The sequence below is a fragment of the Ursus arctos genome, unplaced genomic scaffold, assembly GCF_023065955.2.
Source record: "Ursus arctos isolate Adak ecotype North America unplaced genomic scaffold, UrsArc2.0 scaffold_10, whole genome shotgun sequence".
NCBI classification, from domain to species: Eukaryota; Metazoa; Chordata; class Mammalia; order Carnivora; family Ursidae; genus Ursus; species Ursus arctos.
Window position 1 is genome coordinate 65,196,606 of NW_026622764.1, and position 72,089 is coordinate 65,268,694.

Here is a 72,089-nt window from a genome sequence, read left to right on the forward strand (position 1 = left end):
TATTTTGACCCAAAGCTTGTTTCCAGATACCAATATATTACCTTTCAATGATCCTAGTGTGATGAATGCCTATCAGTTATCTGAATGTATCTTAATACATTCAACCCAGATCTGCTTATTTTAACTTACGGACAATGGGCAGAAATTAGTTGGAAAGAATCAGCATGACAAACGAGCATCTACAGCAAGAAGAAGGCTACCAGCACAGAATATGTAGGCAATTGGACAGAAATTCCTCTGTCTCATTTTATTGCTGGAAACAAGCTTGTTTTACAACTACTAAATCACACAAGTACCAACCCATTTTCACCCATCTCTTGAAATTGAATCAGAAATAGTAAAATAACAAAGACTTCTGTAAAAATGACTGAAACAATGAAATGTGTTTCAGTGTGTTTTCCCTACTCCAGTTAATGTAAATGTGTATAAGGAAAATTGTATCGTGTGTATGCATCACTTCTAGTAAGAATACTAGGTCAAAAGTCATTGCGTTTCATTTCCGTCACATATTAGAACTTATAAGGTGTCCGTGAGCTTCACCAGCCACAGTTTGTCTATTCTAATCAGGTTTCCTTCTGAAACCAGTTCCCTAGGGAAGGAAGGGCTGCTCAGGGCTGAGCCAGAGCTCCCGAGGGACAGCCAAAACGGAAACCTTCACTCAGCACTCTAAATACTAATCCAACCTCCCAGGAAGAATAATATTTTGACTTAACTGGTTCAAAGAAATAATCCCAAGGTTCTTCATGTGTTTCCTGGGCTTTACAGTGAAAGGAAGGTTATAGTTAGGGCACGGATTTAAATGCGGAGGAGGAGAAACCACTATTAATTTCGCCTGCCAAAAAATCAATACCTGTTTTAACCTTTCTCTCCCTTTCTTTCTCACTCCTTCTTTGGCTTTAGAAATAAACTCTGTGTTTATTCTCTCCTAGGATTCATGGGCTTGTGTGAGAACTTAGGAAAGTCAGTCAACAACTTGTTTAGACAATCCCATTAGGAAAATTGTCTGAGCCAGGAGGCCATCAGAATGCAAGCCTTCATCAGGCACTTCTATTTGTCATCTTCAAAACTTATTTTCTTGTCCCAATCACCTACAATTACTAGGGAAAGGATCTCTATTGGAATGTAAATTCTCAGAATTCAAATATTTTACAGTTTTCTGATGGGACATCAATTTCTCCAACAGAGTGCATTTGATGATGTCTATAAATAGGAGATCACTGCACCCCAGGCTGTTTCCAGTGGAGGAAAAACAAGAGCCTGTAAATGGGGAAGGGCAGGATGGACCCAAAGAGTACTTCCCATTAAGACCCGTAATCTCAGAATTTGGGTCACAGAGACAGCATCACACTCTTCTTGCTTTCACTTTGGCCCTCTAAGGTTTTAAAAGGCTCTTCTTGAAGCATTGTCAGCATTAAGATGTTTATCTCCTCCTTCTAAGATTCTTGCAAGTGGTAATAAAATTGTTTTCATTTCATTTAAGAAGCCAAGCCAAGTTTTTATTACATTCAGAAAGGCTGCTGTCCAGCTGTTTGGACACCAACGGCACATGAATGTAATGACAAGCAAAGTCAAGAGCTGGCTTAGAAGACTAGACCTTTTATCCAGTTACTGGATGCCAGTCTATTTCTGTTCCAGAATTTCATTAAGAATTGTTTCTAGGGGCGCCTGCGTGGCACAGCGGTTAAGTGTCTGCCTTCGGCTCAGGGCGTGATCCCGGCGTTATGGGATCGAGCCCCACATCAGGCTCCTCTGCTATGAGCCTGCTTCTTCCTCTCCCACTCCCCTGCTGTGTTCCCTCTCTCGCTGGCTGTCTCTATCTCTGTCAAATAAATAAATAAAATCTTAAAAAAAAAAAAAAAGAATTGTTTCTAGCATCTTAATCTGTTTCTGATCCAGGCTAAGGTCATGGAAAGCTCCCTTCATCTCTGCTTCTTCAGGCCAAGCTTCTGCTAAACTAACAACATCCCCCACCTTTTTGCACGTGTCTGGGAAGCTCATATTTTTTAATTCTTTTTTCATCTTCCGTTCTCCTAAACCCAGTGCCATTATTTCCCTTCCAGAACAGGCAGAGGGGTGCCTTGCATTACGTAACAATAGTTTGTCTCCTATCCCATTGCACAGAAGTACCAAGTGATTTGTAAGATATAGCACATAATCTAAAGAATGACCTAAATACACCCCTATGCACGCACATACATGAACCATCTCCACAAGCATACATAAGAAATGGATGATAAGGGGTTTCTTCTGGGAAAGGGAGCTGGGACATTCAGGATAACTGGGTAGAATGGAGACTTACTTCATACTGTCTCTTATGATGTTGGAGTCATTTTACAATGTGTTTTCCTCTTCAAAGAAAAAACTGTATTTAACTGTTAAGAGGAAAAAAACAGTGTAGAAAAAAATGCATGGGATAAAACAGTGTCTGCATTATGTTCCTATTTGGATAAACAAAAGGGTCTGTGTATATACACGAAAAATTGCTAGAAGGATACACAAGAAACTTGATATTGGTTAACTCTAAAGAGTGGGACTGGTGTTCCAAAGTGGGTGAAAGATACTTTAATCCTTAATTTTTTTAATTATAAAATAAAATTTACATATATGAAATGCGGGTGGATTAGGGAAAAGAAGACATGATTTCTAATGTAGCAATTTCCAAGAAGGAGCATGTGCCCCTTAAACTGGGGTGTTATTTAAATAACCAAAGCTTCCATCCCAACACACACACACACACACACACACACACACACACACACACACACCAGAAAAGCCAGACACAAACGTCACTGGCTTGACTGAGTATGATTTTATGTCTTATCAGTAAGAATGAGCCATCCAAGCAGCATGCCTAGTTTATCACACATCTAAGCCATTTTTCAAACTTTTGTGTCATTAACAATGTGTCAAACACAATCTGCTGCATTGTCAAGACTACATGAGAGAAACAGAATTCTGGTTTCCAATTCCTATGTCGTGAATTTATGCAACATGCTTCCTTTTAAGACACCCCTAAGTTTGATTAAAAGAGAGGCACATTTGCAGGCTGAAAATTAGAGTTACCTGGAGAAAGTAGGTAAAACAAACAAACAAACAAAACATATCCCTACCACTTTGATCTCTTCCTGGGAACTAGGGACAGTGACTATGGAAAGATACTCCTCTCTACCGCCCTGTTCTGTTTTCCTCACAAGAGAACCACCCAAGTTTTCATGGGCATGTCAAACCTCACCAAAGAATGAATTAGGGAATTCCAATCTGTGTGTGATTGTGTTCTGGCGCAGGGGGGGTGGGGGGAGTCTTCATGTTACATTTGCTCCGTGTTTTGTGTGAAACAACAAGAGCAACCACAAAGGTAGTATAGGTAGCCATGGACAACCTACGCCGCATAATCGGTTCAGTGTTTACAATGTACATGGATGTTTTATCTTCCTACCACCAAAGCATATTAAATCTCTCTCTCTGGGGGGGAAAGCCTCAAATCTATATTTCGAACAAGCTCCCCAGGCAAGACTTAGGTATATCATTGTTTGAGAATCGGGAATCTAAGAAAGAAAGGCAATAATCGCACCCTGGCTGACATTGATGGAACGCTTTCTATTTTCCAGCTACTGTCACCACCCTCCTGTAAGCCACCTTCATTACTCACCTCAGCATCTCTTCTGGTGTCTCTGATTCTGCTTTTACTCCCCCACCACCAACCAGAGTCTTTTAAGAGATAAATCATTTTGTGCGACTCTATTCCTCAAGGTCTTCTAATGGCCTCTCATCTCATTCTGAATAAAAGTCCAGATTTTCCCATGGCCTGCATAGTCCCACATGAGCTGGCCTCTCTAACTTCTGTAACTATCACCCTCTGCCTCCTTCACGCTGCGCCAGCAACTCTGAGTCCCATTCTTCCCCTTGGGGACATCAAGGACACTTCCACCTTCAGTTCTTTATATTTACTATTCCCTTTGCTTGGGAAAGCTCTTTCCCGAGTGATACACAGGGCTCACTCTTCACTTAACTGAATATTTATTCAAACTTTCTCTCTTTAGAGAGGCTACCTGTGGCAAGCAGCCTGTAAGATGGTGTCCAAAGATTCTCACCTGCTGCTGTTTCTAACTTTGTATAATCCCCTCCCCTTGCATATGCTTTTAGCCAATAGAATATGGCAACATTTAGGGGATGTCACTCCTATGGTTAGAATACAAAGATTGTTACTTTCGTCTTGCCGGGAGATCCTCCTTTGCTGCCTTTGATGAAACAGCTGCTCTGTTGCAGAGTCCCAAGCGGCAAGTAGCCAAGGGCAGCTTCCAGCCAATAGGCAGCAACAATCCAAAAGCTCTTGAGGCACTAAATCCTGTCAAGAACCTGGTAAGTGAGCTTGAAAGTGGATCTTTCCCCCGTCAAGCCTCGGAGTGAGACCCCAGCCTTTACAGAAATCTTGGCTGCACCCTTGTAAGGGATCCTGAAGTTAAACCATGCTCAGATCCTTGAGCTACAAAAACTTTGAAATAATAATGTATGTTGTTCTAAGCTATTAACTTTAGGGGTAAGTTTTTACTCAAAAATAGATAGCTAATACAACTCCTTGATTACCTTCTATGTAATAGAATCTACCCATTCATCCTGTCTCCTAATCTTGCTTTATGCTTTATTTCTTCTTAGTTTGTATCATCACCTAGCACATATTCACTCGCCCCTATTCCATAGATGAATTTTTGTCTGTCTCTGACTACTGGGATATTATGCACTTTCACTTACTATTATATGTCCAGGACCTAGAAGAGTACTTGGCACATTATAAAATCTCAATCAATATTTACTGAATTAGTGAATTACTCATTGAATTCTTCCAACGAATGCATTATATATGTATATTACTTTCTATTTTTTGATGAAAAAACAGATACATGAAGACTTTAAGAACTTGTCAAGATGTGATAGAGGTAATAGAGGTAGGATTTGGACACAGTCCGTCTGACTCTTGACTTTCTCCATTATATCAATGTTTCCCAACCTGGGGGTCCACAAACTCCTAAGGGTTTCAGACTACTTCTCAGGCATTAATTTTTTCTAAGATTTTATTTTTAAGTAATCTCTACACCCAACATGGGGCTCAAACCTACAACCCCAAGATCAAGAGCCACATACTCCACCCAATAAGCCAGCCAGGCACCCCAGGCATTACATTTTTTTGATTAAAAAATTAATTTGTATTGAACTTGGAAATTTAAGCATATCCTGCATCATCTGGATGACCACTATTTTACGTATCTTGAGTCATCAGTGTTGAAGTGTGTATATACGATTACGTTGGCTCTGTATTGGTTATCATAGCCTTCCTGACTGCCTGTCTGTAGGCTGCAAGCTCTAGCATCAGATGCAAAGGGAAGAGACTTACAGAGACTGCTTAACCAGCTCCCGCAATTGCAGAAGCCAAATCCCAGTAACAAAGCCCTTAATATATTGATTCTGTTTTTCTGATTGAATCCTGAATGGTACATTAGCTCAGTATATACCCAAATAAGGCTGTAAAGTGGGCAAACACAACCAGTAAAATTTGATGGTACCTTGCCTGGAATTTCAACTGAAGGATATCTTAGCAAAAGAGCTCACTGCTAGATAGCTATCAACATCTTGTGCTGGAATTTGCCTCTCAGCCTCTGCTTTTCTCAGCCCCTGTCTCCCTCCCTATTGTACTCCATATCCTGCTCCCTTCTATCTCAATGGCCAGAGTGAGCCTGTTTTGGAATGGTTTCTTCTCCAAACAGGAAGCACGGAAAAATCTAAAAAGAGTCAAGGCAAGGAGCTGATGGTTAGGGATGCACTGTTGACCGGATAGGTGGCAACCACAAAGCAGCCTTCCCATAGGTTCTGCCACAGATGCAGCCCTGGCATCTCTGTGAGTCTGAACTTATAGCCGCTACGGCTCTTACAACCCCGCCCAGGTACTCATATGGCAACAATCACAGTATTTACTATGCATGGACTCATTTCCCAGAAGTCTTATGCTATCATTTCAGAGATACATATTTGCAAAGGAAATATTTTGGCCTCAACACAGGAGAAAAGCTATACTTGTGAATCAGAGTGTTCACATCAGGAATGCTCTGGACATAACTTTAAACCTTGATTACACCACTTTGAGAAACAACAGACAGAAATGGCCTTTTGAAAGAGCAAATTCACATTTTAAATGTCATCAAGCCAAGATGTTTCTTACTCTCCTAGCTTTTTAATCCATACCTAAGTAATCCACACTTAACTTTTAGAAAACTTAGTCCTCTCCTTCCAGCTGGGCAACATGGTGATTCTATTTTGCAGATGACATTGTCCTGCATAGGTGAGAACAGCCCAGTTAATATATTTTTTTTATTTGAAGTCCAAAACTAGTATTTTGGGTAGACTCTTTATTATTTATATGAGTTTCACTTTAAAAAAATGTATTCTAAAGATTAACTGTATTTTATCACTTCGCTGAAGTCCAAGCAGCTTCAATTTTTTTCTTTAACCATTTTCTTTGTTAATATTTTTCCAGAGAAATAATTATAACTATGTATGGAACACCTACTATGTGCCATGCTCCACGTTAAGAGTTTAGCCAGTTATTCTACTTATCCTCACATTGGCTTGGTGGGGTGGGTGTTATTATCTCTGACTAGCACCAGGTCACAGAGCTGGTAGGAACTTCCTCAACCCTAAGTAACCTGACTCCAGAGTCTGTAATCATGACCCCTTCTCTGAATCTACCAACTCTGGTTAGTTATTGTGTGTTGCAGAACTTCAAGGCCTTCATTAGTATTTGCGCAGAACTAACACTGTTTTACAAAGTTTGGTTTTGACCCTACCTCCAAATATCCTCCAGTAGTCTGGCCAAGCTAATATGGTCTTCCATATGGGCAAGAATTTTATTTTGAAAATTTTAAAATTTAAGTTGTGACCCTTTTTTCCTAATTGTGAATTCTGTAACCCTATGTAAAACTCTCCCAATGCACTCTAATTCAGGAAATATGTATCTACGAGCCTGCCTGTGGATTATGACTCAGTAGGTTCTCATCTTCCAGCTATCTCAGGAGGTCACATGGAAGCCCTTTTCATCATATTCTATTGACAATATCTCTGGAAAAATCAAACAAACTTCAAATTTCTTACAGGGACAAACCTTAGTCTATAATGCTCAAAATCCTAAAATACTGATAGCATTCTGCTCACTTCTTTTACTTCTAAAGATAGATTTTTGTTAAGCTTGGCCCCTTCTTCAAATTTCCAGCTATCTCAGGTAAAGACTGGCAAATAGAGATCATCTTACAAGTCAAATCCAATAGATTGGTAATAGATGCCAGCCAAGAGAAAGATCCTGTAGTTTTATGTGGGTTCAGGAAAAAAGAGCACAGGAATAAATGGAGGAACTCTATTAGAAACGCAGGGAACCAGCATGGTGGCCCAGGTGCCATGTATTTGCTCACCCTACCTTGTTTACACTGATTCTACCTGTATCTCAGGTCAAGGCCTAGTAATGTAATCAGAACAAAAGAAGCAATATCAACCAGCATCAACACAAGGACCCAGTTCGTTGTTTTATTGTTGATTATAATTTTAGAGAATTTTAGTCAGGATGACTTCCGTTTTATTGTCTTCAATGCTTCTCACAGGAAGGTAACTTTTGAAGCATTTTCTAAAATACAGCAAAATGTGAGTTGTTTTTAGATTTGTTCTGAGATTAATTCAAAAATAGTAGCATGATAGCTCACTGCACTTTATACCAGCCCAAATCCATTATACTTTGCATCAAACATGATGGGAATTTTACTAAAACTCATAAAAGCAACTGTGGGATTTGAGGAGATGATATATACATGTGGAGACAAATATTGTGTGGATACTAAACAAGCTCCTCTTCTCTATCCTTGAAAATTTTACACCTTGACCATGGTTTCTAGACATTTACAACCATAATGGTTGTGACTTTATGTGAAAATTACCAGTTACAAATAAATATTTTCAGTGGTATTGCTTTAATCTCCAACTTAATGCAAAATTATCTTTCTTGAAGGCATGAGACGTTCTCCACTTCTCAATCAAGAGAATTCCCAAAATGCTTGGGTTTTTTCCAGAGTGCACTGTTGTTTCCACATGTCAAGACTTCTAGGGAAGCAGGCAAATTGAACACAAAGTCTATCTTCACCACCTTTTATATCACATTTAAAATTAAAGTTAAGGGGCTCCAGGTTGGTTCAGTGGGTGTAAAACTGGTTTCTGCTCAGTTCAAAATCTCAGGGTGAGATTGAGTCCCACATCAGGATGCATACTCAGCAATCTGCTTTCCATTCTCTCTTCCTCCGCTCCTCCCCAGGCTTGTGCGTGCTCTCTCTCTCTCTCTCAAATAAATAAATAAATGTGAAGAAACAAAGAAGCAGAAAGCCTGAAAAGACGAAGAGAGCAGGAACAAAGGCAGCACATACAAGAGATAAAACAAAATCTAGAAGCTGGAAGATAGATTATGAGTGGTAACTGAATTCCAATACCTGAGAAAAGTACAGTCTAAATCTAAAGTAGGGGAAACTAACAAGAAGTAAATTGATGCTCACCTTACGGCGCTTCGGAATGCTCTGGATATGGCAGGAATAAGTTCTAAAAGGGCGGTGCACAGGGCTGCAACAGGAGGATGAATTGAAGGACTGGCTACATTTTTAAAGGGAAAATTGACCTTTTCTGTTGCAATTATCTCTTTCCAAGTACAACTGAAACCTAGAGGTTTACTCTCTGGAGAATTAAACCTGAAAGGATCTGGTATTGCTCATAAGAGATACCACTGAGGGCAAAGATAAGGGACTGTACTAAAAACAGGGAAGTTATGTGAATGTCGACATACTGAGATCTGAGAGTTTCAGCAACCTTCATCTGTCAGCTTCCAGAAAGCTAGAAGCTGGCTTTTTATGTCCCTTAAGCAATAATCTGAGAAAACTGATTTGTCCAGGTGAAAGGACCTACTGAGATACAAAACTGAAGGTCCTGAAACAAAATAGCTGGGCCACAATCAATCATTCTATATTCAAGCTCAATTGTTCACAAGGTGTACCCATAAACATCAACTTCAAGGTAGCATGTTTTATATCTGTTTTAAGCATGACCACTACAAAGAACAGAGCCAATTAAAAAAAAAGAAAGAAATTCAAGACAGCAAATAGAACAGAAAATATTCTCAGAGACTTAAGAGAAATTTCATTCTTTTGTTTTTTTTTCTTTTAAAATTTTATTTATTTATTTGAGAGAGAGAGAGTGCAAGTGCACGGGTTGGAAGGAGGGGCCGAGGGACAGGGCCAGACAGAATCCCAAGCAGACTCCCATTGAGCATGGAGCCCCACAATGGGCTAGATCCCAGGACCCTCAGATTGTGACCTGAGCTAAAATCAAGAGTTAGCCGCTTAACCCACAGCTACCCAGGCGCCCTGAAAAGAAATTGCATTCTGGAAAGACTTCATTTTAAAGGATTATTCAGATAATAATAAAGAGTTCTTGGAAAATATAAATATAATGCAAAAATTCAATGGAAGAGTTGAAAGCTGCAATTTAATAAGTACCCCAGAAAGAAAAAACAAAAAACAAAAAACTCACAAAGGGATACAAAATACAAGGGAAGACAATGTTAGTGGATCAGGACTTCTAGTACTGGACTAATAACAACTCCAGAAGGGACAAAGAGTGAAAACAGAGAGAAGAAAAGGATTAAACAAATATTTCAAGAAAATTCCTCAGAATTGAATAACACAAATTTCCAAATTGAAAGTGCTGAGAACAATATAATAAAAAAGATTTGTCTTCCTGAAAAGTCATGTCTATATGAAATTTCACAATATTAAAGACAAAAATAAAATGCTAAAAGCTCCCAGAGGGGGAAATAAAATTGGTCACATTTAAAGAGTCATGAATAAAAATGACATTGTACTCCCCAAAAGCAAGAATGGAAATTAGAAGACAATGGAGCAAGGCCTTCATAATCCTGAGGAAAAAAAACTATTCCTAACATAGAATTATGTGCCTGGGAAAACTATCAATCAAGGTTGTAGGTAATATGAAAATATTTTGAGACATTTCATATTTCAAAAATTTTACTTTTGGAACATCTTACCTTATGGAGTTACTAGAGGAAGAACTCCATGAAAATAGGGAGAAATCTAAAACAAGAGAAAAATTGGCTTTCGGGATGCAGTCAGTTGAACACAGGGGAAAGAAGAGAATGGCAGTGATGATAATGTGTAGTAAGCCTAAGAAACAGCCATTACAAACTGAAGTAGAACAGAGGACTCCAGCATTGTTTCTAAGAAAAAAAATAATACACATACACGCACACAATGGGGAGCTATCTTACCTGTTGCATTGAACCCACTGAGGGGAGACTTACACTTGTGGCAAAAGTGAAATACTCTTAGGGCATTAAAAAAAAAAAAGAGGTAACTATCATCTGCAGGGAAATCAGAAAGTTTTACAAGAAGGGAAATATAATCATGGATACCACATGACCAAGGTCTGACTAATAAAATAACTTAATGGAATTTGTAAGATAGCTGTATGGGGAGGATAAGAGAATAATAAATACTTGGTGGAGGGGAAAGGGAGTACATACGACAGAAGAAAGTTAATGAATAATATCCAGAACAACTAAAAATCAAGAAATAGAATGATGAAGTTTTTTTTATATGTAACAAATACCAGAAGAACCGAAAAAGTTGAAAGTTGTTGTCTCTGGGGGATGGAAATTAGTCACAATGAGGGGCAAGACCAGAAGTCCATGTTTTTCATGTTAAATTCTGTAATACTGTTTATCTTTAAATTATGTACATGTATAAATTGGACAGAAATAAAACATTGTCTCTTTCAAATTAGTGTATGAGCTATCAGGCAAATAATTATCTTTTGCGATAGCCTAAACTTAGTAGTGAGCATTTTTACATTTCTAGTAAAAAACTCCTTCCACCTTTATTTTTAAATTTCTGCTGGAGACCAAGTCCCCATTGTCAAAATTAACTTGAAAACTAAGATAATTATCAGAGGAAAGACTGTTTTGTTCCCCTGAAGAATAATTAGGTGCTCCGATTCTCTTATCCACTTTGCCTTTGCAAAATTCATCATAGAATGATAAGTAACTCTAGAATATGGAAAGACAACTTCTCCTGGGAAATTTTGACAATCACAGAAGTGAATTTGGGGCCCAAATTCTCAGGATAATAGCCTCAATCCTCCTCTCTAAGAGAAAGGCCAGTCCTTTGACAAAGAACAGCAGCAGTGGAGTAATGAATTTAAACCTTCTGCTCATTAAATCTAAACACTCCTGTTTGGTGATTGAGGTCAAGCAACATGACAATGAGGGGAAAAAGGACAGGCTCCCCTTAAGTCATTGTGCAAGTTGAATCTTTTTTAAGGATTTGTCTTCTAATTTATTCAATTCATCTGGGATAAATGCTTGCCACAAAAAAGAAGCCCACTACTAGGTGGGGAATAAAGGCTGACTAGTGACTGCGTAATTATTTCTGTATAGGGCATGATAACCGACACAGATAACCTCTCTCAATCTTTGTGATGCCCTCTACTTTTAGGTCAACCCATATGATTTTTCGGCAAGAGTCCATATAACAAAAATCTTCATAGAAATGAAAATAAATGAATGCTTGAACCTAATTTGCATATCAATGCAGTTTACTCTGTTTTCAAAATGTTAACCTGAGTCTTAAAAAATCTATTATTTCTTTCTGGTCTATAATTACCAAATAATTGTATTCATCATTCTTAGAGCAATTTTCAAAGAGGTCTCATTACAAAGAAAAGTTTCCAATTTCCCAATTTTCTTTTTTATTATTAGAAAATCTCTCTTTACAAAGTACTATCTGATACAAATTTCTGGTAGATAAATGTTACATTGAGCTTTTTCAAAATTATTTTCTTCTTATTTCTTCAAACATCTGAAGAACTCATTAATGCGACACCCTATAGGCAATAGGAAATACTGAGGACATCAAAAACAATGCCTGATGTGTCCCAGAATGTAATGCTCTCTTTCAGATTCAAAGGCGATACTAATGATGTGTGTGTACGCAGTTTAAAAGACCAATACACAGGCAAGAGCATTTCTCCTCACACTCTGTCCACATGAAAGCTGAGCTGTGATTTATAGTTGCAAACAGGGTTTGCTGAGCCCACAGGTGTTCCAGAGGAAGCTACTTAGACTCCGCTCAGCCTGAAGCCTTTGTTGGGAGGTAGCTCCTTCATCCTCACAGATGCCTTATCTGTTGCCACTGCTAGTTCTCAGCAGCCCGCAGCTGTGCTACATTGTTTAAAACTGAGCCTCAGGGCTTCCTTAAACTGTTTATTCTGTCTTCCTTGATTGAGGTGGTCCCACTTGCGCTCACTGCCCAGGAGCTGCTCCATCGGGCTGCTGTCACTCACTCCACATCATCTCCAGATGAGCCACGTCGGGAGACTGGCTTTGTGCCACGACTAGCATTTTCCTAGTGATGAGCACAAGTTGCACTGGTGAACTTATGCAAGAGACCAGGTTTGCAGGCTTCTTGCAATCTTTTAAATGTTCTGTTTTTTGGGTTTTTTTATGGTATTACTCCCTTTGCCCTGAGCCAAGCCTAGAGTCTATTGCTGTGTTGGCACCACATTGGGATTCTTGATACAGTGTTTGTACTTTGTTTTCCTGGCAATCAAGGGAATGTTGGATTTTGTGCTACAAAAACAGACAACTTTTTATTTTAGCTTGCCATGAAAAATCCTTGGATGTTGTGGATCTTGTGTGACCCACGCTAGTAGAGAATATTGGTCTTTTAAGGTCCACTGTAGGTTCATTTGTAACTTAAGTGATGACGTCACCCATGATCACATCACAGGTGTGGGGGTCTTACAAGAACCACCCAGAAAGGCAGGACAAAGATACTTTTGTTCGTTCATGTTCATGGGTACTCTCATGAGTTACTCTATTCCAGAATCTCACTCTGGTCCATGGTTTTCTACATTCTATATCCTCTCCTTGGGCAATTCCATCAGATAAGAATATGCTGAAAACAAGGTAGAAACTTCTACCTTAGAAATTTCTTTTCTTTCTTTCTTTTTTTTTTTTTTTTTCGTGAAAGCTAAAACTTTGGGCACCAGTGACCATGAGATACTTACTTCATCACAACTCAATAAAAGATGTATTCACCTAGAACCCACATGCACCATAACCTAAAAAGTCACGAATTCTTAATAATTTTGAAAAATACAAGAGAATGCCTCAAAGTTACAGCATTAAAAAAAATTCCATAGCCATATAGACCAGCCTTGTACTTATATTGAGCTACTCTGCCAGAAAAGTATTACAAATCAAAATAATGCAAATAAAAATTATTTTTGTAACAACATTATTAAGCTGTATCTCATGAACTATACAATTTGTCCATTTAAATATGTACAATTCAATATTTTTTTAAATCAGTGATTTTTAACATATTCAGAGTTGTGCAATCATTACCACAATTAATTTTAGAACTTTTTCATCAACAAAAACAAACCCGTACTCTCTGTCACCCTCATGCCTTCCATATCCTCCCTGTAAGCCCTAAACAACCACTAATCTACTTTCAGTCTTTATAGGTTTCTTTATAGATTTGCCTAATCTGGACATTTCATATAAATGGAATGATATAATATGTGGTCTTTTGTAACTGGCTTCTTTCATTTCACAGAATGTTTTCAAGATTAATCCACATTGTAGCATGTGTCACTACTACCCTCTTTTTAATGGCTGAGTAATATTCCATCATATGAATATACTACTTTAATTTACCCATTCATCAATTCATAGATATTCTGTTGTTTCCATCATTTGGCTATTATGAATAAAGGTGTTTAGAACATTCATTAACAAGTTTTTGTGTAGACATGTTTTCATCAGTCTTAAGTATAGACCTAGGAGTGCAATTTCCGGGTCTGCCGTAGAAATGGCAGTTCTATGTTTAACTTCTTGAGAAAGTGCCAGACTTTTCCAAAGTGGCTGTATAATTTTACATTCCCACCAGCAGTGCACAAGGGTCCTGATATCTTCACATCTTCATCAACACTTCTTGTTATTTCTCTTTTTGATTATAGTCTTCCTCATGGATGTGAAGTGGTATTTCATTGTAGGTTTTTTTTTTTTTAATTTTTTGTTGGTTGGTTCGTTGTTAGTTGGTTGGTTTGACAATTCTATACATTGTGCAGTGCTCACCATGATAAATGCAGTTACCATTGGTCATCATACAAAGTTATTACAGTATTATCAACTATATTCCCTATGCTGTACTTTTCATCTCTGTGTCTCATTTATTTTATAACTGGAAGTTTGTACCTCTTGATTATTGTTGTTGATGTACATTTTCCTAACGACAAATGAAGTTGAGCCTCTTTATGTGGACCTATTGGCCATTTGTCGATCTTCTTTGGAGAAATGTCACTCAGATTCTTTGCCCATTTGTTAATTGGGTTGTCTTTTCTTTTTCTTTTTTTTTTTTTCCAGCTGTAAGAGTTCTTTACATATTCTAGAGACAGCCCCCTATCAAATATGACTTACAAATATAGCCTATTCTGTGTCTTGTCTTTTCACTTTCTTGATATTGTACTTTGAAGTATTAAAGTTTTTAATTTTGATGAAGTCCAATTTATCTATAATTTTTTGTTGTTGCTTGTGCTTTTGGTGTCATATGTAGGAATCCATTGCCAAATCCAAGGTCATAAAGATGTAGTTCTAAGTTTTCTTCTGAAGGTTCTATAGCTTTAGCTTTTATGTTTAGGAAATTGATTCATTTTGAGTTATTTTTTTATGTATGGCATAAGGTAAAAGTCCAACTAATTTCATTCATTTGTATGTGGATATCCATTTGTCCCAATACCATTTGTTGAAATCAAGTAACATTGAAAAAGATAGCATCTAATTTTCTCATAGAAAAAAAAAATACTATAAAAAGGTTAAAATCCTGATAAGGATAAGGCATTCAAATTCATTTTGGCATGATCATAATCCTGGGCTTAATCACCAACTTTATATAAAATACACAGAACTTGTTAGTATAATTTAGTATGAATATTTCAGTTAAACACTGGGCAACATATTTACCATGTTCAATCTCATAAAGTTGTATTTAATAGGCTACAGTGTCATAATGTATTCTATAGAAGCTCTTTCCCTTTTTGTATTTAGTGCTTTAATTTTACTACAATAAATCAGTTAATTGAAAGAAAACTTTATGGGTGTCCTGGGATGATGACGCTTTCAAAGATAGGTTTGAGAGAAAAATGTTGGAAAACATTTATTTGAAATCCCTGAATGGCTTTACAAGAAAATGAAGTAACAATATCTATTTGTCTGGACTGTTTTCTTCATTATACATTTCCTAGCAGAAAGATGGGTATCAGAGATCAAGCGACTGTGGCGGCTTCAAAATATAGGGTTCATCTGCTGTTTTTGAGTTGCTACCAAATATTGGGCACTCTCTCCTTGTGTCTTCATGTCATACAAACTTATATTGGCGAGTCCTTATTTGTGCTAAAATTTCTATCATTTCCTCTCTTAACTATATGATTATATTCCAAAGTTAAGGGCTTCAAATCTTTGGCCTAAGTTATAACCAAACAGGGAGACACTAAATTTCTGGGTTTAATACTAAACTTAAAATATTAAAAGTTTTTCCTTCTTACCCATAATACCCACATGTTGTTTTTGAAATTCAAACCAGCACTAGAGTTCATTACCTTCCCAATATGTGCAATTTTGTTTTGTTTTATTGCACTGAAGTCTAAGGCTCAAAATAGCCATTTGTGATCCAATGATTCTTTGGTACTTTAAATATAGTTTATGTCTTAATCATCCACGGCCTAATTTTTAGATAATACATTATGATATTGTAGCCCATTAAATACAACTTTATAACATTGAGCTTGGTAACTATGTTGCCCAGTGTTTACTTCTTAAAAAATTATACCAAGTTATATAACAAAAGAACAAATCATTAATTTACATTAATTTTACTGAGGTAAAATTTACAAACAATAAAATGCATAGATTTTAACTACAGGTTTTTTTTTTTTAACTTTTAGATTATTTGAGAACAATGACTTGGTTATAGTGCTTGCTTGAGTTCCAGGTTATAACAGTGTTCCTTTCTCTTTTGGAAGGGAGTGAATGTCCTGAGTTGTGCTCGCTTCACATTTTAGACCAGTGGTTCTCAAACTTCAGTGAGCATTTAAATTTAAGTGTAGAATGTTATGAGTTTTCACAAATGTAAATATTCACTGACAAATGGAACCACCAACACAATCAAAGTGTAGAAGGTTTTCATTAATCCAATGGTTTCCTCAAATCCCTTGGCAAACTCCACTCCCACACCTGGCCCTAGAGTACCACCAATGTGCTTTCTGTCCCTATTTTGCCTTTTCTAGGATTTAATATCAATGGAACCATACAGTATGTCCTTTTTTGTGTGTGACTTCTTTAACTCAGCAAAATGTTTTTGAGATCCATGCATGTGAGTACATGAGTACTTTGTTCCTTTTTATTGCTGAGTAGTATTCCATTGTATGGATTTACCAAATTTGTTGATCCCCTCACCTGCTGCCAGACATCTGAGTTATTTCTAGTTTGGGACTATAATAAATAAAAGTGTTATCATATTTGTGTATAAGTCCCTACTGTGGATATATTTTCATTCCTTCTAGGTAAATAGTCAGGAGTGGGATTGCTGGGCCATATGGTAACTGTATATTTAACGTTATTAAAAACAAAAACAACAAAAAAACTCTGCCGAAATCTCTTCCAAAGTAGTTGTATCATTCTACATTCCCACCAGCAGTCTACGAGTTCCAACTGTTTCACATGATGGCCTATAGAGGCAATATTTCTGTGCTTCTGCAAAATTGGGGCTAAAAAGATGAGATCCTCAGCTAAAAACCAGCTTTGGGAAGTTAGTTTACAACTATTCAGTAATGAGAGAACTCCAGGGAGAATGGTCTAACTGGTTGTGTGTGTTTATGTTTAAGGGAAAATAAGGCCTAAGATTTTGAAGACCTCTCTAGATAATAAAAGCTTGAGACAAAGGGGCTTATCTAGTCAATGAACAGATTAATTTGCATTTCAAAAAGTTAGAATGAGAACCCAGGATTCTTTCCACCCATCTCTAAGGAGAAAAGGCTTCTCTCTCACTCCTTCTGGGATCAAAGGAAGAGATAGTGGACTTTATCCTGTAAATAGGCAGCGAAAATCTATGTTTATCCATCCCTTGCCTATGAAGTGTGGGACCACTCGCATAGGGAATTTTTCCATCTGGCTTTCATTGCATTGCAACGGGCAGTAATCAATGAGACAAGGAGGCTTGGTGCAGTTGTTATTATATAAAGAATAAAACAAACCTGTCTTTTGATCCAGAACACTGTTTGTGTGCAAGAAAAAATTAATGCTGATTAATATTCAAAGCTCAACCTATATCCTCACCAACACCTGCTATTATCAAGATTTTCAACTTTAGTCGTACCAGGGGGTGTGTAGTAGCATCTTATTCTGTTTTTTATTTACATTTCCCTAACGACTAATGATAATGAGCATCTTTTCCTGTGCTTATTAGGCATTTATATATCTCCTCTTGTGTCATTTCTGTTAAAATCTTTTGTCTCTTTTTGTTGGGTTGTTTACTTTTTGTTACTGAGTCGTGAGAGTTCTCCATATATTCAAGATATGTGTCCTTTGTTATATGTGTGCATTGTGAATATTTTCTCCCAGTCTGTGACTTGCCTTTCCATTTTTCTTAATAGCATCATTTGGCCAGTATTCTGATGTAATAAGAATAAACACATATACCGATGAAACAAAATTGAGCCCAGAAGTAGACCCATATGTTTTATGGTCACAGATTTTCAATAATGATGCCAAAGTATTTCCATGGGGGGGGGGGAAACACACACACACACACACACACACACACACACACACACACGTCTTATAGCACACCATACATAGAAATTCAGAACACCTGATAATAGAGTTAAAGCCATGAAATGTCTATAAGGAAATAAGAGAAAATTTTCACAAGCCTTGGCTACGCTGAGATTTTATTAGATAAGACACAAAAAGTACAAAGCAGTATATTTTAAAAACACTTAAATACTAAGTCCATGAAGAAACTAGACTGTTATTTTCTCCAATTATAACATCTTACACATTTGAATGAATATTTCACATAAGATAAATCATTCCATTGCTGGTACACGACTGGAGGGTCTGTTGGAAAAGACCGTGTGGCTATATGTGGGCTAAACTGAGATCACTTTTCTGCCTTATGCATAGGCTGAGGGTGGGGGGTATATTCCAAGGAACTAGAGGTTTTGATCCCGATGTTTGGGTTTAGTCTACTTTTTTAACTACACTTATTACCTCCTCCTTTCTCTGGGGTAATGGTTTGCTTTAGGGTTGGCCTAATTTCCATTAGGCTTTAAACATGTCCTAATTAATTTTCTCAGCTGTAGTTATACTGAGATTGTTCTCCAGTGTGACTTCCAAGGAATGCCATAATTGTGAGAGGAGGTGGCATGGCCTTGCTAAGAGGGAGAGAAAGATAGCATTGAGCACCAGCTCAACTGTTACCAAAAAGAGAGTATCAAGAAGGGGCACTTGGGTGGCTCAGGCAGTTAAGCATCTGACTTTTGATTTCAGCTCAGGTCATGATCTCAGGGTCCTGGGATTGAGCCCCATGTCAGGCTCCCTGATCAGTAGGGAGTCAGCTTGAGATTCTCTCTCTCTCCCTCTGCCCCTCCCTCCCTCAGGCATGTGCACGCGCTCCCTAAATAAATAAATAAATAAATAAATAAATAAATAAATAAATGGAAGAGATGATCAAGGTGTCCTATCACAGAATTAGTTGAAGGTTGCTGTTGAGGAAACTTATCATCAATATTCTTTCCCTTTTTCCTTATATACATTTTATTTTTTTTAATTTTAGTTTTATTTTATTTTAAAGATTTTACTTATTTATTTGTGAGAAAGAGAGAGAGAGGGAGAAAGAGCAGGCACAAGCAGGGGGAGCGGCAGGCAGAGAGAGAAGCAGGCTTCCCACTGAGCAAGGAGCCCTCTGTGGGACTTGGATCACGGCCTGAGCTGAAGGCAGACACTTAACCGACGGAGCCACCCAGGCGTCCCACCTTATACACATTTTTTAAATGTTTTCATTTTCATTATGAAATGTTACAGACATACAGACAAGTACTAAAAACAATCTCATAGTACATTTATACCTACATGCTACTTTTAATAGATCTATTTGAAATTGTGGTTGTTTCCTCCCATTCAGAGGGTTTGGTATTCTTCTCATTCACTGGGCTCATAAGATTTCTTAATTTCCAAAGCTGAATACAATTTGTTCTCCCAGCTTTCTTCTTGGTTGTTTCTAGCGCTGGGATCTGTGATCCCATTTCTCTCCACACTGAATTTGAATGTCTCCTAGTCATTGACAGTAAACACTCTTATCTTTTTCACATTTGAAATCAATAACTCTTATCAGTAAATAGTAGTACTAGTATTAAAAAAATAGTAAAAGTTGTAAAAAGGAAAATATGCTGAGGGAATCCAGCCCACAAAAATAAAAAAATGAGAGAAAACCCTGGCTCAGAGTGATGCAGCCAGAGGAGGAGAGAGCGTGATTAATCAAGAACGGACTACCCCTTCATTTCCTTGTCTTCAACACAGATTTATAAAATTTTAAGCTAGATTCTATAACTCATTTCCAGGAAAAAGGAAAAAGCACAACAAAAATTGCTTTGAAAGCTAACTCTGCTAAGCTCTGCCTGTTACCTTTCATCTCTTTAAATCTGAAGCTCTTTGCATAGACACTTTGGAGTTTTAGAAATCAAAGAACCAAAAGGGAAATCCACCATCTGAAAAAGCACTATGCCTTTTTACTTTCGCTTTATCCTTACACTACTAGGAAATACATCAGTCTCTCACAGTATACATTTTACTCCTAGTTTTGTGCCTGGGCAGTTTTAGAAAGTATATAAACTCTTTCAGCCTTAATACCAGTCAAAAATTGTGTATTTATAACTAAAAATGTAACAGATGCATGGAATATCCAAGAGAAGAAATAATGTAAAAATACAAAAACGATATTGTCTTTTGAATATAGTTTTTTGAATTTTTCTAACAGAGATAAAATCTTATTACAATAATATTGGGTACATCTTAAATACTTGCACTGTATTGGAATTAAGTGATATGGGTTTTTTTTTTTTTTTTAATAAGTAAGCCTCAGTTGGGAACTCAGATATTCTGTAATCAAAAGTTATTTTTGAAAGGGCCCTTGATCTGTATTAAAATAGCTTTTATTCCTCAGACTTAGGTTATTTGTGTTGTGAAGCAAATATGCAAAAAAGTTATTTTGTGCAGCCAAGGGAAGTAAACTCAAATGTAATGGTTACAGACAATACTGAAACTGGGTTATCTAAAAGTGATGAATGTTCAACAGCATAATGGTTAATGACCAACAAAAAGAAAGGAACCAGCAACCAAGAGAAGAAAAATGCAAATCACCAAGACCAATAAAGAAATGTTTTAGCCTCACTAGTAAGTCTGAAGGATCAAACTAAAGCAGTAAGATACAATTTTTCAACTATTCAATCAGAAAAGACCCAGACATATATTCATTGAGGACGGATAGAGGGATTCATAGCAAACTGTTAATATTGGGTATCTCCAACGGATGGAATTAGAAAAGGAAAAAGTAAATTAATTCCATATTAGAGATTTCTGAACTTTCCTACCTGTTTAAAACAATATGTATTAGTCATGTAATTTAAAAAAGAGCACTATGCTAGAAAAGTAATAGAAAAAATACAGACACATACACACACCTCCATGTCTCCACGTTGGACCCCCTTACACACTGCTGGTTAAACTGTCAATTTCTATAGTGAAATTTGGTAATTCAAATAAAAATTTTAAAATGTATGTATTCTTTGATGCACAAAAATTTACTTCTAGGAATTTACCCCACCAAAAGTAATTATAATTACAGGTGAGGGTAACTATGGTAAAGTTTAGTAGAGAACTTTCATAAAAGCAAAATGTTGGAAATAATCTAAATGTCCTACAACAATAAACCAGTTAAATAAATCATGAGGTATCTCTGTGATAAAACGCCGTCCAGCAATTACAAATTATACTATAAAAGAATACTTAATGGCATTGGAATGTTCATGATATATTGTTAAATAAAGAAGTAAATTGTTAAACAGGATTGCAGCTGAATCAATTTTTATTTAAAATTGCACAGTTATGATTTTCTATATATCATATATATGGTGGCGTTATGAATTTACATCACAATATTAACAGCAGTTATGTCCCATTGTTAAGGGGACATGGATAGTTTTATTGTACCAACGCAATCTGGAAAGTGTTCAAATCACTCCTAAGACCTAAAAAAAAAAATTTTTTTTTGAGCCAGGGAGAACTGGTTTGAGAAACAGAATGGGAAGATTTTTCTGTCATGTGTATCTGCAAAGGAAAATTAATAGACTTAAAAGAGAAAAAGGGACTATGATAGTTAGAATTCTAAGATACCCCCAATGAATCATATTCTTGTAAAATCCTCTCCCCTTGGATGTGGGAAAATCTGTAACTTGCTTCTAGCCAATAGAAAATGGCAGAGGTTTTGTCATGGTCACTCCATAACTTTTTTACCTTTATGTAGGACTCTTTCTCAGTAGACCAGAGCCAGAACTTCTCTTGCTGCCTCTGAAGAAATCAGCTGCCATGTTGTAAGAGGTCTTACAAAAGGGCCATGTGGCAAGAAGTGTAGAGGACTCCAGAACCTAAGAGCATCCCTCTGTCGACAGACAGCAAGAAATTAGGTGCTCAGTTCTACAACCACAAAGAATTGAATTTTGCCAACAACTACAGAGCTCAGAAGAGGACCCCAAGTTCAAGAAAGGAACGCAGTTTGGCTGACTTCCTGTTTGCAGCCTTGTGAGACTCTGAGCAAAAGACCAGGCTGGGCTAAGCTCAGACTCCTGACCCACAGAAGCAGGGAGATAAAACACATGCTATTTTAAGTCAATGCGCTTGTGATAATTCTTTTTACAGCAACAGAAAACTAATATAGTCACTACTGTAAAAATTTGTCACAGAATCATAATTTAACTTAGTAACTTATTCATTCTTTAACCCATTCATTAAACAAAAATTTGTTGAATGCCTACAAATACCATGCTCCATGCTAGCATTGAGTATATACTGCCTGCAATGAAGATTACAGATGGAGGGAGAAATGGGCAGAAAATAGCCAAGCACAGTGCACTATAGCGAACGTGAACAAGAGTCATACACGGACACCTAGATCACATCATGAGGAGCTCACATTGTGGTGAAGACCACAGGCTTTGGATCCTGACTGACCTGAATTTGAGTCCCAGCCCCATTGCATACAAACTTTATGACCTTGGGCCAGTTGCTTAAATGAGGACTTTACTTTTCACATTTGTAAAGTGCTTATAATAAGACCCTATGTTGTGGAGTTATTGTATAGACTTCCTTAAATAATTCATTGTAACTGCTTAGTACATAATAAGTGCTCAGTGGATATGAGTTATTATATTTATTATTATGTCCAGAGGAGATGATGCCTGAACTAAATTCAAAAAGAGTAGTAGTTAATCTGCTGGGGGTTAAGGAAAGTTAGGAGATTCCAAAAAAAAGGAAAAGAATTTAAAGTAATAATATAATACCTTTGGGGAAAGTTAACACTTCAGTATGAAATATAGCTATTGAAATTTTACACATGCCGGTCACAAGTTTTAAAGCTGGGGATACAGATATGGATAACTTCTGCCATTAAAGCATTCTTTCACACTATGGAGAAATACACTTACACACATGCACATACATTACACACACACACACACACACACACACACATAAATGTAATACAAAGCAGATTGTGGTAGACATTACCACTGTTCGCCAATATACAGTGCTCCACTTCTGGGCACATGGGAAGATTACACCTCTCCATCTCTTTAAAATTAAGTATAACTATCTGACTTGATTTAGCCAATTAAATAACATGCTGAGTAAAAATAACATGTTACTCCTGTCTGGAAGTATTTATTTCTAATACTCAGCTCTCTTTTCCACTCTTCCCTTGCCTCATTGACTGCAAAAGCCTAAGTAAGAATATTGAAGCCATTTGGATCACAGAGCCATTGCCTAGAGAACGGCTGTCCTGGAGTCTTGTCCAGGTCTGTTTTGAACTTTGGGGGATCCAGCAGCCTTTTGTTGCTTTAAGCCATAATGTGTTTGGTGTTTACCTCAGTGTAACCTTGCCTATTTTGACAGATACACATATTGTTACCGGAAGTGGGTGATTCTGTAACAAAGAGAACTAAAAGATGTGACATTAGTGGAGACTTTGGATGGTAGTGGTGAGTAAACTGATCCTAGAGGTTACAAAGATGGTACTCCATGTTGAAAGCAGTTAGAACACTCTAGCCAAACTAACTTTTTAGGCAGATCATGAACATAATGAAGTTGTAGTAATATGGGAAGGGATTGAGACAGAGTCAGTAGTGTGTATTGGCTGCAATTGACTACGCTTGCCATGGTACTCTGAGAAAGAAATGAGCTGACAAACGTAATGACTGATTTGCAAGGGGCTAAGGGCAGATTGCTCCAAAATGGGCCACTTTGGCATGAATATTATTTTGAGTCAAAAGCAACCCAAACCCAGCAGATTCAGGAAAAGCTCTTTACTTCCCCTCAACTGCCTAAAAAGAATTTAGATAGAGGACCCGCTTCGGGAAGAGAGTGATCACCATAGATAACCACATTATGATACAAATGAGGTGGTAAACAAGGAAGAATTTGTCAAAGTCTGTTTGTTAAAATTCCTCTCTATGTCCTATTATGCCTCTGTGGCCCAGCAAACATCTGTTTACCCAACATTTACTGTTTTTCATCTTCCTACGAATTGTATTTCTTCCCTTTGAGGTCCCAGACTCATACCCACTTCTTAGTTCAGAATGATATATGTACCTCATTTTGCCTGTCTTTGGAATTTCAGGCTTGTGTGTGGATTCCCCATCATATGAAACTAAATTTGATTTTCATCTGTTAATCTGTCTCATTCGATTCTTAGTCCAGATAGAGGGATCTGAAGGCATAGGAAATTCCTCCCCAGCACAAGCATAATGTTTAAAAATAAAAATGGAAAGGTCTAGAAATGAGGAGAATGTTGGTATTGCTTCTTAACCTCAAACAGAAAAAAAAATGAGAAGGACTTTTAGCAAAGATGGCTCATTAAAAATGAACCTTGTACTGGGACCAAATTAAGGATTTGTCTACAGATCTATTTTGAAGATCTCTGGATAAATTAAAGTAATTCAAGGAAAACATAAAATTAAGGTGTAGTGTCCAGTAAGTCTTTCCAATTGGTTAAGATGGCTCAGTGAAAAGAACGTAGAGTTTTTCCACCTGTGCCTGACTGTCTCAGGTGGCTCTAATTCACACAAGGAGAGGTTGGACTAGTAGCTCATGAGGGTAAGAAAGTAAAGAAATGTAGTTGATTTGAAAACTAAGATTCAAGTCTTGAGGATTTTGTGCATGGCCATTGGTATCTAGAACCACCTGGAATTGAACAGATGAGAATCTAAGATTTTGAGAGAATCATACAGCAAAAGAATCATATAGGCTACACTAAAATAGACTGACTTTTTGGAACTGAAAATGATCCGTAGGCCCTCAAACATCAATGGGCAGGGAGTGGGCTGAGAAAATGCTGCAGCACCCAAAGAAAGCATTTCTAGCACTACTCAAGAAGGATAATGGAACAGAAAAAAAGTGTCTCACAGAGGGAAGAGCCAAGGGCTACAGAAAACAATAGATTTATGAGCCCTTCTCAGGGAATAGCATACCGGCCCTAATCACATGCAACATTTTCTATTCCCAAGGTTGAGAGTTGTTGCAACATTTACCCAGGGGGATTTCAGTGTTGCAGTATACCAGGGATGAACGTGTATCTTTATTCCCCTTCCATCTTAATGTTATGGGGCTATCCCGACCTTGTTATACTGTTATATATTGGGTATGTGGGAGAGACACAACTTATCTAATTAGTTTATGGGACTGCAATAAGAGGAGATAATGCCAGGACCAAAGTGACCAAAGGCCTCACTCAGAGACCCTAGACTTGGAGTGGGATACAGTTAGTTGGCTGAACTTTTGGGCTATAATCATTTAGGGAGGGGTAAATACTTTGCATGTCAGAAGGAAATTAAACTCACTGTGTGTTGTGTGACAGAATTAGGTAGTCATCAGGGCTGTCCACCAGATATTTCCAGCTCTCCTTCAGGCATATGGAAGGGGAACAATGTTTTGCCCTCTTGAAATTGAATGTGGCATTTGACCTGCTTTAGTCAATGAAATTTTGTCAGAAGTGTTACAAGTGATTTCTAGCCAGAAGTTTTGAGAGCCAATATGCAATTCTGTCCTCTTTTTTTCTGTCTGCTTTGACAACAGTGCTCCAGATGAAGACCACTTCAGCAGCCTGGGTCCCAGAGTGAGGATGATGTGAAGCGGAGTTCACAGCTCACCTGTGGAAGATGCTTGGTATGAACAAGTTCTTGTTATATTAAGCCAATGAGGTTGCAGGATTGTTTTTCAACCCAGCCTAACTCTCCTGTTGAGATTGATCTATTAACAAGGGTACAAGGATCCTCATGATTTCATCCCTGCCTACTTCTCCAGCCATAGCCCCAATCGTTCTCTGATACACTTGTTATACCATCAACACCAGTAAACTTTAACTTTTTCAAATAAAATCACTATACTGTATAGAGCATGGATTGGAGAAAAGAAACTAAAGAATCATAGTCAAATTTATAGATATGGACGACCCCTCACAAATACACGAGGGGGAGCGTAGAGAGTAAGAACACAAAGGTTGAGGACAAGACAGAAGTATTTAAAAGCTGAGTGGAGGAAGCCATCGAAAGGCTAGGAGAGAGGCAGAAGACAACGTATCAGAGAAATTCGGCAGAAATCAAGGGGGAAACTTTTCAAAGCAGAAAAAGTCTACAGCATCAAGACGTACAAAAAGATGAGATAGGACGAGGATTAGGAAGAAGCAATTGGATTAGACAATTAACAAGCCTGTGCTGTCTTCAAGAAGCGTTTCAGTGGGGGAAAGGATCAACAAAGGACTGAGGAGACCTGGAGACAGAATTGGGAAGAGGGAGGGAAAATTCTTGGAGGACAAGCTGCTGGCAGTCACTGCCTCATTCTTTCCAGAAAGTAAGTCATGCTCTCATGTTGCTTTTCCCCAAGTTCCGGTGACCCAATCCAAGAAATTACACTGGGCCCAACCCAGGTGTGTGATGGATAAACTTGGTGCTAAATCTCTGTAAGAACCAGTGTGGACTTAAAATCTAAGCTATCCCAAGTCTGAGAGAGTACAAGCCTGAATCCCCGGATACGTCCCTCCAAGCAGCTCTTTCTCTGACGGTAGCTTAATGTGGTGGAAGGAGCCAACATTTATTATACTTCTTAGATCTGGCATTCCATTTAATCCTCACTACAGCTCTGCAAGATGTGTGTTAAAGTCTCCAGTGGATGAATAAGAAAACCAAAGCTCGGAGTATTTAGATGATAACTCAAGGTCAAACTGTTGTTGGCAGCAAGGTCACAATATCTTCCTGGCTCCACAGTCCAGGCCTGTGTCATACTTCTCAACTTGGGGTGGTCACCACTAGGGTATATGATCCCCACACCATGATACAGAGGAACAACTAGGGTTAAACATGACACGGTTTTTTAAAATAATCAATCTATTTATGCAGTGTTATTTAAAACTTATGTAAGTTTTTAAGATAAAACCGGACATACCTCATTATCCCTAGACACTGGCTTGGGATGAGAAATACTGTATGTTCATACCAACTAGAAAGACCTAGGCTTACAGACAAATTTCTAAAACCAGAATCATGATGAATCAGTGCTGAGAGCGGCTAGAGCCCATGTGCAAGACGAGTCTCTCAGTGCATTGCCTCCTTCTGCAATGCCAGGCTTCCAAGTGCACACAAGGTACCTGGTCAGTTGGAAAGATTACTCAGAGATATGTGGCCATCCCATTTTTTGGCCTGGAAAAAAATACCAAAAAAGCAAGCTTTTCTCCACATTTCCTCTTCAGTTCCCCCACCCCAAAAAAGGATTTTGGCCAATTGAAATATAAACATTATCAATAAAAATAGGCCAATATCTACTAATATCTGATTTATTCATTTAGCTTTACATGCATGTTTAAAAGCATATATTTATATTTAGCAATATTGCATTTGTCCAGTCTTGCAATACTTGAAACGACGTTATTCAAATGTCTCACATGCACCTGTTCGTATTGCTCTCACCCTCATTTGACTCACTTTTCAGATTCTAACAGTTTTCCAGAGTCCATCATCTGTTTTACAATCTAAATTGACTGAGACAGTTATTTTTTTTTAAAGATTTTCTTTATTCATTTGAGAGAGAGAGACAGGTGCAGAGACAGAGACAGAGAGAGCACAATCGGGGGAGAAGCAGAGGGAGAGGGAGAAGCAGGCCCCCTGCTGAGCTGGGAGCCCAACTTGGGGCTCGATCCCAGGACCTGGAGATCATGACCTGAGCTGAAGGCAGATGCTTAACCATCTGAGCCACCCAGGTGCCCCAAAACAGTTATCTTTAATTTGTGTAGATGCCATCAATGAAAATCTCATCCCAAGCCACAAGTACCCATCATATATTTTTTCAGGAATGCATATTTTTTCATTAGTCTTGTAGGTATTTATTTGCAAATATCCAGTGTATTGCTCTCAAAATGACCTTTAAAACTTTAAGCCTCCCTACAGTCAAAACTTAAAACTACTTGGTCATACAAACAAGGGTATAACTAAAGCTGTCAAAATTTTGCCTTTTTTAAAAATCAATTCTCAAAAAAATTTCAAAATTAGCATTCCTTAAGGTGTTTCCAAGCATATGAGTCTTTCCCAAATATATCTTTATTATTTAAAATAAAGTAATTGAGGGACTACCTTGTAATGTGAAACTCCCTCTTCCCTGAGTGATCATTGTTTAAGGGAAAAGAAAAACTCACCATGTAGTCAAATGGTAACTATTTATGCCAGTGCAAAAATCTCCCTTTAGAACCCAAGAGTTTAAAAGGGAGTCATTAATTAAGTATTAACAATTTCAAAGTAGGTTATACCTTAATAGCATGAAGAAATCAGCCATAGAGTAACAATAAATTTATCTTCCTCCTGCCTCAATTCTCCCCTCTCCTGGCTTGCCCATATTTGATTTCTAGTCATAATTTATTTCCAGAGCAACTGATATCACTTACTGAGCCTACCGCAAAGCCCCAAATGAACTGTGATTTTGTAGTTTGGGTTCACGTCGACATAGCCTTTCTCTAAGGGAATGGCTCATGAATGAGAGAAAATCTATTTTCATGTGACTAAAAACCAAACTGAGATCAACAAACTGAGAGCCCCGTGAGCCTATCACTTAAAAATCTAATAAAAGTACATTCAGGGGTCTTCATTAAAAGCTGACATTCTTTGAGTGATATTTACTTAATGATATTATCTGACATTCCCTGAGGTGATGTTTTTCTAAAATACCTCTGAGTAGTTCTTCCAATGCCTAATAAAAATGTTCTTCTATGCTGCTCACTTCCATGTTTATATTTCCAGCTCTGATTTTCATCCACACTCCACTCCAACCGGCTCCTTGAAAACCATTTCAAACCCTGGGACGTCCCACTACCACCTCAAACTCAATGTGCACAATAATGAATTCATTTTGTCCTTTGTGTAGAGGGTGTTGTAAAGGATATCTTTGCGTCATTTCACCTTGAGAGAAAATAAGTTACACTTAATACATTTTGACTTAGAGTACACAGGTCTGAGTAAATTAATTGCTTTGTAGTGATCAGAAAGAACTGGTCATTAAAATAGTTCCAGTCCTTTTTATTATGAAATTTTGTGTGCCACAGCAAGATTTTAAAAGTTGAGCTAATAATGATTACCTACTTGTTTTTCTGACCATGTGTATCCAGGGAGAATTCAGTGTTTCCTTCTGCTGCTTTAATACCCCTGAGCAAGCACTGCTGTGTGTCTATACATGTATGCATGTGGGTATATGTGTACCCTTGTGTGTTTCTGTATGTGTATGTTTGCATGTGTGTGTATCTTGTGTTTGCATGTACATGTCTGTGTGTGTGTATGTGAACTATACAAAGATTCAACCCAGCTCACACGTAGAACCCTTACAGTGAGCATATCTCCATGCTCTTCAGCTATAACTCTTCCCTTCCATCAGCTGACCATTAACCCCTTCTGTCCGCAGGAGGAATATCCTGAATTAAGTCCATCCCATCTGGGAATCAGAGGGAAACAGTAGGGCAAATAGGTTGTGTGAGCCAATTTTTTTCTCTGTGTACCACATTAAAATGAAAGCAAATGTATAGACCCTTTGCCTTAAAGACAAACATAGAACTTTCCCCCCACGTCTTTAGGACTATATTTCGTATGGATGTATTAGATGCATATAACGCTTTTACAAAGTGCTAAAAGGCATTTTAAGGTCAGGATATCAAAATGACACACGAAAAAGGAGAAAAATAAATTCTTAAGTGGATAAGCATAGGGTATTCATACATTCAGGAGAAAAAATATTCAACATATATTTTAAAACCAATTATCTAAAAACATCACTATGAGAAAATGAGCTAATAATGGACTTGGAAGAAAGAAGTCACTTTTTGTTTTTATTTTATTTAAATACCTCTTGTTTAGGGAGCTTGATTTGACCAACCCCTAGAGTGGGTTAGAGAGGATAAGCTGCTTTCCCATTCCTAGAGCTAACTTCGGGACTATGTGCCACATTCTTCGCATAGACTTCCCCTCTGACACACACAGACACACAGCCTTTTCCTCCTGTCACCGATCATTGTTCTTCTTCATCCCTCATAAACAATGCAGTCCCAATTACTCTCTACGGTTCTTTGACAATATCTTCCTCTCCATCCCCACAGCTATCGCTTCAGTCCAAACCCAGCTCCTGAGACTCTAATGATCACAACCCCCTCCTTTATGATCTCCCTGACCCCAGAATCTTTACCTAAATCCATCTTGCCCATGGCACCAGATTAATCTTCCCAAATGCTGCATTTCCTTATTCTACACTGGTGCCAACTCATTGGCTATCAGCAAATCAGGATGCATTTAAATGAGGGCCACTGAATAGAGAGGGGATGATAAGAATGTTTCTGAGCCCCTTGGCTAACAGATAAGAACATTTTCATAGGGTACAGGGAATCAATGTCTCAGCCAGTCTAATCTTGTCCATAATTCAGCAATCTCCAGAAACATACCCACTTTGCAGAGGCCTTCATGGTATATTTCCATTTTTGTTCATGTCTTGCCTTCCTAAAAATATGACAAACCTCCTATCGATAGGGACCATGTGTTAAGCTGTGCGTATATCCTCTGCAGTGGCCTGGGGGTATTTGCCTGGGTGGCATGCAAGTGCCACCTGTCTCTCTGAACTCTGCCACCTTCGACAAGTCATGTGATTTTTTTGAGCTTTATTCCTTGTATGTAAATGAGATCAAGAATACCTTCCTCAACCTAGTTTCAATCATTAAATTCGCCAATTCAGCTAACATGCTTACTGTGGTACCTGGCACACAGTAGGTATTGAATAAACTGTCGTAACTGATTTTTTTGCTGAGTGGAATGCAGCTGCAGCAGCTGAAAACCTAAGAAGTGTGTTGCGAGTATTCACTGCTCTGAAATTCTGCCTGCGAGACAAAGAAGCAAGGGCTACAAACAACGAAGGCCCTAAAACCAATCGCCATGGCCAGAATTTAATCCGATACTGGGGTTTGGGATGACAAGGCTTGTAAGCAAAGCAGCTGGTTTTCAGGAAACCCCCAGCGCCTGCACAGAGATCCCCCGGCTACAAGAGATAGCAAACAGAAAATGAGCTATTTGTGTAAATTTCTGTGCCTCTATTCCAAAGCATTGAAATGAGTTTATCTTGAAGTGCATCTTAATCTCCTCTGTTCTCTCTGACAAGTGTTGTTCTTCATCTCCCCCCCCCCCCCCCCGAGAAAAGGTGCAAGCTCAGCACCTAATAAGAAACCATCACTGTGCACAGAAAGTAAGGGGACGTTTCAGTCTCTCCCCCTTTTTGAAAAGGTCATTAAAAAAAAAAAAGTTATTGTTTCTCTGTTACCACTAGATGGTACTAGCCAGCTGCTTGTCATCTCTCTTATGTTGTTTTTTGTTTACTGACTGATAACACGCTTTTTAGAAGTGAGACTTAGGGAGACCTTGGTCAGTCATTGGAAAGTCACTAAGGTGCCATTTCTTAGATGTGTCAGCACTTCCGCTTGGCGTTCATTTATATAAAGTCCTTCTTTGCCCTATCCTGGATAATGGAAATATTTATTAATCATACAGATGATTCATGCCACATTTGCTCCTGTGTTTGGGACCTTAGGAAGCCTGGGGAGAGATGTGGGACACAATGACTTTGAATTGAAGGCAGCCAGAGTCCTGTCCTGCTACCTCCTTATTTAGGATATCTTAGTCCTCTTGTCTCAGACTCCCAGCACATCCCCAATGCCCTAGGTTTTCCATACAGAAAATCGGAACTTGCTTCTCTTTTCTGGATGGGGAAGACAGCAGTCGCTCTTGCGATAAGTCATGGGAGATACTGGGAGAGACTGGAAAGGAGGACCCTGACATCTGACCTTCTTCTTTTCCAAGCTAGTTTAAGAGAATTAAGGGACACCCCATCCCTACCCCAACAATTTTTTAAAAGACATTAGATGCCACTAAGGCCCAGCCTCATCTGGGATGGATGGACTGTAGGAAGTGGGGAAAGGGGTCCAGGTACTTGATTTTACAGTTAGGCTATGAGAATTAACTAGGAACCAAGGCGGGGAGAGGTGTGTGTGCCATGCCAATCCAAGTTTGTTAGGAGTAATCATTTGGGTATCCAGCACATAGCCCCAGCACCTGACAGGGAACAATTGTTCAATCTTTCTGAGCCTCAGTTTCCCCATCTGGAGTAAAATGCATTTTTTTTTTTTGGTAAGATCATTAGAAGACCAGAGAGAAATAAAGTTTGTAAAGCTCCTGGCATTTAGCAGGACTTCCCCAAACGTTCCTCCCTCCTGAAATAGCTATAATGGCCAGTAGTCCCCAACTACCACCCAGGCCTCTCCTTAGGCTAGAGACTGAGTTCCCAGGAGCTGGTCCCTAGTCACTGAAATTAGTGTAAGATGTAGGAAAACCTCAAATGTCAAACCTTTGCTCTCACTTTTCATAATAGCAGCAGTGGCTTCCACACCTCCTGTTTATATGCCCCATTTGTCTCGAGAAGGGGTGCCTTCAAATCTCAGGAGAGGTTACCATCTGTGAGACAGCTGCATATTTCTATCCATTTTCACAAAGAAGTATTTCATTTCCTTAAACAGGATTTTTCTTTCGAAAAGAGAAACAATTTTGCTTCATTGTTTTTTCCCCAGAAATATTTCCTAAAGGCCAGTGGGACAAATCAAAGGGACAATGTGAAATGATGGTGTAATCTTTCCTATCTTAGTTGAACGAAAGCACAGTGAAATTAGCAAGTTGTACTATATAAATAATTGCTAAAGGAACACAGGATGACATTAAGCTAACATAGAATATTTGTCTCTGGATATAGAGAATAGATTTAAAAAGCAATAATTTGAACTAACTACAACACATTCTAACTACATGGGGAAAGGACCATTCTTTCAGTAAAAGTTATTCAAAAGCAAGTTATTACCATCCAGCAAGTAAGCAATTGGAGTGAGCAGAGTCTCGTGTTAGAGCAAGAATTAAGGAATCTTCTAGTTATCATTAAAAATTGTAGGCACCTCAGAGCTAGCTCCAGAGGAGCACAAAAATGAAAGAAATCTAAGTTTGGGGAAGACTACATGGGCAAAAAGAACAAAGAATAACATCAATCATACGATAATTTCTGATTTGTGCTTTCAAAGGACCCAAAACTTTTAGAATGTTTAATATAAAAACTTCAAAGTTAGAATGAAAACTTTGGTGTATTTGGTAATGGACAAATCCAGCATTATACTGGGAATGATTCCAAAAGCCATCTGTGTGAAAGAGAGCTTGGATCAGTTAGTGTTGCCTGTGTGCCGCAGGCAAGAATGGCTGGGTCAGGGTCTCTCCAGCGTACTTCGAGTACTTCATGCACAGAACTATCAGGATATTTACACATCATTTGATAATCATCTGTTTATACGATAGACCTTCTTCCTTGCAGCCCCAGCATCTGACAAAGAATCAATGAATCCATTTGTAAAGACAAAAATAATTACTCCTGGATTCTGAGAGAATGATGGAGTAGGAAACATCAGAAATCTGTCTTCTCACCCAGACAACAACTGCACTGGCAGAATCTGTCTGATGTAAGTATTTTGGAATCCTGGAGTCTATTGAGAGCTTGCAACAACCAGGGGAAATCTTGGCCAGTAAATTAAGACTTGGAAGGTAAGTTGTGGTTAACTTCAGCTCTCAGCACATTTGCAGCTATCTATCCATCACTCCCCAGCCCCATGTGTCCCTGGAGCAGCTTGCGCACAGCTTATGAAAGCCAGAGGGGGCAAAAAGGACCTTGTCCTCCAAATATTGGAGATCTGTGCTCTGATCATTGACTGCTGCTTCTGATCAAAGGGGTGCAGTTGAAGGCAGGCAGCCATTGTTGTTGTACCTCCATCTTTGTTGAAAGCCCCCCCCCCCAGCTGAAGTGACTTCCAAGGAATTTAAAGGCAAAACTTGATTGAGTTTCTGGACAAAGAGATTATGGGAATTATTTTACACTATTCTTTTGTATCAATTTTCGGTAAGTTTGGAATTATTTCAAAAGAAAAAGAAAAAAGAAAATTTACCATTGCAAAAATACATACATATATACATACATACATACATACATACATACATACATACATTAAGTAAATAAGTAGGCAAATACTCTAGCCTTAGTTGGGTTTTCCAAAAGCAGAGCAAGAGGGGTGCCTGGGTGGCTCAGCTGGTTAAGTATCTGCCTTTGGCTCAGGACGTGATTCCAGGTCCTGGGATTGAGCCCCTTGCTGGGCTCCCTGCTCAGCAGGGACTCTGTTTTCTCCCTCTTCCTCTCCCCTGGTTTGTGCTCTCTCTGTCTCTCTCTCGCTTTCTCAAACGAATAAATAATATCTTAAAAAAAAAAAAAAGCAGAGCAAGAGATAATGACCTAGGTACGATATTTATCTGGGAAGTGATGCCAAGATGCAGGATTTGGGGGGAAGGAAAGTTGAGTGAGGCAGGGAAGAAAGAAAAGCCAATGTGATGATGTTTATTCACATAGATGTTGTTGTAGACAATCTGGGCTTGACTGCACATTTCTATCCATTTTTATAAAGAAGCACTTCAATTCTCAGTAGAAACTTTATTGTCTAGGAGAGAGTGGAATGATATATTCAAAGTGCTGAAAAAATCCCCGCCAATCAAGAATACTTTACCCAGGAAAGTTGTCCTTCAGAAACAAAGGAGTGATAAAGACTTTTCCGAACAAACAGAAGCCGAGGGACTACAGTACCACTAAACCTGCCTTACAAGAAATACTGAAAGGAGTTCTTCAAGGTGAAATGCTTGAAGATCCTAATTCATAACATGAAAACATAAAAATAAACAGGGCACTGATAAAGGTAAGTATATAGTCAAATTCAGTACACTCTAATTCTGTACTATGGTAATGTATTAACTACTTAATTCTAGTAATATGCTAAAGGACAAGAGTATTAAAAATAACTATAGTTACAATCCTTCGTTAATGAATACACAATATACAAGAAGTAAGTTGTGACATCAAAAATATGAAAAGAGGGGGGGCGCCTGGGTGGCACAGCGGTTGGGCGTCTGCCTTCGGCTCAGGGCATGATCCTGGCGTTGTGGGATTGAGCCCCACATCAGGCTCCTCCACTATGAGCCTGCTTCTTCCTCTCCTACTCCCCCTGCTTGTGTTCCCTCTCTCACTGGCTGTCTCTATCCTGTCGAATAAATAAATAAAATCTTAAAAAAATATATATGAAAAGAGGGGAGTAAAAGAGTAAAGTTTTTATATGAGATTGAAGTTACTATCAGGATAAAATAGACTTGTGTCTTTAAGATGTTTTATGTAAGCCCATGGTAAGCCCAATGCAAAAATCTACAGTAGATGCATAAAAGATAAAAAGAAGGAAATCAAAACATATCACTGTGAGAAGTCATCAACTCACAAAGGAGGACAGTAAGAGAGGAAGGAAGGAAAAGGGGAAGTACAAAAAAACAGAAAATAATAAGATTGCATTAGTAAGTTATTAACTATTAATAATTATTCTAAATATAAGTGGATTTATTCTTCAATCAAAAGCCATGAAGTGGTTAAATGAATAAAATAATAAGTCTCAACTGTACGCAGCCTACAAGAGACTCACTTCCACTTTAAGGACACACATATGCTCAATGTGAAGGGATGCAAAAAGATATTCCGTGCAAGAGAATAGGAGTAACTATATCTATAGTAGACAAAAAAGACTTTAATACAAAAGTTGTAACAAGAGAAAGAAGATATATATGTATGTGGGTGTGTGTGTATATAATATATATATTATATATACCACATATATAATAATAAAAGGATAAAAGGATCAATTCATCAAGAGGGTATAATAATCATAAATACATATGCACCCAACATTAGAGGTCCTAAATATACTAAGCAAACAGATTTGAAGGGAGAAAAGACAACTACTATCATAATAGTAGTACTTCAGTACCCCACTTTCAACAATGGATAGATCATACAGACAGAAAATCAAGAAGGTAACATTGGAATTGAACTATACTTTAGATCAAATTGTCCTGGGGTGCCTGGGTGGCACAGCAGTTGGGCGTCTGCCTTCGGCTCAGGGCATGATCCCGGCGTTATGGGATCGAGCCCCACATCAGGCTCCTCCGCTATGAGCCTGCTTTTTCCTCTCCCACTCCCCCTGCTTGTGTCCCCTCTCTTGCTGGCTATAAATAAATAAAATCTTTTAAAAAAAAAATTGTCCTAACAAAATGTATGCAACATTCTATGTGATAGCAGCAGAATACACATTCTTCTCAAGAGCATATGAAACTTTCTCCAGGATAGGTTATATGTTAGCTTACAAAACAAGCGTCATTCACATGATTGATCAAATGATTGATTGATTATTATTTTTAAGATATTTTTATTTGACAGATAGAGCCAGAGAGCACAAGCAGAGCATTTATTTATTTATTATTATTTTTTATTTATTTTTAAGATTTCGTTCATTTATTTGACAAAGAGATAGACAGGGCCCGAAAGCACAAGCAGAGGGAATGGCAGAGGGAGAAGCAGGCTCTACACTGAGGAGGGAGCCTCATGCAGCCTTAATCCCAGGATCCTGGGATCATGACCAGAGCAGAAGGCAGATGCTTAACCATCTGAGCCACCCAGGCACCCCTCATTCACACTATTTAAATCATAGAGGTAACCCAGATGTCTGTCAATGAACAAATGAATGGATAAGCAATGGAATATTATTCAGTCTTTAAAAATAAATGTTGACATATGCTATAACATGGATAAACAAACATTGAAGATATTATGGTAAGTGGTATAAGCCAGTCACAAAAAGACAAGTACTGTATGATGTCACTTATATGAAGTACATAGAGTAGCCAGAATGATAGAGATGGAAAGTAGAATGGTGGCGGTACCAAAGGGCTTGAAAAGGAGGGAATGGGGAATTGTTATTTAATGGATAAACAGTTTCAGTTTTGCAAGATGAAAAGAGTTCTAGAGTTTGATGGTGGTGATTATTACACAACAATATGGAAGTACTTAATACCACTGAAGTACACACTTAAAAATGATTAAGATAGTAAATTTTATATGTATTGTACTGTGATAAAATATTAGAAAAAAATTAAACATATGCCTCTTTGGTTCCTTCTACCATCTTCTTTCCCATCCTTCCTTCCTTCCTTCCTTTTTTTTTTTTTTTTTTCCTTCCATTCCTGGTCCCTGGTAACAACTGAACTCATTTCTGCCCTTACAGTTTTCCTTTTTCTAGAATACAGTATAGAAATAGAATCACACAGTAGGCAGTGGACTTCTGTGCTGGCTTCTTTGATGTAACACTACACTGTAGGGCCTCAATCTTGCTCCTGCATGCATCAACTTTGCTCCTTTTTATTACCGTGTGGTATTGTGTTGTATGGGTGTACCACAATTTGTATATCATTTTCCAGTGGATAGACATTTGGTTGGTTTCCAGTTTGGGGTTTTATGAATAAATGTGATGTTAACATTTACATACAGATCTTTTTGTGTGAGCTACTTATAATTTTTCATTTTTTTAAGTTACTTTTTCTAATTTCCCAGCATTCCCAATAGTGGAACATCAGTGGTCCTGTAAGTCACTGAAAGGTAGGAGGTGTCAGGAATTGATGAGGGCCAGTTCAAGTGGTTTTAACTGGATATGTCACTCTAAAATCTCTCCTTTATCCCCATTCTGCTTTGGTATTCCATTCGGTTTCAAATGCAGTTTTCTGATCTGACTCACATCTTAATTCCAGGCACTTGTTATAAATTACATTGGTTGCAAAATGGCAGGAAGAAAAGATCAAATCTCTTTTGGATTTAAATTTGGAATGAAATGGGACTTTTGTTTAAATTCAATAGAAGCAGTTAACAAAGGAATAGAGACCTTAAAGATGTTTCATTAAAATTACCCATAATGCTACTCTGAGTGATTCATGGTTTTGAACATTTAAATGAGTCATATTCACCCAAAAGCCTAAACTAATTTCTATTGTAAATGAGGTTCTTAGGGAAATTCTATTAACCATTTAAGCACCATCCAAATTTTCCCCAGCTTAAGTTCTACATCCTTCACAAAGGAGACTCCTACCTCAATCAATTTTCCCTTCTCTGATTCTCTGAAGTCCTTTTGACAATATTATTACTACTCATTTGCTTTCTTATATAAGGTATGCGGCTTTATTTAATTCAGTGTTGTGTGGGGATGCTTGGCTGGCTCAGTCAGTCCAGCATCTGCCTTCTGCTCAGGTCATGATCCCAGAGTGCTGGGATTGAGTCCCGAACTGGGCTCCTTGCTCAGCAGGGAGTCTGCCTCTCCCTCTGTCTGCTGCTCCCCCTGCTTGTGCTCTCTCTCTCTTTCTGACAAATAAATAAAATCTTATAAAAAAAATTTGGTGTGTTTGTGTGTGTGTTTATGTGTGATTTATGCTATAAGATTTAATCTTGGAGGAGCCCAAAAAAGGATTTGGGGAGCAGGGCTATTTTCTTTCCATCTGGCGTCAGCCATCAGCTCCAAGGTAAGCCAAGTTGGGTGCTTACAAGTACATCCAGGAGCTATGGAGGAAAAAGCAGTCCTATGTAATGTGCTTTGTTTTCAGGGTGCACCACTGGCAGTACTGCTAGCTCTCTGAGCCCCACAGGCCTCCCCACCCCACTCAACCCACCCAATTGCCTGAGAAAGTACACAGACTGGGGTACAAGGGCAACCAAGGTTATGTCATATATTAGATTCATATGCGACGTGGTGGCCACAAACACCCAGTTCCTAAGGGTATTACCTACAACTAGCCTGTCCATCATGGTGTTACCAGCTAAAGTTTGCCCGAAGCCTTCAGTCTATTGCAGAGGAAAGAGCTGAATACCACTGTGGGGCTCTGAGAGTCTTGAATACTTACTGGGTTGGCAAAAATTCCACATACAAATTCTTTGAGGTTATCCTCCTTGATCCATTCTATAAAGCTATCAGGAGAAATCTTGACACCTAGTGGATCACCTAACCAATCCACAAGCACAGGGAGATCTGAGGGCTGGCATCTGCAGGCTCAAGAGCCGTGGCCTCGGAAAGGGTCACAAGTTCTACCACACTATTGGCTGTTCTTGTCTTCCGATATGGAGAAGACATAATACTCTCCAGGTCTACCATTACTGCTAATATAAGTAATGTTTGTGAAAGTCTTACCTAATAAACAATTTAGGAGAGTCAGAAAAGAAAAAAAAAATTAATCTCCAAAAGGTCAGGAATCACAGTCAGAGAGCATTAGAACAAAAAGTATCTTATAGAGATTATTATATTCTTCATGATTAAACAATTATGAAGCTGTTTCCGTGTGTTGAGTGCTCTATGTGCCAGGAATTATGCTGACCAATTTCTTTATATTTCATCAGTCAACTTAACCTAATCCCTATAGCCACCTCCTATTAAGGTGGCATAAGCAGTGGTAAAAAGATGAAATTTGGAATCGGACAGAATTGGATTCTAATTTCACCTCTGTTGCTTACTATCTGTGTGATATTAAATAAGTGTGTTAATCTCTTAAGGCTTTTGTGTTTATTAAGTGTTAACAAGAGTCACAATACCTCCATCATAACATATTACTAAAAGGACAAATAAATATAATGTGCGTAAGATTTTGAATACCTAGTAAACTCTCAAAAGAAAGAATTATATTGCTTATTTTATAGATGATGAAATTGGGGTTCAGAGAGGTGAATTAATTTGTTTAAGATCACATATAAGTGGCTGAGCCAGGTTATGAGTTAAGACAGCCACTCCATACCTTATCTTATAAACACCCATTTCTCTTTTAAAATATTTTATTTATTCATTTGACAGAGAGAGAAAGAGAGAGAGGAAGAACAAGCAAGGTGGGAGGGCAGAGGGAGAAGCAGGCTTCCCGCTGAGCAGGGAGCCCAACGTGGGGTTCGATCTCAGGACCCTGGGATTATGACCTGAGCTAAAGAAAGATGCTTAACCAACTAAGCCACCCAGGTGACCCTAAATACCCATTTCTTACACTTCTTTACTCATCCCTATAGCATCTGTTACACCTAAGTACCTAAACAAGGTGTACTATGATTGATTAGTTGAAGGCAGAAATATTAATGTCAGTAATTAGAAAAGGCGCTCTCTGTGCACCTTACTATCTAAATAGGATTGGTTATGCTTTCAATTCCATCCCCTGAGAAAGTTCAAATTGCACTGAGATTTCCAAGTAGTCCTAGAAGGTCCACATTTTCATGGCCTCCTCTGCTCCTGGGTCTCTGCTACTGCCTGTGTTATCTTGATCTCATACCTGAGACAGTCTTATCTAACTAAAGGAAGAATCTTCTGAGAGGTTGTCATATCTCCCTTCTCCCAAAGAGAGTTTCACTCCCAGTAAGGAGATGACCACTCACACTGGGATAGAGAGACCACATAAACAAATATTATCACCAAACTCTCATACCTTCCATTTGTTCTCCTAAAAGCCCATTTATCTTTCCTAAAGCCCATTTGTTTTCCCACAGACGCACTTTCTCGCTGCTCCCTTTCCACTATGAAACTGGCATACAAACCCCCTATTTCTAGCTGCTTGGGGAACCTCTCCATCTGAATGCTCCCTCACACAAAATAAACTTTTCTCTTGTTAATTTGTCTACTTTCAGTTATTTTACAATTGCCCCCCCATCCCTATCACTGGAATTAAGTGGGTAGAGGAAAAATTTTTCCTCCCAACAAAAGTTTCATGTATCTCATATGTGTACACAGGGTAGACTTTCTTAAGATCTGAGAAGAAGGGACAGTTGAGTTTCATTTATTGTCTTTATTATGAGGCCATGCATCCTTCCCCAACACCTAAGTGTAGACTTTTCCAGTCATAGTCATCAATGAGTCCAGCAGACAAGGTTCTTCCTTTTAGTAAACACCTTCCTTCAAAAGTAACTGTGCCTGTAAGTAATGCTTTCTATTAAATATATGTAAAGTTGCCTGTGTACTCATGGGTATATGATACATCATGTTCCACTGGGGTCTTATTTTTCTCTGCTCCCCATGGCATACAAAGTAATCTCATTGAGGGACTAAAAGGGCTGCATTATTTTCACATGGTTTGATCACTTTGGGGATGAATCATATGCTACAGAAATATTTTCATATTTAAGAATTTGTAAAGAATTTTCTGAATATCTTTCTCTCAAAAACTTTTTATTTCTCACCAGAATATAAACTCCTTGAGATCAAGTGATTGGTCCATTTTATTTATTCTTATACTCCTAGTATATAAAAATCAGCACCTAGCACATAATATGTATTTAACAAATATCTGTTGAATGAGTGATTGAATGGCCTCTTATCACCATTCCCACTGCCATCATCTCTCTCTCTCACAGTCCTTTCTCTGGGCTGTTACATCAGCTTCTAGACTCCTTAGAAACAGGATCCACACCTTCCATCTATTGTCATCATCAGTGTTTGCTTCCATATACAGCAAACCTACTTATTTTACTTCCCTCTTTAAAGACTTCTACTCACTTTCTATTGTCTGGGGGAGAAAAAAAGGAGAAACTCTTTAGTTAGTCCACAAGGACTTCTGTGATCTGGATCCTCTTAAGGTTCTGGTCTAGTCTCTTCCCCCAACATGATGCCCAGGAACCCCATGGTTGGGCGAGTCAGCATCTCACCACCTGATTAATAAATAGACTAAAAGTCAAATGGTTAATATGCCTCAAGTCACAGAGATTGCATTCTTTACACTTTATCAATTGTCCCTGATGCTCCCTTTTGTTCTTATATTTAAGCCTTTCCTCCCCACAAAACCCCAACCCTTCCTTTGAACCTCAGCTTCTTTCAGGATATTCCATATCTCCCACCAATCTCCACCCAGTTTTAAGTCCTAATCTCCTGGAATTTTAACCTCTTCTATCTAGACATCTAGAATGTCTGGAAAGAGCAGCTCTGGCCAGGGCTGAATTCCATACCAGGCAGGACATGACTCAGCCTAAAAAGCTCTTGGCTTGGAGCTTCTCATGGTGTAAAGCCGGTTGGCTTTCTCACTGAAATAATTTTATTAATTCAAAGTCCAACCCAATTATTAATTTACAATAAACAATACAAGTAACCTGGCTCTTAATGGTACAGTTTTAACCTGAAAGAGTTAATAGGCCTTGCAGATTAACCACAAGAGAGCTTCTGGTCCTGTTCATTAAGACATTAGGGATTCCAGCAAGTGTTTGGAGCTACAAATAAATTAGTTTCCTGCTAAGCAAGCCATCTGGGATTGCCCCCAGGAAGCTTCTAAAAATCAGAAAATTCTCATGATGAAACAACCTCTGCATTTCTAACACCAGCTGCCAGGATCTCACCAGGCGCTCTCCAGGGGTTGCCCCCAAAAATGCACACCACAATTTGACAAGCTTCAGTGTCAGGAGAACAATCAACTTTCCCTAAAACAACTGTGTTTTTCTTGATGCTTCCCTAAACTTGATTGGTTAACTCTGGCCTCTTATATATCTACAAATCCTATAAATACCTAAAATATCAGGAAAATATATTAATTTACTTGACCCAAATACCTGATGATTTTTTTTTAAGATTTTATTTATTTATTCAACAGAGAGAAAGCACAAGTAGGCAGACTGGCAGGCAGAGGGAGAGGGAGAAGCAAGCTCCCCGATGAGCAGAGAGCCTGATGTGGGGCTCAATCCCATGACCGTGGGATCATGACCTCAGCCTAAGGCAGACGCTTGACTGACTGAGCCACCCAGGTGCCCCTACCTGATGATTCTTAATTGTTTAATCCCACTTGCCACTATTTCTCTCCAGAAGAATAGCATGTGTTTCTTTTGATATAACAAAATAAAAACCAAGTCCCTGAAATTCAGGGTATTTGGTAGTAGAGCAATCAAGATTATCTTCTCTGTATTATCTAAAACACAGATTTTCAGCTTCCGTTTGATCATCTGCATTAGGATCAACATTTGGATTTTTCTGGATTGCCACTCATAGACCAAATTCCTACAACTAAAGGACTACTGAGACTATCAAGAATCATTGGGACCGCCCAGATTATTTCAGAAAAAATAAATGCTTATGTCTATATGACATAAAATAATTATTTTTTTTCCTGAATTTCTCTGTAGTGATGGAAACACAATAATATTCTATGCATGCAATATTTCCTCAGGAAATAATAGAACATTATTTCGGACTTTAGAAAAAAACTTCCTTTACCTATGTTGTGGGAAAACATCACCTGCAGTTGGTTCTTTAGCAAGGTGCACAGTAAGTCATTTTAAATAAGCCAAGTCATTTTAACCTCTGCAGATGCCACTGAGGAGAGATGTTCCAAGTACTCACTGAGATTCTCATTGGTGTTTTGCGTGAAAATTTCTTATGCCATCAAAATCTTAGCAGAGCACAGTTCATAGACTGTGTCAGAGAGACCCTTACCAGAGAGAAATAGAATTTTAACTTCTTAAAATTGTGAAGAGCTACATTTTTCTAAGACTTCTTCCAGGAATGTAAAATATCTGGTTGGTAAACTTTAAAATCCTGTCAAATCATGTATCTGGTATCATAAAAATCTTTTCTTTGCTAGATTCAAGCAGTAAGATTTATGACTTCTCAAATAAATAATGTGGTAGAAAACAGATTCATGGGAGTCTCCAGATGACTGACAGGTTTTAAGGCTGCAGACTAGATGATATCTCTCGCTATTGAGGTTTTTTTCACAAAGAGGAGAACATTCCACAGGAGAATTCTAATAAGAAATTGAGTCTCAGCCCTTGAACTTCTTAGGGAATGAGCCTAACGATTGGAGGAGATATGTGGATACCAGCATATCAATGCACAATTGATTTGATTCTATACATCCTTGAGTACATTTTTCCTCCCATATTTGTGTGTGTGAGTGTGTGTGTGCATGTGCATGGGGATGGTGTACTTAAACTGGATGAAGGTGTATAGTCAAGAAGTACAGTTTTATTAGCTCATCTTTAAATTTGATCCTATGTTCTCTACATTATCTACACACTGATTTTCAGTATGTCAGTAATATAATATCTTGAAATGATGGTATTGTAAGAATTAGATTAGCTTTTCCAAAGTGATTTCAGCATTTTTTTAATTTTATTTATTTATTTGACAGAGAGAGAGAGAGAGAGAGCTAGCAAGAGAGGGAACACAAGCAGGGGGAGTGGGAGAGGAAGAAGCAGACTCCCAGCAGAGCAGGGAGCCGATGCGGGGCTCGATCCCAGGACCCTGGAATCATGACCTGAGCTGAAGGCAGACACGTAATGACTGAGCCACCCAGGCACCCCAATGATTTCAGGATTTTAAACCAGCTTTTTTAACTGAGATTCTGTGACAGAATTAAATCCTACAAAAATTTTGAATGACTATTTTCTTCATTCCAAGGATGGTACTTAGCTAGTACCATTTTTTTTTTAAGATTTATTTATTTATTTGAGAGAGAGAGAGAGCATGACAGGGGCAGAGGCAGAGGGAGAGAGAGAATCCTCAAGCAGACTCTCCACTGAGCGTGGAGCCCAGTGTGGGGCTTGATTCCAGGATCCTAAGATCATAACCTGAGCCAAAATCAAGGGTCGGCCACTTAACCAACTGAGCCATCCAGGCATCCCTATCTAGTACCATTTTAGATACATAGAAAGAAATCAATTCATTACATACAATGAATACCTTAGGGTATATATGTGTATGTGTGTATTTATACATGCATTTTATATATTTATAAATGTGTGATATATATAATTAGATAACATTCTGTAATACATTAAAAGTATAAATTATAATTTTGTTATATATAAATAAAATCCTACACACAAAATTCAGAGAATGGGTACGATAGGAGAAAAGTTAGACACAGACTGTCTAATACATTGCAATAGAAATGCAATATTTAAAAAAAAAATTACATCTATTCTGTTTGTATAATTTTTACTTCTACAACATGTTGTGATCTTGGCCCATTTCACAGAAGCAGAAACTGAGTCTCAGGGGGTATGCTACTGGTCTCCAAAGAGAGCACCTCAATGAACCATATATCCTGGTATTCTGGACTGAGACTCTTTTCAACTAATAGAATGTGGCAGAAATAAGGCTGTGTGTCTTGTGAGGTTAAGTGGTAAGATGTCTTACAGCTTCAGCCTCAATCCCTTAGAAATTAAGAAGCCACTTGGAACCCCAGCATTGGCATGAAGACTATTTTAAGCCTAAGACATTTGAATTTCAACAGATGCAGAAAGAAGCCTTCTCTGAGTGTCCCTTATCTAACTAAAAACAACTTCTGGGAAATGAGGTTGCCATAAATTCCCTCTTTAGAGTGAATCTATTGTCAAGAGAAAGAACTAGAATAAACCTAACATTGATCCCCTCTCTAGGAGTTTTATGGCCCTGAAGAAGACCAAAAGACCACTCATACCTGTATAGAGAAACATTATCACAAGCTTTCTTATCTCCAACTTGTTCTAAAACACCATTTGTCTTTCCTAAAGAAAAGTTTTATTTCTTTTCTTTTTTTTTTTTTAGCAATTTTTTAAGATTTTATTTCTTTATTTGAGAGAAAGAGAGAGCAAGAGCATGAGCTGGGGGGAGGAACAGAGGGGGAGGGAGAAGCAGACTCCCTGCTGAGCAGGGAGCACAGCATGGGGCTTGATCCCAGGACCCCTGGATCATGACCCGAACCAAAGGCAGATACTTAACTGACTGAGCCACCAGGTGCCCCAGAAACTTACTTATTCTTTCTGAGCATTTTCCCCTCCCCTTTTTTTTACTAAGCTGTATATATATAAGCCTCTAACTTCACTCATTTAACCAGCCAGCTACTTCTTTTTTTGGATGCTATATTCGTAAGCCTTTTTGTCCCATTAATCTGCCTTTTTTTCAGTTTAATTTGCAGGCCCCTGGATAATGAACCTAGGAGGATAGAGGAAAAGTATTTTCTTCCCAACAAAACACTACTTCTTAGAGCCTGAACCTTCGATGCGCAAGTCCAACTGCCCTGAAACTACCCTTCTGTGAGGAAGTCCAACCTGACCAGGTGGACAGGCCAGGTGTGGAGAGAATAATGCCAGCTCATAGGTACCAGGCTTGTGAGTGGAACAGTCTCAGGTCCTCCAGACCAGAGAAGCCACCAGCCAATACTACAATGATTCCACGTGAAGAAGAATCACCAAGTGGACACATACCTGCATTTCTAACCTATTAAACTGTGAGGCATAATAAGATGATTGTTGTTTTAAGTCACTAGGTTTTGGGAGTTTGGTATATGGTAGTAGATAACTGTGACAAGGAGGTTAAGTGGCACGTTCTAGACTTATAGTTTCTTAGCAGCCAAGCCAGAAGAAAGCGAAGATTCCTAACCTGCTGTTCCTGAGCCAGGTTTAACTCTGAGGCACTGAAACACCTCATGGTAAGAGTTCAAAACCAAGAAGTGCTTACTGTTCCCAGGACCCCTGGGCACCATCTCAGTGATTAATTCTCCTCTGTAACATTCTGCTTTTATTGAACAAAGATAACATGACAACTATAATCTTATCTATGGTTTTATACCTTAGTTTGATAAACTTCAAAAATTTTCCTGTGGGAATAGCTTGGTAGAGGAAAAAGAAAAAGGTTACTGTGATTTGGGGTTGGGACAGATTGAAACTGAAGAGAATGCCCAGTTAAACTTGAATTTCAGATAAAGAACAAATACTTTTCTAGTATAAGTATGTACTATTCAATATTTGGGACATTCTCATGTTTTAAAAAGTAATAAGCATTTATCTGAATTTCAAATTTAACGGATTCTTTATTTTTTTAAAGATTTTATTTATTTATTTGACAGAGAGATAGCCAGTGAGAGAGGGAACACAAGCAGGGGGAGTGGGAGAGGAAGAAGCAGGCTCCCAGCAGAGGAGCCTGATGTGGGGCTTGATCCCAGAGTACCGGGATCACGCCCTGAGCCGAGGGCAGACGCTTAACGACTGCGCTACCCAGGCACCCCTTAACTGAGATTCTTATATTTAATCTGGTAGCTCCTGGTTGGGGGAAGTTTATGGAAAAAGGACATTGAGGCTGTAGAGAAAAACATTGCTTTCTTTCACAGTATCATCTAGGGCCAGTCCTTCGTAGCCCATTATTTTGTCCAGTAGTCTGCTTATCCTAGCATACAGGAAGTTGTGGCAGCTTCAATGTTCAAACACTCCTGTGGCTGGAAAAGCACTCAGATTCTCTGCTTTGTGAAAAGTGAGTAGGCAGCCTTTATTCCATGCTTAAAGCACGACTTGCACCCTCTCACATTATTTATCAAATGCCACATGTTCAGCACTTGAAGCACACTTGAAATTCAAAAGCAAACAAGAAAGTCACAAAGCCCAAGTACTTGACTCATAAAGAGACTTGATTATGACTGTGTGTAAATTAAGATGAGCAATTTGAAAACTTGGTAGAAACTAACATAACAAGAAAGGACAGCTGACCTTACACAAGGTGACAGCAAAACTACTAAGACAAATATATCAGGAATTCCAAAATCCATCTGGGTAAGAGGCCACCCCCACCACCCACCACTTTAATTGTTCCGGTTGGCAAAACTATCGAAGTCAAGTACAAACAGTAGATACATCCTGGTGACCTTAAATCAATGAGACATTACATAATTTAGTATATTTAGTTGAATAGGGAAGAATACTGTACAGCCATCTTGGAAAAAAAAAAGTTTAAATTTTCAAAAAATTTCCTGGGGGAGGACTGATGGTTAAAACATAAACTTCTTTGATTGATCTGGAAAACTCACATATGTGAAGTCCTTAAAGATGTCCCATTAAAAGAGGTGTTGGGTCTAAGACTATGTTTTTGAACTACAATGAAAACACACTTCTGTGACATGGTCCTTTGGCATATTCTCTTGGCATTTGTTTTCATGTAAGGCATTAAAATGTCAGAATAAAAAGAGAGAGAGAGAGAGGGAGAGAAAGAGAAGGAAGGGAAGGGAAGGGAAGGGAAGGGAAGGGAAGGGAAGGGAGGGAGGGAGGAAGGAAGGAAGGAAGGAAGGAAGGAAGGAAGGAAGGAAGGAAGGAAGGAAGGAAGGAAGGAAAGGAGGAAGGGAGGGAGCGAGGGAGGGAGAAAGAAAGAAAGAAAGGAAGGAAGGAAGGAAGGAAGGAAGGAAGGAAGGAAGGAAGGAAGGAAGGAGAGGGGTGCCTGGGTGGCTCAATCGTTAAGTGTCTGCCTTCAGCTCAGGGCGTGATCCTGGCATTCTGGAATCGGAGCCCCACATCAGGCTCCTCTGCTGGGAGCCTTCTTCTTCCTCTCCCACTCCCCCTGCTTGTGTTCCCTCTCTCGCTGGCTGACTCTCTGTCAAATAAATAAATGAAATCTTTAAAAAAAAAAAAAAAAGAAAGAAGAAGGAGAAAAGAAAGAGAGAAAGAAAAGAGGAAGGAAGGAAGCAAGCAAGGAAGGGAGGGAGGGAGGGAGGGAGGGAGGAAGGGAAGGAGGAAAGGGAAGAGGGAAGGCCAAGGTCCAGAATAAGACAAGCATTATCAGGAACCCTAACCTTGCCACCAAAATGTGCCACCTTCAAAATGTTAATGTGAAATGGCCACTTCAGCAAGAGAAATGCTGTGAAAATAGGAAGGAATGTTTGAGGAAAAATTAACTCCAGGAAATAGTCTCTTGTTTAAAGAGTGCAGACCAACAGGAAGATGATGTTCTGGCTTGGATTTCCTGTTATTCAGGTTGTGATTTTGCAGCCTAGTAAGCACAGCTTCGGGTGATAATAAAGGATAATGAATGAATGTGTGCTCACCAGCAGGCATATCTTTTCCTTGGCTCAGAATTTAAAAATAGGCAAGGGAAAGCAATGCGAAACTAGTTTTTCTTTTATGATTTATTACATTGCAGCCTACTAACAAGAAATGTGTTCCAAAGAAGTTTGGGTCAGGTGTTAGGAATCTTTGCCCTGGCATAACCAAAATGTAGTCAAATTCAATTAGCTAGTGACCTCGTCAGTAATTTGAGTACTATTGGAGGAAGCTGAATTTTGGTACTATAGGATCTGGACCAACAGCATCTGGGTCACCTGGGAACTTATTTGAAGTATAAATTCTCATCCTTCCCCACCCCCCACTCCTGCTGAAGCAGAAACTCCAGGAGTGGGGTCCCATAATCTGTGTTTTATCAAGCCATCCAGGTGATTCTCATACTGCTAAGGTTTAAGAATCCCTGATTTAGAGAATTAAGGATGAGTAGTAATTTTTGTGGTATTAGAAATCCCATCATCCCTCCAAGAATATGAATTATTTTTGTATATACTTAAAATTTTCTTCTATCTTCCTTTTCTTACTTTGGTATATATAACTGTAATTGCTACTTTTCATGAGAACTATCGCAGAATCCAAGGAACAAGGGAAGTCATAGGATTTCCCAGATAATAGTACCAGGTACTAAGTGGGGCTATTCTTGTCAAGAAGGGTTCTTGACATTATGACTAGTGGCTCAGAGCCTTCTTAGATCCCTGAGTCATGTCATGTCTCCCCCCATAGCACTCCTATTTCCTTCCCAGGAAGGGCTGCCAGATATAGCCAATAAAAATACCACATATCAAATTAAATTTTAACTTCAGACAAACAGCTAATTTTTTTTTCTAAGTTTTACTTATTTAAGCAATCTCCCCACCCCACATGGGGCTCGAACTCATGACCCTGAGATCAAGAGTTGCATGCTCCACCGACTGAGCCAGCCAGGTGCCCTACAAACAACTAAATCTCTAAGTGTAAGTATGTCCCAAGCAATGTTTATGATATACTTATACTTAAAAATTATTAATTGTTTATCTGAAAATCGAATTTAATAGTTTCCTGAATTTTTTCTGGCAGCCCTAATCCCAGGAACAGTGAAGAGTGTAAGTAAAGAGAAGGCTCTGAAGTTTAAATCAATTCAATACATACACATGTATGTCCTCTATAAAGTAATAAAAACTAAAGAATTTTTCTACCATATTCTTCATTGTTAATGAAATGATTTCCAAGTAGGTGGGTTTGGAAGTGAAGTATAAGATTGTTCCCATCTATTCCCTCACCATAGGTTGCCAAGTCACTATACTCCTTGCCCTGATGGGGAGGCAGGGCTGGGGTCATGGGGGGGGGGGGTACCTACTTACTACTGCCAGAATACGCCACCCCAAATATGCCTCTTTGGCATAAGGATTGTTTTGAACTGATTATTTTGGGAAATAGCAGATACAGGAGAAGCACTAAAAACAGAGCAGAAGTTACAATTTTGTAAGGGAAATTATTTTTATAAAGGAAATCACCATTTGTAAGGGTATCTCCCTCTCTGTACCAGGAAAAGGAGGAAGACTCTAAATCATGGCTTTTATCAGTGGAGATGGAAATGGATTAAATCTGCAAAACAAACTTTATCATCGTTTAGCTACTTTTCTTAGTCACCTCCCAAAACTTGCCTCTCTCATACCCTTTTTCCTTTGTTTTTGCTGAAGATGGTATTTAAGCTCAAGTTCTAGCCACATCTTTGAGTTTACTCATCTCTGAGCTTCTTTCTTGCATATATGAGATATATATGCTAATACATTTCTGTTTATTTATTTATTTATTTATTTATTTATTTATTTATTTGTCTCTTTTGTAACTGGAGCTACAGCCAAGGATCTAAAAGGATAGAAGGAAAGATTTTTTTCTCCTTCTCTATGTACGTGTGGAATGTGTGGGTACACATGTGTGAATGACTTGGGGTAGAGAAGCAAGTGCTCGAAGACCATTTCTAACTGTATTATTTGGGATCAGATGCTAGAATGCTCAGTTTTCTCAACCATAAAATAGGGAATTACCTCATAGGGCTTTTGGAGCCTCAAATAAAATAATATTTTGGAAAGCACTTGGTAAACCATGAAATAAAATTCAGCATGATATAATAGAAAGTGGGATCTGGCATCAAATAGACCACAGAATGAATCTGAGTTCAGAGATATATAAGCTGAGTAAGTTATTTAAATCTCTGAATGAGTTTCCTCATCTGTAAAGGAGGGATAATAATGCCGACCTCCAACACCGTTATTAGGGCTAACAGAAATAATGTAGAAAAAGTTACAGGAACAAAAGAGTCACCATAGGCAATACATGAGCCTATATATAATGAGTTAAAGTTTTAGAAATTTGGATAGTATGAAACTCAACTTTTTTTTTTCTGTACATTATTAAGTACCTATGATCTGATTTTAATAAAATCAGGCTCTGATTCTTTTCTTTTAAGAGTAATTAAAGGCAGCATAGAATTTTTCTTTTTTAATTTGCGGCCTCAATTGCAGGATCTGATGCCCTCATTAATGATTTAAAGAGCTAATTAGCATGTATTAGAGCAAAGTGACCAACTTAAATAATTTACAGTCTGCTTAGATTACTCTCTTACACCCAGGATGGAAACAACCCATATTCTCTCCCTAGGAGATCTAAGGCTGAAGGTATTTGATTTGAATATATTAAGAAGGAAAAAACTCAATCTCCATTAATTTACAATGGAGTAATTTATTTGGTAATATCTATTATTAATTTCTATTTGCAACTGCATTAAATATGTAAATATAACCATGCCCTGCAGTGTATCAGGATGACAGAACAGTGTAGGGAAGTGGTTTCCAGTCAAGGCCACTCTTCAAGTTTCTTGTGAATGATGGTAACTATCATGTAACTTTATAGCGACTATCAAGTTAACTACACAAAGCAATTCTGTTGAGTTACAATGAATTATATCATACACACACATTTCACTATTGGTTGGCCCATCCTCCCATATCTCACCATCCTTAGGAAAATAAATTTTTAAAAACAGATTAGCAATGTATTGGAGAAGTATATTTTTCCAGTGGAATCTACTATAAAATGCGATCTTGAAGGAAATCACCTCTGACTTGTGTCTAATGAATATTTTCTTTTTCAGCTTCAAATTTTTGATCACTTGACCATTTTCATTTTGTTTTGTTTTTACAATTTGGCCTTTATTTATCCAGAAAGAAATCACACACACACACACACACACACACACACACACTGGGTTCTAAATGTTCATATGTGAAGAGCTTAAAAACCAGGCAGCCACAGCACAAAGCTTCACCTAAAACTGCATGGAGAGCCCCAGAGTGTTCATTAGTTCCTTGCATCCGCGTCAAGTACTGAAGACCGCAGCCCCAATAGTTATAGAAATGACTTGTTATTTATTTTTCTGAGCCATCGTGCCCTAATCTAGAAAATGAGAGAAGTGAAGGATTGGGGGCATATATCAGCTATTTAGAGCTGCCATAAAAAAGTACCACAGACTAGGTGGCTTAAACAATAGAAATTTATTTTCTCACAAGTCTGGAGGCTTGGTGTCCAAGATCAAGATGTCAGGGGGGTTGGTTTCTTCTGAGGCCTCTTTCCTTGTAGATGACTGCCTTCTCCCTATAGCTTCACATGTCCTTCTCTCTGTGTGTGTTGATGTCCTAATTTTCTCTTCTTATAATGATACTGATCATATTGCATTAGGTTCTACCATATAACCTCATTTCATCTTAGTTTCCTCTTTAAAGGTCCTCTCTCTAAATACTATTACATTTTGAAGTACTGGGGGTTAGGACTTCAACATATGAATTTTGGGGGGACATAACTCAGTCCATAACAGAGCCTGATTCACCACGTCTCTTTGCTTTCTTGGATTCTGACCAAAACTTAGAGTCCACCTGGCCACCCTCCACCCATCCCTGGCCCCACTCCCCAGGAGCTTATGTTGCCAATCTTCTTCCCACCAAAACCAGCCTGGTTAGTATGTCAGCTCCTTAGAGCCAAAGAATCCGCTAGCCTTGTATTAGTTACTTATTGTGGCTATAACAAATTACCATAAATTGAAAGACTTAAACCAATACATCCATTATGTCATAGTTCTGGCCATCATAGGTCTTTACTAGATCTCACTAGGCTAAAACCAAGGTGTTAGCAGGGCAGTGTTCCCTCTGGAGGCTCTAAGAATCATCTATTTACTTGCCTTTTCCAGCTTCTAGAGGCCATATGTATTTGTTGGCTCATGACCCCTTCCTCCATTTTCAAAGCTAGCAATGTCAAGTTGAGTCTTTTTCATGCTACGATCTCTCTGATTTTTTCTTCTGCCTCCCTCTTCTACTTATGAGGACCCTGTCATTACATTGGACTGAGTAGAAACTATATTTGTTTCCTAGGCCTGCCATAACAAATGACCACAAACTGGGTGGTTTAAAATAGAACATTGTTCTGAAGACTAAGAAGTCCACAATCAAAGGGTCATCAGAGCCATGCTCTTTCTAAAGACTCTAGGGGAGGATCCTTCTTTGCCTCTTCCTGCTTTTGGTGGCTGAAGGCAATCTTTCGCATTCCTTGGTATTCAATATATAAAACTTGTTCCCAGTTCATAACTCTTTAGTGATCTTCCTCAGACCAGGCAGCCCCATTTCTTCCCCTGCTACATTATGACTCTCATCATTTACTACCTTCGTTCTTGAGAGCAGAAGCTTTACTAGGCACTTCTCTGTGTGCAGAATGTCTTATTATTCCCGCTCAGACTAGCTTATTCAAACATGCAAAAGCTAATATATTTCAACTGTTTTCCCCCTTAAACTTGCTCTAAACAAGTGATAGTCCATCTAATTCTGATGCACTATTTATATGTTCACTGATCATAGATGTTTTATAAAATGCTTATAAATTCCTTGATACTCCTCCCAATTAACGGTAAAGTTTATATCCCCTTTGAATTTGAGTAAGCCTGTGATTACTTTGAGAAACACAGAAAGGTGGAAGTTACCTACGTGATTTATGAGGCTCAATCATAATGGGGATTCCACTTCTGTTTGGTCATCTTGGAACACTTGCTCTTATGAGGGTACCTTTCAAAATATTTCTTCTAGGACCCCTGTTGCCATGCCATGAGAAGCCCACACCACATAAAGAAGTAACATGTGGCTGGTTGACAGTCTCAGCATCCCTGTTAAGCCCACCTTCAGCCATCCTAGCCAAGGGGCTAGAATGTAAGTGAAAGTCATCTTTAAAGATGATCTTCCAACCCCAGTTGTTCTAGTCTCCAGCCATTTGGGTCTTCCCAGCTAAAGTTGTGGGCAAAATCTCCTTGTTTAACACTTAACTGATTTCCAAAAATGGCTTCCTTGGTCACACTTTGAGTTAATCTAATTAACTTCCATAAAGGTGTATTTTCGTTCTTTTCTTTTTACTTCCCTTTAATTTTCCTTCCTCCCTTTTTTCCTTCCTGCATCCCTCCCTCCCTCCCTCCTTCCTTCCATTCTTTCCTTTCTTTTTTTTTTTTCCCTTCTTAATTTACCTTCCTAGAGGTTGAAAGCTGAAAAGTAGCTAACCACTTTGCATCTTCCAGCAAGTGGTGTGCTGAGAGTCTCAGGAAAGCTGATTGTTAAATTGTCAGGGATTTTCCAAACCAGCTGACATCACGTTGGTAGCTTGAAATTGACCACCATGCAAGTATTTACACCATGGAAATGAGCAAATGATAGAAATCAGAGCTATTATTTCCAGAGATTGGTCTGGTAAACATTTACCAGCATGTCACTGACTTCCTTCAAAGATGACCTCCACAAAATAAATGCCATTTTCCTGGAACCAGCACAAGAAGAGTAAGTTGTATTTGATTCATACTCCTTCCAATCTCATTGTATCATAGACTTTCCGAAATAGTTTTTTCCCCCCAGAGCAAATACTAATAGGAACTATTGAAAGAGGACAAAATATTTTGGCACCCTGACTTTGATAGTACTTATGCTAATATCACACTCAGCTACTGTGATCAAAGAAAAATCCTCATACATACACAGTATGTTTCCTGAATTTTGTAGTATATACTTCAATTTTATTTTTCAAAATTCCAGGATATAGTCCTGAAATATTGTGTGAAAATATACATTTGAAAATGGTACCTGAGGTGTCTGGCTGGCTTAGTCAGTAGAGCATGTGGCTCTTGATCTCGGGGTTGTGAGTTCAAGCCCCATGTTCATGTAAAGATCACTTAAAAAAAAAAAATCTTAGGGCACCTGGGTGGCTCAGTCAGTTAAGTGTCCAACATTTGGCTTCAGCTCAGGTCATAATCTCATGGGTTGTGGGATCGAACCCCATGGGCTCTGTGCTCAGCAGGGAGTCTGCTTGGGATTCTCTCTTTCTGCCCCTCCCCCCACTCACACTGGCACTCTCTCTCCCTAAAATAAACAAATAAATCCTTAAAAAAAAAGAAAAAGAAAATGGTATCAGATTTTAGATTGGTTCAGTAGGCACATACAAAATAATCACTTTTTCCATTTACCTTTGAAATAAATTCATTAATTTTATCCACTGGGTTTTAAATAATATAAATTTATAGTTTATAATACAGGAGAGAGAGTAAAATGAAGGAAATCTGATTTGTATTTTTTTTAAAGATTTTATTTATTTATTTGAGAGAGAGGGAGAGAGAGCATGAGCAAGGGGTAGGGGTAGAGGGGGAGGGAGAAGCATGCTCCCCACTGAGCAGGGAGCCCAGCACCAACATTCACCAATTCACCAACAGTGAATGAGGGATTCCTTACTCTCTACAACCTTGTCAACACTTGTTATTTCTTGTCTTTTATATTTTAGCCATTCTGACAGATGTAAGGTGATATCTCATTGTAGTTTTAATTTGCATTTCCCTAATGATCAGTGATATTGAGCATTTTCTCATGTGTCAGTTACCCAATTGTGTATCTTCTTTAGAAAAATGTCTGCTCAGGGTGCCTGGGTGGGCTCAGTTGATTAAGCGGCTACCTTTGGCTCAGGTCATGATCCCAGGGTCCTGGGATTGAGGCTCATGTCAAGCTCCCTGCTCAGCCGGAGTCTGCTTCTCCCTCTGCCTCTGCCCCTCCCCCCAACTTGTATGCACTCTCTCTCTCTCTCAAATAAATAATAAATAAAGTCATAAAAAAAAGAAAAATGTTCAGATCCTCTTCTAAATTTTTAATTAGATTATTTGATTTTTTGGTATTGAGTTGTATAAGTTTCTTTGTATTTTTTGGATATTAACCCCTTATTGGTTTTACCATTCGCAAATATTTTCTCCCATTCAGTAGGTTACCTTCTAGTCTTGTTGTTGGTTTCCTTTGCTCTGCAAAAACTTTTTATTTTGATGTAATCCCAATAGTCTAATTTTGCTTTTGTTTCTCTTGTCAAAGGAGACATATCAAGAAAAATGTTTTTATGGCTGATTATCAAAGAAATTACTGCCTATGTTTTTTTCCAGGAGTTTTGTAGTATTGGGTCTCACATTTAGGTCCTTAAATCATTTTGAATTTATTTTTGTGTATGGTATAAGAAAGTGGTCCAGTTTCATTCCTTTGCATGTAGCTGTCCAGTTCTCCCAGTACTATTTGTTAAAGAGACTGTCTTTTCCCTATAGTATATTTTTGCCTCCTTTGTCATAGATTAATTGACCATATAAGCTTGGGTTTTTTCCTGGGGTCTCTAATCTGTTCCATTGATCTATGTGTCTACCTTTGTGCCAGTGCTATGCTATTTTGATTACTACAGCTTTGTAGTATATCTTCACATCTGGGATTATGATGCCTCCAGTTTTGTTCTTTTCAAGATTGCTGTGGCTATTCAGGGTCTTTTGTGGTTCCATACAGATTTTAGGATTATTTTTTCAGTTTAGTGGAAAATGTCATTAGTGTTTTGTTAGGGATTGTGTTAAATCTGTAGATTGTTTTAGGTAGTATGGACATTTTAACAACATTGGTTCTTCTAGTCCATGGCATGGAATGCCTTTTCATTTGCTGTGTCATCTTCAATTTCCTTCATTAATTGTTAATAGTTTTCGGAGTACTGGTCTTTCACCTCATTGGTAAAGTTTATTCCTATGTATTTTATTATTTTTGGTGCAATTGTAATGGGATTGTTTATTAATTTCTCTTTCTGCTATTTTTCATTATTAATGCATAGCAATGCAATCGCTTCTCGGCCTTTTGGCTAAGATCAAGTGTAATGCATAGCAATGCAACAGATTTCTGTATATTAATTTTGTATCCTGCAACTTTACTGAATTCATAATCAGCTTTAGCAGCGTTTTGTTGGAGTCTTTACAGTTTTCTACATAGTATCATGCCATCTACAAATAGTGAAAGTTTTTACTTCTTTACCAATTTGGGTGTCTTTTATTTCTTTTTCTTTTCTGATTGCTGTGGCCAAGACTTCCAGCACTGTGTTGAATAAAAGCGGTGAAAGTGGACATCTTTGTCTTGTTCCTGATCTTAAAGGAAAAGCTCTCAGCTTTTCACCATTGAGTATGATGTTAGCTGTGAGTTTTTAATATATGGCCTTCATTATGATGAGCTGTGCTCCTTCTAAACTTATTTTGTTCAGAGTTTTTATTATGAATGGGTGTTGTATTTTGTCAAATACTTTTTCTGCATCTATTAAGATGATCATATGGCTTTTATCCTTTCTCATCAATATGATGTAAGTTGCTTGATTTGTAAATATTGAACCACCCTCGCATCTTGGAGTAAATCCCACTTGATCGTGGTAAATTATTTTTTAATGTATTGCTGGATTTATTTTGCTAATATTTTTGTTGAGGATTTTTGTATCTATATTCATCAGAGATATGGGCCTATAGTTTTCTTTTTTTATAGTCTCTTTATCCAGTTTTGCTAGTAATTTTGGCTTCATAGAGTGAATTTGGAAGCTTTCTTTTCTCTTCTATTTTTTGGAATAGTTTGAGAAGAATAGGTATTAACTCTTTAAATGTTTGGTGGAATTCACCTGGATTTTTGTTTGTTGGGAGTATTTTTATTACTGATTCAATTTCATTACTAATAAATTTCAAATTTTGAAACATTGCTAATTCATTTCTTCCTGATTCCATTTTGGAAGGTTATATGTTTCTAAGAATTTATCAATTAGGTTCTTCTAGGTTGCCCAATTTTTTGACATAAAATTTTTTGTAATATTCTCTTATAATCCTCTGTATTTCTGTAGTGTCAGTTGTTATTCTCCCCCTTCATTTATAATTTTATTCATTTGAGTCCTCTCTCTTTCCTTCTTGATGAGTCTGGCAAAAGGTTTATCAATTTTATTTATGTTTTCAAAGAACCAGTTCCTAATTTCATTGATCTGTTCTATTGTTTTGGGGTTTTGTTTGTTTCTTTCTATTTCATTGATTCCTCCTCTACTCTCTATTATTTCCTTCCTTCTACTGGATTTGGGCTTTTTTTTTTTTTCCTTTTTCTTCTTTCTCTAGCTCCTTTAGGTATAATATTAGATTGTTTGCGTGAGACTTTTCTTGTTTCTTGAGATAGACCTGTATTGCTATAATCTTCCCTGTTGCATCCCTATTGCTGCATGCCAAAGATTTTGGACTATTGTGTTTTCATTTTCATTTGTCTCCATGTGTTTTTTTATTTCCTCTTTGATTTCATGGTTGACCCATTCATTGTTTAGTAGGCTGTTTTTTAACCTCCATGTGTTTGTATTTCCCCAGACTTTTTCTTGTAATTGATTTCTAGTTTCATACTGTTGTGGTTGGAAAAGATACATGATATGATTTCAATCTTTTTGAATTCATTGAGATTTGTTTTGTGATATAACGTGTGATCTATTCTGGAGAACGTTCCATGTGCACTTGAAAAGTATGTATATGCTACTGTTTTGGGATGGAATGTTCTGAATATATCTGTTAGGTCCATCTGGTCCAAAGTGTCATTCAAAACCACTGATTCCTTATTGATTTACTGTCAAGATGATCTATTAATTGACATAAATAAGGTGCTGAAGTTCCCCACTATTATTGTATTATTGTCAATGTCTTCCTTTAGTCTGTTAATAGTTGCTTTATATATTTAGGTGCTCCCATGTTTGGTGTATAAATATTTATAATTGTTGTATCTTCTTGTTGGATTGTTCCTTTTATTACTATGTGGTGTTCTTCTTTGTCTCTTATTATAGTCTTTGTTTTAACATCTACTTTGACTAACATAATAAGTATTGCTACTCTGGCTTTCCTTCCACTGCCATTTGCATGTAAATGTTTTTCTATCCCTTCACTTTTCATCTGCATGTGTCCTTAGGTCTGAAATGAGTATAGCCCAGGCACTTTTCAGACTGCTGCTTCTGTGCCATATCTCAGCTGGTTTATTTGTTTTCCTGGCTCTTTTAGGTCAGGGACTCAGTTTCCTATCAACCTCCTAAGCACACTGATTTTTAAAGTAACTGGAGTTAACCCCCCTGATTGCAGCAACTCTGAGAAGTTAAGCCTCACTGGTTTTCAAAGCCAAATGTTATGGAAATTCATCTTCCCACCACAGGTCCCCCATGCCTGGGGTGCCTGGTCTGCAGTCTGATCCTCTTGCTTGTAGTGTCCCTGTGTCTCTGTGCTTTGCGGTTAGTCTTGCCAGGAGTTTGGTTCCTGACTGTGTCTTTGCCTCTCTTACCCTTTTTTATGTGGCCTCCTTTCTACAATTAACGGTGGAAAGTCTGTTCTGCCAGTTTTGGGCTCATTTTCTGAGTCCGTTGTACTGATGTGGCTATTATCTTGGTGTGTCCTTGAGATGAGGGGAGCTTAGTATCCTCCCACTCTGCAATCTTCCCGGAAGTCTACAAGTGCTATTCTTAAAAATTTTAAAGATTACATTGTTTTGCTTTTCATTATACGCAAATATAATTTATGCTCATTGTATAAACTTAAAAAATAAAACAGCTAATGATCTCACAGTCACAGCCTTTAGGATGAACAAATATCTGTGTTCTATCAACCCAGAAAACTATAGATGTGTTTTTTTATTTCCTCTTTGATTTCATGGTTGACCCATTCATTGTTTAGTAGGCTGGTATTAGCAAAGCCATGCCACTAACTTCTTGCTTGGGTGGGTAGGCGGGGCAGGGAATAGTGGTGTGTATTCCAAGATAAGAATTCCTTTCACACATTAGCACTTCTCCACTGCCCTGTAAATGGTGTCTACTAGGAAACTGAGTTTATTCCATGTCACTGTGAGCTTCTCATCAATGATCATCTTAGTATTTGGAATCTGACACAATGAGCCTTAGCTGAATTTCACATTTGCCCAACAATTCAGGCTCGATCGGCTTTTGTGTCACCAGTTCTACTTCCACACAAGAGAGATAAAAACACTGAGTTATCATTCTAAGCATCTGGGGGATGAGGGTGAGAGTAGGGAATAATCTCACTGTGTGTGGATGACTTCTCACACATTTCCCTTAAGCTACCGCATCAGCTATTCAACTCAATCCTACTCTGCCTCGGCCGAGTTAATGTTGCATTAATTTTGATTCATGTGTCCTTTTGGTCATTTAGGCAGATTATTTGGATGAGAGTGAAAACAGTAATTGGAGAGCCCAGACACAAATATTTGATTTTCTAAGATTTTGTAATGTTTACAAAATCTGCCATCCAGTAGCAACACCCTGCGGTAATGCCTATTGGTTTCTAAATATACACTCTGATATGATAAATACCATGTCTACAAGGTTAATGTAAAGTAGGTATAAATGAAAATTGTTGCTGCTGTTAGAACACTGATGATGGAAATAAGAACTGCTAATGTAATAAGATGTCAGTCACGGTAAAAGGCTAATAAAACAAATCTTTTCATTTAAAATTGCCTAACAACAGAACCTATTTGTATTTATCTTCAGAATACCAACACACAGAGAATGGAAAATAATATACTGTTTTTAGAACTCAAAAATAAACAATTTAATTAATTATTCAGTATAATAGCTATAGAAAATAAAAATTTCAGCCATCACCTATTGAATTCAGTAGTGGAAAAGTAAGACAGAAAAATATATTCAGGAGAAGAGCTGGTATACATTTCCAATGAAATGTGAAAGAAAGAAGTTTGGGAATGACCGAGTTGTCCTATAGTTCAGAATACAGCACTATTCGTTTGATTTATTGTCCTTTTTTAGTGAGGATCAGCTTCCACAAAATCCTTCCAAAACATATTGAGTCCAACCAATCCCCAGTGTCTTGCGGAAAGGCTAATCACTTCAATAAAGAGAGTTAGACTTCTTATTTGTAAAATGCACTAATAACGCTTGCCTCGTGGGATTATTGTTAGAAAATACTAACGAGTATAATTCATTCACAAAATCTTTGTTGATGGTCCTCTGTGTGCGTAGTTCTGTTCTCAGTCTGAAGTTATTGTGGTGAGCAAGACAGATAAGATGTCCTCTCTCTTCTAGAGAGGGTAAATTGGTGAAGAAAGCAGTTATTTGTATGTGAAAAAAAAAAAAAGTAGCCCTCCTCAAATAGTGTCTGTACAGCAGTAGTGGTTCAAAGTACCAGGGAGACCCATAAAGGGTTTTGGGGGTAGCTTAGACAGGGGTAACCACAGTGGAGATTAAAAAAAAGTCAATATATAGGGGATATATTTTAGATTAGAGTCCATGGACTCACTGATGGATTGGATGCTGGGGGTGAAATATGAAAAGTATTCCAACATGACTTCTGGGTTTTTGTCTTGATAATTAATGATATAATCATAATTCAATCTTATTTTAACCCAAGGATTTTATGTTATTTTATAGTTTTATGATATTTTATTATTTTAAAAGCATTGTCAGACCTATAGTAGCATTCAAATAATTTTGTAGTTAAACATGGCTGTTATAAGTTAGAAAGCCAGATAAACAGCATGCCTCCAATGTTAATGTGAAGTAGATAATTTTGTATGAAGCCCTAAAACTGGGAAATTTGTAAAAATCATCTAATTTAATTTTTATAACACCCCTATGATATATAAATTAATAACCCCATTATGAAGATGAATAAACTGAGCTTCAGATAAGTTAATTCACTTATTCAGACTTACACAGCCAGTTAGCGATATCAGGATTCTCTTCTGGGTCACTTTAATGTTAGTTCTGCATGTAAAGGCTGCCTTTAGGCAACAAGCTGGAGCAATGGAAACCTGACCAAGGTAAAAGGGCCCATAATGACCGCTGAGCTGAATGCAAATAGACTCATTAGATGACCCACCTCAAAATATAAGCCCTAGCTGACAAATGGGCTACTTACAACCCGGCACAGGTACCAAAAAAGGAAAATTTCATATGTTCCTAACCCACCCCCACTTCCCCCACTTAGCTACAGCCCCCCACCACTGCTTCCTGGCAGACAGTCTATCCTTTGCTGCTCTGCCTGCTGTCTCTCGCAGTGTATTCGATAAACTTCTATCTCCTTTGTTCTGCTTGGGTGAATTCTTACATGGCTGGTGCTGCCAGCATCCACCGGATCTGGTCACCCCACACCGCATTCTTTCCACACAAACACCTACAAATCCTTAAGAGCTTCCTCAAATTCCACAATGGCATTACCTCTTTCTCTGAGCTAATATAACCTATCTTCAGAGCTTCCTGAAACAATGGGGCATCCATCAGATGGGTTCATCCAGATACAAGTGTGAAGGGCAGAGGCAAGGTGAAGATGTGGGCTTGGAGTAAAAGTGGGCACAGGACAAAGAGACAGAAAGATGCTGAGAACCTGGGGAGGAGAATCTGGGGAGAACAAGAGCAAAAGGGTCATGTTGTTCCAGTAGGAAACCAGAGCAGAGGCAACTGCTGCTTTTTCTATGCCAGGTCAGCCCTGTTTCAATAAATTCAGTAAACAAAAACCTTGGGGTCAAATATCTGAACAGAGATTGTGCAAATATTCCTAATGTGCCTTTTGTTTAGAAAATTTGGCTAACCCTTCCATTTAAGAGGACCTGAGATCTACTGAGATCTAAGATCCACATCAGAGAAAGCCCTGTTGTTGGCTTTGCATGGCTTCTGTTGAATAATGCTGCTTACTGGTCTGTTTCTCCTAGGTCATTCACACCCAAATGATGCCTCCTCTCTCCTGGCTCAGATTACATTTCCTATTAGCTTAAGAAAAAGCAGAAGCTTGGACACTTTTAAGCTATTGGAGACATTAACAAAGAACAGCCTATTTGCTTGTTATTTCTATTAAAAAACAAAGCAAAACAAAACTGCAGTGTAGACAGCCAATGTTACCTTGGTGATTTCCTTCCCTCTGTTCTGAGCTGAAATTGTGCAAAGCCAGTATGAGCATTTGAGACATTCAAGGGAGGAAACAATTTAGAGAGTGAAGCTATTACAGAGCAGGGAAAGGGATGGGTCCTTCTCTAGGCCCAGTACTAACCACATTAAAATATGTGCAAGAAAATTATATGCAAGCATTTTAATCTAAGGCAACTGAGCTGGTGCACATTTTTATAACTAAAAGGAGGGGGGAAATGAGCTCACTGAGGAAGGTGGGGAGTGTGGCCTCACTCTTGCCTTCCCACTCAGTCCCTTTACATTCCACAGCATCCTGCAGTGATCATTTTTCTCCTCCGTGAAAATAATGATTCTTTAAAGGGCCAGAAGGCGCAGCTGATTACAAGTGAAGCTGACTCAGACTGATGGAGGGAAAGGAAAAGTAAATGCAATTTCATTTCAGGTTTCTGAAAGCTATTTACATATGAGGGCAAAAGACACTGTAGAAATCATGAGGAACACAGTATGCAATGTCGCCAAATAGATGATTAAGATGGAATGAGATCACTTAGTGACACTGACTGACTATTCGGCGCAACTCAAGGAGCCAGCCCAGAAAAATGGAGACGCTGCCAGAGGTGCTTCCTTTCCTCTCCTCTTGGTAGGTTAATCTAAGCGCCATGTCGGGGAGGTACCACCTATCTTTAAATGTTGCTAGGCCCCAGCTTTGAAGTTTGCTAATGCAAGTTTGATTTGGAGACTCTGCACTGGGCCTGGAAAGCATGAGCCTCGGGATTGCAGAAACCCAGTGTGACCAAGCAGAGTACCTACCGAGTGCTTTGTTTCTAATACGCTCTGTGAGTGAACTGCCTGTTACACCTGAGAGGTAGGGGAGCTGCTGCGTGCCTGACTTCTCTGTGAGGATGTGAGAGCTCTAAGTTCCAAAAGATTTTATCTACCCAGTACGGGCCACCAGCCCACTTCCTCCTATTGTTATTTATTATTGTATTTTCTCAACTCGAAGATGCAGGGTTTGGTTTGGTTTGGTTTAGTTTTCCAACTTAAAATCCCTGAAACTGAAATGGGTCTTACAATTGATACAGTAGTGTTTTGTTCCTACTCCCTTTCTCTAAATAGAGGGGAGTGAACAAATATGGTATCAAGGCCCATAAAACTGAAACTCAGCCTCCAGCCGGTAAGGCTACAGGGACCGGAGGTTGATAGAAACAAGTAGGAAGATCAGTGCTCAGGCCTGAGTATCTAAGACAGGTAGAAGCCAGGGAGGTGGGGGGCCTGCGGAGTCGCCTGTGACCAGATGGTAATTGTCTTCAGATAAGGTCACCAAGCTCACATTTGTCCTTGGGCTTTTGTGTTCACTTTGTTTTGGTTTTGTCTTTCCCATCATAGCTGCACTTAGAGGGAAAGGGTCTTTGAGCACTTTTCCGGTTACCTTTTAAATAGATGTCCCTTGATGTCTAAAATGCACCTTTTTCCCTAGCTCTTCAGAGCACCTGAAACACTGGGGTTCTGCCATCCCCCAAAGTAGCCCAACATCCACATGCCCTCATCCCCATCTTTTCCAGAACATTCCCTGTCCTTCACTCCTTCCCTCAGGGCTCTGATGAGTAACCAAAACGACTTCCGAGAAACAAAGTTAGGCAAAGATACTAATGGATAATATTACTCCTCCTTCTTGGGTGTTGCACTTGAATGGGGTCTGGAGGAAACACAATATCTTAATTCAAAAACGTGACTTTGAATTGAGGAATTTTCAAGACACCAGGAAGGATATATTAGGGCAAGAGAGCTTTTAAGTCTCCATCAAATCCCATTATATAGGCATCCACATGCTCCGTCAGAGACCAAAGATTCTGGGCAGCAAGAAATGTCAAATGTAAATGTAAAAATCTACCTCTTTGCTCCTGGTATTTTCATCACAGCTTTGGTGATCCTGAGAGAGAGAAAGAGAGAAAAAAAAGAAAGAAACCAGTTAGTTTTTCCTTTGTAAATTGCTTACCAATTAGCTTTTAATGAACACTTGATTCTTTCATGATGACACAGACTAAGGGTATTTACTCGATCTAATTTCTCCTCAGCTTAATGGGAGCATTTGACTAGTCCCTGCAACAAATTCATCAAAACAAACATTTATTCTGCTACCAGTTGAGAGCTGCTCTGCCAGCCATTGGGAGAGATTAAAAATATATGAGACATGGTCTCTGCTCTCTAGGCACTTAATATCTAGCTGCAGGGACAAGTTTATAAGAGCTCAATAACAGATTCAACACAATGATACGTGTAATGGCACAAAGCAGAAATGCATTACTAAATTCAGCGCCGGGGTATTTAAGAGAGAAACAGTGTGAATAAAAAGTCCTTCTTGGAGGAGCTGAATCTAAAGGGTGGTATTATGAACAACACCTCTTATCTCTATTCACCTAGCATCCTTATGCCCTTTGGAGAAATTTCCTTGCCCTATTTCCTGTGGTCCTACAGGCTATCAAATAGAAGTCTGCACAGTATGGCACCTGCCCCAGGTTACACGGTTTAGGATTATTCACCCTTCTGGCAACAAGACTTGGTCCAAATGAGTACTTGACTCACCTTGGGCCAATCATGTCCTTCCCGGGATTTCAGACTCACACACACTGGGAAGGAGAAGTCCTTCTCTACTGGGATGTGTACATAAAAGGGAATGAATACAGGGTTGTTAAAGGCCACGTTATGTCTCATGGAGAGAGCCTTCTTACAGAACGAAGACAAAAATCAGGAGAAAGTCAAAATGAAAGAAGAAACAGGCATATTCGTGACATCTTTTGAGCACTTCAATGTAGCAGGCCTAAAGGTCCACCACTTAGTTTTACAAGCTAATAAATTCCCTTTGTATCTTATTTATCAAATACACCCCTTACCTTTCCTGGAACTCAAGTTTCACGTTAGTCTTCTTAACCCCAAAGAGCCACTAATGCTCTGTTCATTTTTTTCCCTATTTTTTAAAAAATCTATTTGTGCTTAATTTTAAAGAGTTTCTACTGCTATGTATTCAAATTCACTGATGTTTATTTTTGCAGTGTCTAATTGGCTCTTAATCCCATCCTGTGATTTTTCTCATTTTAGATACTGGGTTTTTCATATCTGAAAGTTCTATTTCGTTCTTTTTTTGTATCTATCTTTCGTTTTTCATCTCAACATGTTCATTTTTTCCCCTACACCTTAAGCATATAGAACATATTACAATAGCTATTTTAAGGCCTTTGTCTGCTAATAACATTATCTCTGCCATTTTTGGGTCTGTTGACTTTTTTCCTTCTGGCTATGAGTCATATTTTCCTGTTACTTTGCTTTTGTGGTAATTTTTGAGTGAATGCTGGTTATTGCAAATTTTATACTGTTGGATTTTTTTCTGGTATGCAGTTAATTTACCTGAGATCAACCTGATTCTTTGAACACTTGCTTTTAAGTTTGGTTAGGGCAGGTCTAGAGCAACCTTTAGTCTAGGGTAAGTTTAGCACATTTACTGAGGCAACATCTCCTTGAACACTCTACCTGATGCCTGTGTATTAGGGATCCTACGTGAACTCTGAAAGTTATTCTCCTACTTTCTCTCCCCAGCCTCACAGAGCTTCAAGCTCCACACGCACAGGGTGATATTCAGCCCAAGATTCCAGAAGATCTGATTTCCAGAGCTCTCTCTACTTCCCACTCTGCCTTTCCCTCTCTGTTTCTGCATCTCTCTCCTCTCTGATATTCCTCTCAAATTTTAGCTGCCTGAATTCTGATGTCTGTCTCCGCAATTCAGTATGAACTTTGGCCTTCGTTTGTATTGCCCTCCTTGCACTACATCTCAAAAGTGTCTCCTAAATGGAATCATTATAGGGCTCGTCTCATTTACTTCCCTTCTGACAGGATCGCATTGCCTGTTGGTCAATATCTGAAAGTAGTTATTTTCTGTCTTTTGTGTGGTTGTCTAGTTCTTATGGTAGAAGGACAAACCCCACTGTATCAGTTAATCCTTTATGGATAGAAGAAGGCCCAAACTTTAATTTTTTTAACCTACTCCTTACCAAACTTTCCTCTCAGGAAAACAGTCTATAATTTTTACTTAAGAAAAAAATTAAGAGTGTCTAATTTAACAAATTTATACCCATCCTGCCCAATTCCTAATTACTACACTACCTCTCTACTTCTCTACCTGAACTGATCTCAGGAGCCACAAGTTATGAGACATGATTTCATCTGTCAAATGGAAATAATAAGAAGTACTCATAAGTTTGTGACGAGGAACAAATGAGATAAATGACATAAAGCGGGGTGTGTAATGTTTGTTCTGCAAATGGCATCTCTTAGCACCACTGAATGAATCACAGGAAATGGAAACACTGATTTCGTGGAGCAGAAGCCAATGTTAGTGGCCCCATTTTTCTAAAAATAAACACAAACAATAACACACAAACACATTTTCAGTTATGACTTCATCTGGTGCCAACTTTCTGTCCAATAGGCCTTGTTACTTTTGTTATAAAAGTTTCTCAAGAGTTCAAAAGTTCACTGAAAATGTATTTCATTCAATATTGTTATGTTCTGTAAGTCAGGTTTTCAAATAACTAAATACGAACTAAAACTAAAATAAAACTAAATATGAACTGCATAACTGTCATTGAAAAGTGATGCCAAAAAAGCAACCAATTCTGGTTTTCTGAGTCCTAAAGCTTTAGTATCTTGAAGTGAGAGCGTGGAAGGAGGGAATGGCTAGACTGGCCTCAAGCTTGAAAGATAAATGACATAATTGGCATTTTTACTAAGTCCTGGAAACAGAAGAACAAAGCTTAGCGTCTGCTTTTCATAAACATTAAAATGCATTATTGTCTATGGAAGAATTTGTTCTAGATTTTGTTTTCAAGATATCATTGATTTCATTTTAATATGGCACGCCATCAGCTCTTTGCATGGGTAGATCACAGTTATGCCTCCCTTGGGAAATGAAGGTCTCTTAAATATTTAGGCTTTCTTACTCCTTTACAAAACATTTACTAAGTATCTGCCTATTCCAGGGACTGTACCAGATTCTGTAACGTGCTAGATTGGACATATTCTCATCTTATCTCTTGTAACATGTGTAATTATCACCATTTTATAGGTGAGGAAACTGGAGGCAAGACCGAAACTACGACTTGTGTCCAATCACACAGCTATTTGGTGGCGCTTCTAGAAAACAAGTAAGACTGAGCTGTTACCCTCAAGGAACTCTCTCTGCCTATAGTTTTAAAAATATCTCTTAAAGAGTAAGGAATGGCTGAGCTTCAAAAAGACCCTACAAACACTGACTAGAGTAGGTAGTCTCCCTACTGTGAGAGGCCACGCCTGGAAGGACAACACCTCTAGCTCCCGGTAGACCCATATCAGTGAGTTCAGTCAGCTTCTGATCCCAAGAAGACAACCTCGGGGCTACAATGTTGTTTCTTTCGGAAGCCTTCTGAAGTGTTGCCTAATATCTGAGGAATTAAAACATTCTTTAAAGAAAGGGTGCAATTGAGGCATTTCATTTCCTATTTTGCCTTCATCTATTTGTTTAGTAGTTCTCCATAGAGATTTGAACAAAAAAATTACTACAGGGTTTGTATATTCATGCAAATAACATATTTCCCTACAAGACGACACCCTTTGTTCTTCCAGATGCTGAAACATTTCTGTTTGCTTTTCCAGTTGATTTTGAAGAATTATGATGCAAATGTGTGATTGGCAGATATTCTGTATTCTCCTCTAGCTCTTTCTTATGCTCTGAGAGAAAGAAGGCTGTGCTCCTGATTTTGGGTTCCCTGCTGCTCCCAGCAGGTGTGGATTTGCCCCTGCCAGAGACAGAGCTGATGTGTGGCATGAGTTCCTCCTGGACACATATATAGTCTGCCTTCAGCTGGAGTGCTGTGAATTTACGGTGTGCTGTAGGGCCAGCTTTTCTAATTGCAGGTTTAAATTTGATTTTATTAGGGTTCTCTCTCTCTCTCCCTCTCTTTCTGTGTGTGTCTGTCTCTTTCTGTCTTGATTTAGTTAAGGAGTAAACTCTTTTTGGTATAACTTGACATCTCAGTTTCTGGAACATCCAGAGAGCCTGAAGTAATAGGTCAAAAGCAACCAGGTGCTGGTGCCTTCAGGGCCCCCTGAGAAGAGCCAGCAGGGAAGCAGGGAACCCAGAAACAGCCCTAACCTGGAATTATCCTCTAGAATTGCCATTGGATCACCTGAAGTGTACTGGAGTGAGAAGACACCATTATGCAGTTCCAGTCTACATAGACTAATAGAAGTGAGAAACACTTGCTGGGGGCAAATCTGTGACCTAAACCACTCAAGGTAGAAACACACAACGATTTTGTCTTTCTTCCCTATTGTAGAAGGTTGATAGATACATTTTTTACAAACTAAGCACACTTTTTTTTCCCTCATTTTTTATAACTCATGATTCTGCCTGTGCCCTGAGAAATTATGTCACTGATACCCTCATCAACACCTTGGACTAACTTATCCCACAGACAGACATCATCTCTGTTTTATGTGAGGGAATGAAGGCTGTGCTACGTTAAGGAAATAGCTGGCTGCTTTTGTGTTGTTTTGGGTTTTTTTTCCATAAGTAGATGTGAAATAACAGAAAATACATATACTGATCTCTGCCCCATGTTCCTGACACAGAGCTCCTAAAACCTTTGTAATTTCCTGAGTAATAGCAACATCAGATATAGAACTCTTAACTCCTTTGGAATTTCCTGGGTAATAGGAACATCTTTTGTTCTAGTGAGGTGGCTCTTGGTGGACTCCTGGATGGGGATTGGTCACCGGAAAAACCAAGCCATGAATAGAAGTTAGGAGCTTTTAGCACCACCTCCCATTCTCCTGAGAGGGAGAGAAGGGCTGGAAATAATCAACCATGCCTACAAAATGAAGCCTCTATAAAAATCCCAAAAGTATGATGCGCAGAGAGCTTCTAGGTGTATCTAAATGGCAGGAGGGTGGTGCACACCAACTCCAGGCAGACAGAAGTTCCTGCCTGTGGGACACTTCCAGACCTTATCCTATGTGTCTCTTCATCTGAATATTCATCTGTATACTTTATCATGTCCTTCATTACAAAATAAAAATAAACTGGTAACACAAGTGTTTCCCTGGGTTCCGTAAACTGTTAGAGCAAATGGTAGATTCCAAGGAGAGCGTCATGAAAATCTCCAATTTGTAACCGAATTGGACAGGAAGTTGTGGGTAACCTGGAGACATACTACTTGCAACTGGTGTCTAAAGTGGATGCAGTCTTGTGGGAGTGAGTCCTTAACTTACAGGGTCTGCACTAACTCTAGGCAGGCAGTGTCAGAATTGCGTAATGTGGAAGACCACACATCTGGTGACAGCAGTGTTTGAGAAGTATACGAATGTAGTAGCGGAGAGCAAAGGAAAAGAAAAATCAGAGTTTTTTCCTAGACAGTGGAAAATTAGTGCCTTCCCTGAATACCACTGAAAGAACATAAATATTCCTCATAGCTCTTTGGGGGCTCCTTTTCAGTCTCTTTTGCTGGCTCTCCCCATCTCCCTGACCTCTGAAAGCTGGGGCACTCCAGGGCTTGGTCCCTGGCCTCATTTTCTGCTCTGTGCATGCTCACTGCTTCGTTGACCTGATCCATTCGCAGGGCTCTAAAGTTCACTTAAGCAATGATGTCTCCCAGATTTATATCTTTAATACTAACCCTTTCCTGAACTTCAGACTTAAATGTCCAATTTCTTACTTCCCATCTCTACTTGGATGTCTAATTAACACCCAAATCCTAACATGTACAAAGCTGAGTTCCTGACATTTCCACCAAATCTTGCCCTTCTTGTGGTTTTCCTCATTTCAGTAAAAGCCATAGGCACGCTTCCAGTTGCTTAGGTCAAAAGCCTTGGTGTAAATCTTGACTACCATCTTTCTCTTTCATTACTTATGGTATAAGTTTTCAACAAATCCTGAGAACTCTACCTTTATCTAGAACCTGAGCATTTCTCACCAGCTCCACTATCGCCATCCTGGTCAAGCACAATCATCTCTCACCTGGATGACCACACCGCCTCATTGCTGATCTCTGTTCATCCTTGTATATGTTTAGTTTATCCAAAACACAGCAGTGAGAGCAATCTTATTAAAATCTCAGTTAAATCACATCACTCCTATGTTGAAAACCCTCCAATGGGTTCTTATCTCATGCAGAGTAAAATCCAAAGCCTCTGCTATGAGTTACAAGGTCCTACTGCATCTGTCCCCCTTTTGCCCCACTGTACTTCTGACTTAGTATGCTGCTATTGTCTCCCTCTCTCTGTTCCAGTCTATTGGCCCGGCCTCCTCACTAGTATGACGTCGGGGCCTTCACACTTGTTCTCTTTGCCTGCAGTGTTCTTTCCTCATCTGCCATCATGGCTCTCTCTCTTCCTTGTTTCAAGTCTTTACAACCCATAACCCCAATCTAATTATAAGAAAAACAATAGACAGACCCAAACCATGGAGCATTCTGTAAAATACCTGGCTAGTATTCTTCAAAAGTGTCATGAAAGAGAAGGAAAGACAGAGAAATTATCACAGTTTGGAGGAGACAACTAATATGTAATGTGGTGCCCTGGTTTGGAATCAGGAAAGAAAAATGACAAAGTGTTCAGTGGAAAAACTGATGAAATCAAAATAAAATGTATACTTCAGTTGATAGTATTGTGCCAATGTTAATTTCTTAATGTTAGTAAGCTTACCACGCTTGTAGAAGATGTGCATATATCAGGAGAAGCTGGATAAATGGTATACAGAAACTATCTGTACTAGTTTAGCGTCTTTCTTTAAATCTAAAATTATTTCAATATAAAAAGTATTTAAAAATTAAAATATTGCAAAAAGAAAAAAAAGAGTGCATTAAGCACTGGCAGGAAGGGAAGACTATATAGAATCATTCCAAATGCACTTATTAAGTTCCTACAATGTACTGAGTATTGTTGAAAAGGCTGGTGATACAATATCAAATAAAATTTTATCTCTACACTTAAGGGCCTGGCTTGTGGTCTGGTAGAGAGATGTATACTCTATGTTACA

At 38.5% G+C, this 72,089-nt stretch overlaps 1 pseudogene; it reads left to right on the plus strand.

Moving 5' to 3' along the window:
- The first annotated feature begins 4,170 nt into the window (after positions 1-4,170).
- LOC113251007 (60S ribosomal protein L15-like) lies at positions 4,171-39,128 on the plus strand (annotated as a pseudogene).
- Positions 39,129-72,089: the final 32,961 nt, after the last annotated feature.